Source organism: Nerophis lumbriciformis, linkage group LG27 (assembly GCF_033978685.3).
Source record: "Nerophis lumbriciformis linkage group LG27, RoL_Nlum_v2.1, whole genome shotgun sequence".
Taxonomy (NCBI): domain Eukaryota; kingdom Metazoa; phylum Chordata; class Actinopteri; order Syngnathiformes; family Syngnathidae; genus Nerophis; species Nerophis lumbriciformis.
This window is the reverse complement of record NC_084574.2, coordinates 28,711,737-28,783,825: the sequence shown is the minus strand read 5'-3', so window position 1 is coordinate 28,783,825 and position 72,089 is coordinate 28,711,737. Positions and strand designations below refer to the sequence as shown.

Here is a 72,089-nt window from a genome sequence, read left to right as displayed (position 1 = left end):
GTACTCATGTCATATTACCGTACAGTCACTTTCCCCAGGTTTATTGCCAACGATGCCGGACTATAAGCCGCTACTTTTTTCCTAAGCTTCGAAGCCTGCGGCTTATAAAACGGTGCGGCTGATTTACGGACTTTTCTTCGCCAACGGCCATAATGTTTTGAATTCTATAAATTATTTTCAACAGACACTGAAAAGGTGTGGTATAGTGTTTGCAATGGTGCCATATTTTGGGCACATTCGCTCACTGCAGGCGCTGCAGATTGAACTTCTACAGTATTTCCTTCTGTTTAGTGCTTTAAACCGGAGGTAAAAGTGCCGTTCCGTCTTCTAGTCATCCGTAGCGTTACTACTCGTATGGATTCTTCATTCATCCCTCCAAGCAAGGTTTGTAAGTTTTACAATATAGTAAAATAATTTTTACTTACTAAATTGTCCAATGTGTGATGTCTGTCCGAATGTTTTCATGCAAGGTCGTTAGCATTATCTGATATGCTAACACGTTTACAAGTGTCTGTGTCAGTATTATTTACGTATTGTTTCAGTTTCGCAAATTCACCAAAACGTCACGTGGAGTTATTGAGTCTGTTTAGCTGATTGGAGAGCTAGCGTCCGCAGCTAGTGGGTTAATGACAATGACTTCTGTTTTGTTTGATCAGCCATTTTACTGCTGTGTTATAGGCACCATTTGCAATCAAGGTATGTAAATAAATATTTGCAAAATATTTCTGTGTAAATGACTCATTTCACAACATATATATCTGCGGTTTAAAGCTCAGTGCAGCAAATATATGAGAAAGTATTTGTTCTTCTAAAAATTAGTGGATGCGGCTTATAAACTAGTATATACGGTACTTAAAAGAACATTTCCACTCTGCTTTGCACTTCCATATTGGAATTGCCTACCAATACCTGTACATTTATGGCACTTTAAAGAAAATAAAAAACAAGGACAACTTTATGCAACTAAAAGAGTCTAGTCCAGGGGTGTAAAACTCATTTTAGATGGGGGGCCACATGGAGAAAAAGCTACTCCCAAATGGGCCGGACAGGTGAAATCACAGCACGATAACTTAAAAATAAAGACAACTTCAGATTGTTTTCTTTGTTTAAAAATAGAACAAGCACATTCTGAAATTGTCGTTGGGGTTTTTTTAACACTTACATGTTGCAGTTAATAGTATTCTATCTTTATTTGTCGTTTTCTGAATGAATTATATGATAATGTTCTTCAGTCAACTCATTGGTGTTAATTTTCAAGATAAAAAAATGATGTCAAAATCAAATTACAGGATGTTATTTATGTAGTTTGATCATTTTCCTCGACTGATGCACTAACATTGTGTGGTTTATTTTGTACATATGTAGCATCATCTACAAAGATACAAAGAATTGCTACTGTGACATCCAGTGGACACATTTATAACAGCTGTTTCTTTCATTCAAAAATTTCAGGTGAATTTTTATACTTAGCAAACTTATCCCGCGGGCCGGATAAAACCTGATCCGTACGTTTGACACCCCTGGTCTAGTCCCTTTATTTGATTAAATACTGTCTGGTGTTATGTGGTGAGCGCAGTTTTTCTTAATTTTTTTCAAAGAGATCCTCTTCTTAGGGTGTGAGTGTAGATTAAAAAAATGTGGAGAAACCCACACAACTCAGGTTATAACTCAAACCTGCTGTAAGTCAGATTTAATTTTCTTTAATTTTTTTTTTCTTCAAAGTCGTTTTTGTATTGTTGCTACTTGACTTTGGTTCAACTATGGCTGACTGAGTCGTGCATGTCATTGTGTCAATTTTTTAAATGTGTTGTTAAATGTTGAAACGTGGGTAATTTTTCTTAATTGTAAGAATGATGTCTGTTTAATGCTGTGTCGGTTATTGTTCATTTTCTAAATGTTTTTATTTTTTATAAATGGCTGTAATGATAATGTCAATGAGGGATTTCTAATCACTGCTATGTTGGAATTCGTATTAATATTGATACTGTTGTTGATAATATCCATTTTTTTTGACTGTTTTTGGATTGTTTTGTGTCATGTTTGTGTGTCCTCTCAATTGCTTTGTTTATTGCTATTCTGAATGTTGCTGGGTCGGGTTTTGGTTTTGGAATTTGAATTGCATTATTATGGTATTTTTGTGTATTGTTTTGTTGGATTGATTTAAAAAAATTAATTTAAAAAAAATCATTTTTGTATTGTTGCTAATTGACTTTGGTTCAACTATGGCTGACTGAGTCATTCATGTCATTTTGTCAATTTTTTTACATTTTTTGTTAAATGTTGAAAAGTGGGTATTATTTCTTAATTGTAAGAATTGTGTGTTGTCTGTTTAATGCTGTGTCAGTTATTGTTCATTTTTTAATTTTTTTTAATACATTTCTGTAATGATAATGTCAATGAGGGATTTCTAATCACTGCTATGTTGGGCTTGTTATTAATATTGATACTGTTGTTGATAATATCCATTTTTGTTTGACTGTTTTTGGATTGTTTTGTGTCATGTTTGTGTCTCCTCTCAATTGCTTTGTTTATTGCTATTCTGAATGTTGCTGGGTCGGGTTTTGGTTTTGGAATTTGAATTGCATTATAATGGTATTGTTGTGTATTGTTTTGTTGGATTGATTTAAAAAAAAAAAAAAAAAAAAAAAAAAAAACATTTTTGTATTGTTGCTACTTGACTTTGGTTCAACTATGGCTGACAGTCATTCATGTCATTTTGTCAATTTTTTAAAATTTTTTGTTAAATGTTGAAACGTGGGTATTATTTCTTAATTGTAAGAATTGTGTGTTGTCTGTTTAATGCTGTGTCAGTTATTGTTCATTTTTTTTAATTTGTTTATAAATTTCTGTAATGATAATGTCAATGAAGGATTTTTAATCACTGCTATGTTGGACTTGTTATTAATATTGATACTGTTGTTGATAATATCCATTTTTGTTTGACTGTTTTTGGATTGTTTTGTGTCATGTTTGTGTGTCCTCTCAATTGCTCTGTTTATTGCTATTCTGAATGTTGCTGGGTCGGGTGTTTTGGTTTTGGAATTTGAATTGCATTATTATGGTATTTTTGTGTATTGTTGTGTTGGATTGATAAAAAAAAAAAAGAATAATAAATAAATAAATAAAATAAAATAAAATAAAATAAAATAAAATAAAAATAAAAAGTCATTTTTTATTGTTGCTACTTGACTTTGGTTCAACTATGGCTGACTGAGTCATTCATGTCATTTTGTAAAAAAATTAAATTTGTTGTTAAATGTTGAAACGTGGGTATTATTTCTTAATTGTTAGAATGATGTGTTGTCTGTTTAATGCTGTGTCGGTTAAACAACAAATTACCAATCGTGGTAGCTCTCAAAAATATTTGGCATCGAATACATGGGAATCAGCTAGAAAATGACTCAATAGTCAAAACAAAAGTCTTTCACACTGCCTCCTACATCCATATGACCTCATTGCCTCGCTCTACATTGCGTCAGTTAGCACCATTATGATATGTTTATGGCAAGTAGAAAAATGGGAAATCGGAACGAAAATGCTTTGACTGACAAGAGTGGACCATGTGCATTGTTGGGACAAATAGAGCTTTTCTAGTTAATTATTTTCTATTATTTTCCCTTAGTGATGAATCAATGGATTCTCTATATGCATTTCTTCAAAATATGCAGAAGAGTTGATTTTTTGGGGGGGTTTCCAGTTTTCAAATCCATCCAATCCTCACCCTAGTTGCACTATGTTCCTCATCTTTGTCTTTATCTGTTGGCAGTGCACATTAGTCTGTTCCACTGCTCCAGCCCCGTCTGTGTGGGTTTTTCTATGCAGTATGAATCCATTTGTCTCCACTGACGGAAAATAATTGCAAAGCAAACAAATCATCTCTGCCACATTGAGCAGGCCTCTACTCCTGGGGCATAACAGCTAGATAGCTGCAGGAATGAAAGACCGAGAGAGCAGGGAGAGGAAAAGAGAGCGATGGACGGAGTTCAGAGCAAAGTGGTTTGGCATTTGCATTATATATGCTGAGTGTTAAAAAGTGTTAAGTTACAGAAAGTGATGCAGTCAGATTGAAAGTGACTACATGGTGCATTGGGGAGGCCAGAGAAAGAGAGCGAAAAACGTCGGTAGGAGTCTGCCAGATGGAAACTCACTCCGGGAGCATAAGGAGGAGACATCTGGGAACACACTGCCTAGGAAAGAAGATAATTATAGCGTGATCCAAAAGTGGTCATTTTAAAAAGAAATCACACCAATGCAGCATCAATTTGTGTTGTCGTTCTAATATTAGAGGCGGTCGGGAAGAACAGATGACTTTCTTCGGGAGAAAACATGGACAAGATTTATTCATGTGTGACCTGTCATTGAGGTCAGCCGCACACACACGAAGAGCTGGATATTACAAGTCAGTAAATCTACAGTCCATCTTCGTGAGCACTGTGAGATCTACAAGTGCTATTCTCACCCATTGTGAAAACACCGGTTTGGAGCAATGTTCACATAATTGCACGACATAAATGGTCAGCGGTCTGTATTCTTACACTTTTCCAAAACCAACCAGAAAAGTACTAAGTGTTGGACTAGCACAGAGGTCGGCAACCCAAAATGTTGAAAGAGCCATATTGGACCAAAAATACAAAAACAAATCTTTCTGGAGTCGCAAAAAATGTAAAACCATATTACATACAGATAGTGTGTCATGAGATATAAATTGAATTAAGAGGACTTAAAGGAAACTAAATGAGCTCAAATATAGCTACAAACGAGGCATAATGATGCAATATGTACATATAGCTAGCCTAAATAGCATGTTAGCATCGATTAGCTTGCAGTCATGCAGTGACCAAATATGTCTGATTAGCACTCCAACAAGTCAATAACATCAACAAAACTCACCTTTCATGCACAACCTTAAAAGTTTGGTAAACAAAATGAGACAGAAAAAGAAGTGGCATAAAACATGTCCTAGAAAGTCGGAGAGAGTTGTTATTGTAAACAAAATACGGTGAGTTCAAGGACCGCCAAAATTAGTAGGACAAAACGACGCTCGCCAAATACTCGAATCAGTGAAGCATGTGTAATATAAACAGTGTGCTTTGTAACAATTAGGGAGGTTTGTGTCATGTTTGTCCTCCTACAGAAACCAAATTAAAACAAAAAATAGATTTTTTTCCCCACATCTTTTTCCATTTTTCATACATTTTTGAAAAAGCTCCAGAGAGCCACGAGGGCAGCGCTAAAGAGCCGCATGCGGCTCTAGAGCCGCGGGTTGCCGACCACTGGACTAGCATATAATTTTTTTTTATTTTTTTTTTTATTCGCACAATATAAACTGTACAAAAGATAACATTGTTAAAAACACAGATACAAGAAATGAGTAATGAGAAATAAGTAATAAGAAATAATACCTACTCAGTGGCCTAGTGGTTAGAGTGTCCGCCCTGAGATCGGTAGGTTGTGAGTTCAAACCCCGGCCGAGTCATACCAAAGACTATAAAAATGGGACCCATTACCTCCCTGCTTGGCACTCAGCATCAAGGGTTGGAATTGGGGGTTAAATCACCAAAATGATTCCCGGGCGCGGCCACCGCTGCTGCCCACTGCTCCCCTCACCTCCCAGGGGGTGATCAAGGGTGATGGGTCAAATGCAGAGAATAATCTCGCCACACCTAGTGTGTGTGTGACAATCATTGGTACTTTAACTTTTAACTTTAAGAGTTATTAGCATCTTTCCCATTTTCATTTCATGGGGACGGCGTGGGAGAGTGGCCGTGCCAGCAACCTGAGGGTTCCTTGTTCAATCTCCACCTTCTACCAACCTCGTTACATCCGTTGTGTCCTTGAGCAAGACACTTCACCCTTGCTCCTGATGGGTCGTGGTTAGGGCCTTGCATGGCAGCTCCCGCCATCAGTGTGTGAATGTGTGTGTGAATGGGTAAATGTGGAAGTAGTGTCAAAGCGCTTTGAGTACCTTGAAGGTAGAAAAGCGCTATACAAGTATAACCCATTTACCATTATTATTTTTGGACATTTATTTTTGCTACTTTTAAAAACACTTTGCCTGCCCTTTCTTATAAATGGACAAAAAAAATAATGGTTATTTTTATTTTCTGGCAGCCTAAATGAGCATCACAGTTACAGTATGAATACATACTTCCGGATCAGAAAGAGAATCAGATTTATTGGCCAGGTATGTTTAACACACGAGGAATTTGACTTGGTTGACCGGGCTCTCTTTTCTTAACGCAAACAATAATGATAATAATAATGGATTAGATTTATATAGCGCTTTTCTAGACACTCATAGTGCTGCACAGAGAACTGAGAACCCATCATTCATTCACATTCACACTCGGTGGTGGTAAGCTACATTTGTAGCCACAGCTGCCCTGGGGTGGACCAGTGTTTTTCAACCACTGTGCCGCAGCAGACTAGTGTGCCGTGAGATACAGTCTGGTGTGCCGTGGGAGATTATCTAATTTCACCTATTTGGGTTAAAAACATTTTTGCAAACTAGTATTTATTGTCTGCAAATTATGTGTTGTTGTTGAGTGTCTGTGCTGTCTAGAGCTCGGCAGAGTAACCGTGTAATACTCTTCCATATCAGTAGGTGGCAGCCGGTAGCTAATTGCTTTATGGATGTCGGGAACAGCGGGAGGCAGTGTGCATGTAAAAAGGTGTCTAATGCTTAAACCAAAAATAAACAAAAGGTGAGTGCCCCTAAGAAAAGACATTGAAGCTTAGGGAAGGCTATGCAGAACAAAACTAAAACTAAACTGGCTACAAAGTAAACAAAAACAGAATGCTGGTCGACAGCAAAGACTTACTGTGGAGCAAAGTCGGCGTCGACAATGTAAATCCGGACATGACTTGACAATCAACAATGTCCTCACAAAGAAGGATAAAAACAACGGAAATGTTCTTGACTGCTAAAACAAAGTATATGCGGGAAATATCGCTCAAACGAAGACATGAAACTGCTACAGGAAAATACCAAAAAAAGAGAAGAAGCCACCAAAATAGGAGCGCAAGACAAGAACTACAACACTACACACAGGAAAACAGCAAAAAACTCCAAATAAGTCACGGCGTGATGTGACAGGTGGTGACAGTACACCTACTTTGAGACAAGAGCTATATTGATGCATGGTTGGTTATGGTTTAAAGTCATATCCAACAATTGCCACAACGACTTTTTACTGTCAAATAAGTTTCGTTTTTTTAATGATTTCTGCTGGTGGTGTGATTCCGGATTTTTTCAACACAAAAAATGTGCCTTGGCTCAAAAAAGGGTTGAAAAACACTGGAGTAGACTGACGGAAGCGTGGCTGCCAGTTTGCGCCCCCTCCGACCACCACCAAACATTAATTTACCAGTGTGAACAATAAATATTAACAATTAACTACAAATATGGACAAGAGCCTAAATAACTAATGTGTGCAGAGCTGATAAGATAATAGTGCAATGGAGAATAAAGGAAAAGATGATGAAGTTAACATTAGATAGTACATTCACAGTGACATTAATTCTAGGGCTATTTCAGAGCAACAGGTCTGAAAAAAGGGATATATTCCATTGCATAGTTAGATTTTTTTGCTCGTATCTGCTTTTAGTGATCTTTTAATTCAATATAGCAATGCTGCTTGAGGCTGTGCCAATCAGTGGCACAGCACAGCACAGCACACTCTGATTGGTTTGATCCCTTTTAGTGGCCAATACCACTTTAGTATTGATATTTTTAGGTCATTAAAAAAAAGGAGAAAAAAAAAAACTCCTTTCGATTCAGGAGGAACAGTGTTACTTTCGTCCTGGTCGTGGAACTGTGGACCAGCTCTATACTCTCGGCAGGGTCCTTGAGGGTGCATGGGAGTTTGCCCAACCAGTCTACATGTGTTTTGTGGACTTGGAGAAGTCCCTCGGGAAGTCCTGTGGGGAGTGCTCAGAGAGTATGGGGTATCGGACTGTCTGATTGTGGCAGTCCGCTCCCTGTATGATCAGTGCCAGAGCTTGGGCCGCATTGCCGGCAGTAAGTCGGACACGTTTCCAGTGAGGGTTGGACTCCGCCAAGGCTGCCCTTTGTCACCGATTCTGTTCATAACTTTTATGGACACAATTTCTAGGCGCAGTCAAGGCGTTGAGGGGACCTGGTTTGGTGGCTGCAGGATTAGGTCTCTGCTTTTTGCAGATGATGTGGTCCTGATGGCTTCATCTGGCCAGGATCTTCAGCTCTCACTGGATCGGTTCGCAGCTGAGTGTGAAGCGACTGGGATGAGAATCAGCACCTCCAAGTCCGAGTCCATGGTTCTCGCCCGAAAAAGGGTGGAGTGCCATCTCCGGGTTGGGGAGGAGATCTTGCCCCAAGTGGAGGAGTTCAAGTACCTCGGAGTCTTGTTCACGAGTGAGGGAAGAGTGGATCGTGAGATCGACAGGCGGATCGGTACGGCGTCTTCAGTAATGCGGACGCTGTATCGATCCGTTGTGGTGAAGAAGGAGCTGAGCCGGAAGGCAAAGCTCTCAATTTACCGGTCGATCTACATTCCCATCCTCACCTATGGTCATGAGCTTTGGGTTATGACCGAAAGGACAAGATCACGGGTACAAGCGGCCGAAATGAGTTTCCTCCACCGGGTGGCGGGGCTCTCCCTTAGTGATAGGGTAAAAAGCTCTGCCATCCGGGAGGAGCTCAAAGTAAAGCCGCTGCTCCTCCACATCGAGAGGAGCCAGATGAGGTGGTTCGGGCATCTGGTCAGGATGCCACCCGAACGCCTCCCTAGGGAGGTGTTTAGGGCACGTCCGACCGGTAGGAGGCCGCGGGGAAGACCCAGGACACGTTGGGAAGACTATGTCTCCCGGCTGGCCTGGGAACGCCTCGGGATCCCACAGGAAGAGCTGGACGAAATGGCTGGGGAGAGGGAAGTCTGGGCTTCCTTGCTTAGGCTGCTGCTCCCGCGACCCGACCTCGGATAAGCGGAAGAAGATGGATGGATGGATGGATCTTTTTACCAATCTGTTTTCAATATTGGTTAGTACACATTTTCTATGTGCTTTATACAAAATAAAATATTGTACTGTACCACTTAATTAAATTTCAATGAGTTTAACTGTTGGAATGGGTTTGCGGGTTCCTTGTTTACATTTTCAGTAAAAAAAAATAACATTTCCTATGACTTTCCTGAAACTCCATGCAAAAATGTTTTAGTTATTTTGCTAACTAAGTAACTAACTGACAGACAGACCGACAAACCAACGGCTATGATTACAAAACCTTCCCGTGGAGGTAAAAAACACACATAAAAAAATAAGCAATGGCTTGCTTATGTGTTTTTTGCTCACCTTTTTGCCTCCCACAGTGTCCATAAACTCACATGAACAATTGTAAAAATTAGACGATGTCATGAATTCATCCCACCTGCCGCAACCCACCACTACAATTAGAATGCAATCATGTAAGAAACACTGTAGATACTTAAATGGCAGAATTAGAACATAACAAGCAATAATTAAGTAATAATTCCCTTGACAAAACTGACTAAACTGTGAAATGTTGAGCTGTATATTAAAATATCTGTTTCTCAGCTGTTGTCCGTATGGGCCGCAGCGGTACTCAGTTGTAATACACTTTTCCACCACTTGCAGCAATAATGACAATCTCAAACAAACAGAAGTCATACAGACATTTCTTAAGCGCAAAAATTATGACTTAAGTGATGAAACTGTATTTTCATTTGCACTTTAATTTTATTGACAGTGTAGTTAAGAAACATATTTATTATTCATTTGTATTTATTTATTTTAGCGCAACTTAAATGTATGGAAATGTATTTTTCTTCAGTTATTTATGACTGCCGTCTTCTGCAGTATATTTGGTTAATATGTGTTTTTCTAATTCGCCTGACCTAAGCTTAAGGTTTATGCGTTAAATAAATGATAATATTTGTGATTAACAAATAGATTAATATCATTTGAAAAGGTTGTAAATAGGGTATACCGGTATTAGTATAGTACCGCGATACTACTGAATCATATTCGGTACTATACCGCCTCTAAAAAGTACCGCCCCGGCATCACAAAGTAAGCAAACGCCAATTGGTGGCTCTACACCTAACATCCACTGTAATGATACCAAGTACAGGAGCATACTACTATGATTACATCGATATTTTTTAGCATCACAAAAATCTTTTTTTTTTTTTTTTTTAATGTATATTATGTTTATAAACTCAGGAAATATGTCCCTGGACACATGAGGACTTTGAATATGACCATTGTATGATCCTGTAACTACTTGGTATCAGATCGATACCCAAATTTGTGGTATCATCCAAAACTAATGTAAAGCATCCGAACAACAGAAGAATAAGTAATTATTACATTTTAACAGAAGTGTGGATAGAACATGTTAAAAGAGAAAGTAAGCAGATATTAACAGTAAATGTTGTAGATTAATAATTAATTTTCTACTGCTTGTCCTTGATAATTTTGCCAAACTAATAGAATGATAAATGACACAATATGTTACTGCATATGTCAGCAGACTAAATTAGGAGCCTTTTTTTGTTTACTTACTACTAAAAGACAAGTTGTCTTGTATGTTCACTATTTGATTTAAGGATAAACTTGCAATAAAAAAAAATGTGTTTAATGTACCGCGAGATTTTTTGTTAAAATAAAGCCAATAATGCAATTTTTTGTGGTCCCCTTTATTTAGAAAAGTATTGAAAAGTATCGAAATACATTTTGGTGCGGGTACCGGTATCGGGACAACACTAGTTGTAAACTTTAAGTAGTTTATATAGAATTACTGAATACAATTAAAATCAATAGTAAGATTATTAAATCAGTGTTAATATTTAAATTGGCCCCAGGCCCCTCTGTGGTGGAAAAGTTGGACCCTGAGGTCAAAAGAGTTAAGAACTCCTGGTATAATATATATATATTAGGGCTGTGAATCTTTGGGTGTCCCACGATTCGATTCAATATCGATTCTTGGGGTCACGATTTGATTCAAAATCGATTTTTTTTTTTTCAATTCAACACGATTCTCGATTCAAAAACGATTTTTTTCCCGATTCAAAAGGATTCTCTATTCATTCAATACATAGGATTTCAGCAGGATCTACCCCAGTCTGCTGACATGCAAGCAGAGTAGTAGATTTTTCTAAAAACCTTTTATAATTGTAAAGGACAATGTTTTATCAGCTGATTGCAATAATGTAAATTTGTTTTAACTATTAAATGAACCAAAAATATGACTTATTTTATCTTTGTGAAAATATTGGACACAGTGTGTTGTCAAGCTTATGAGATGTGATGCAAGTGTAAGTCACTGTGACACTATTGTTCTTTTTTTTTTTTTTTTTTATAAATGTCTAATGATAATGTCAATGAGGGATTTTTAATCACTGCTATGTTGAAATTGTAATTAATATTGATACTGTTGTTGATAATATTCATTTTTGTTTCACTACTTTTGGTTTGTTCTGTGTCGTGTTTGTGTCTCCTCTCAATTGCTCTGTTTATTGCAGTTCTGAGTGTTGCTGGGTCGGGTTTGGTTTTGGAATTGGATTGCATTGTTATGGTATTGCTGTGTATTGTTTTGTTGGATTGATTAATAAAAAAATAAATACAAAAAATTAATAAAATAAATAAATAAAAAATAAATAAATATATAAATAAAAAATAAATAAAAAATAAATAAATACAAAATCGATTTTTTTTTAAATGAGAATTGATTCTGAATCGCACAACGTGAGAATCGCCATTCGAATTTGAATCGATTTTTTCCCACACCCCTAATATATATGTTCATTTGTCTGTCTGTATGTTACTTGATAAGCTACTTTCAGTACGAGGGAAAATTAGGTAAAGTGTTAGGATTAAACATATGCGACTCCACCATTTGCAGTGAAAACGGCTTTATGTAATTCTGCTGACTCGCTAACAAAAAAACTAACAAATAGGGTTTAAAATGTCAGCCCCTCCCACGCTTTTATGTTGCAGTTCCATGGAAATAGCACAGACAAGGAATGTAGGGAGGAAGTCAAGCGGGCAAATGTTGTATCGTAAACGTAACAGAGGCAGGGACGTTGCATGTGTGTAATGGTACCTCGCCATACCAGGACCACGGTGTGAGGTTTAACGCGCGAGACACACTTCTCCCACTGTGTTGTATTGAAAGCAGCTGTCAAATTGGTACAGTGCATATATCACACCACACCATGGGTGTCCTAACTTTTTTAACCATGAGCCGCATAACAAAAAGTTCAGGTGGGCCACTTTGTAAAAAAAAATGTCGAAAACTGACATATTATGTATAGACAGATTACCGTATTTTCCGGACCATAGGGTGCACCGGATTATAAGGCGCACTGCCGATGAATGGTCTATTTTTGATCTTTTTTCATATATTAAGCGCACCTGATTATAGGGCGCATTAAAGGAGTCATTTGTTTTTGTTTTTTTCTAAATATAAAACACTTCCTTGTGGTCTACATAACATGTAATGGTGGTTCTTTGGTCAAAATGTTGCATAGATGATGTTTTACAGATCATCTTCAAGCCGCTTTCTGACAGTCGCTTCAGGATGCGCCGTTTTGTGGGCGGTGTCATTTACATGCCTCCACTTCGACAGCGTCTTCTCCCCGTCATCTTTGTTGTAGCGGTGTAGCGTGCAAGGACGGGAGTGGAAGAAGTGTCAAAAGATGGAGCTAACTGGTTTAATGACATTCACACTTTACTTATATCAATAACGGAGCAGCATCTCCTCATCCGGAAACAACAAAACAGGAAATGTGTCCCGTGAAAAACCGTCCGACCAGAACTCTCTAATAACTAAAGTTCCTTGGGTGAATAATGTAAACTCACTGCACCGGTATGTTTTAGCGCTTTCATGGCGAGTTTACTGGCAGATATAATTAAGAACTTTACACTACTTTATATTACAAATGGCAACAGTGGAGGATGAAAGTCCCATAACAAGAAGATAGAGAAAAAGAAGAAGCTTATCGACTACGGTGTCGGCACGGACTACAAAGGCGGACGCACACAATTTTTCAGGATTTATACAGATCCCACATACAGATCAGCAAGTACCAGAAGTTAAAAAACGTTGCTGTTGCATAATATTGCAAAACAAAACGCCAGATTAAATGGCTTACCTTATACGCACACAATAATAATACTTGTATGTTTAATGCGCCGACAATCCTTCAAGGCTTCACAGCTTACCAAAGTCGTACTAAAATATTTTGATAGATTTTTGATAGCCGTGTGTAATGTTCTATATTTTCAATGGAACATTTAAAATGTTGGTGTTGTTTACTTGTTTATTGCCATCATAGTGCAGCCTACACTTATTTCTTATGTTTGACTGCCATCTACTGGTCACACTTATCACTACACCATGTACCAAATAAAATAGCTTCGAGGTGGGTAAGCTCAACCAAACGTATTCCTTACATTAGGCGCACCGGGTTATAAGGCGCACTGTCGAGTTTTGAGGGGGGGGGGGGGGGGAAGGATTTTAAGTGCGCCTTATAGTCCGGAAAATACGGAACATATTTTTATAGCCAAAACTTGTGTCAGCTTTGTGTTATAGGTGACAAAGTGTAATATTATTGGTTATTACACAGGTCTCCAAAGTGCAGCCAGGGGACCATTTGCGTACCAAAGCTCGAGTTTTGTTGGCTCGCCGCATATTGTCGGGAAAAACCTGTCATGTCTGTGTAATCATGTTTTGTTTTAGTCATGTTTTTAGTTATTGGACTCTTTAGTTTCTGGCTTTTCACTCCCTTGTCTTGTTTCCATGATTACCCATTAGTTTCACCTGTTCCACATTTGGACTCATTGTGCACTCTTGTTTGTCACCATAGCAACCCATTAGTTTTCACCTGTCACGTCACGCACCTGTTTCACGTTTTGAGTCATGCACCTGTTTTCGTTAATCATGTCTGTAGTATTTAAGTTCATTGTTTTTCAGTTTGTCTTTCTGGTGACATCTCCACATTTATGCTTCTGCACATTTCTGACTCTTTTTTCATGTCCATCGTTCACGCTGCTCCTTTTTGTCCATGCCAAGTAAGTTTTGTTTATTATTGCCACAGTTAGTGTTTTTTGTTGTTCATAGTTTTTGCCTTTGTGCAAGTGTTTGGTTTCATAGTGTGTTCTCCGCCATTGTGCGCGCCTTTTGTTTACTTCCTTGTTTTGTGTTTATAGTGTTTAAATAAAAATGTACCTGCATTCCCGTCTCGCCCGAGCCAACTTTCCGTTGCCTTCGAGAAAAACTAAACCCCAGGACCAAGTCATGACAAAACCAACAGTAAAAATTAAAAACAAGAGCAATAGGCATAATGTAATTAGAAAAAAACACAACTCAAAGCTAAAACTAAGTTTTGATATATAATATCTCTTTGTAGCTTTTTTTTTTTTACAAAATAAAAATATTAAGAAATAATAATAATCACATTGTCAGATTTTTTTCTCATTTAATTACATCTTTTTGCTCTTTTTTCTTACATATCTACTGTTGTCTTTTTTTTTCCAACAAAAATGGAGTTGTATGCTGCAAATGTCCTCCTCGCATTTTGGATACCCATGCACAAGGCCAGGGGTGTCAAACTCATTTAAGCTCAGGGGCCGCATGGAGGAAAATCTGTGCAAACGCGGGCCGGACTATTAAAATCATGCCATTAGAACAAAAACAAAAATAAAGACAACTTAAGATTGTTTTCTTTGTCTTACTTTGGCCAAAAATAGAACAATAAAATATACAAAAAAAATGCCCAGAGCGGTAAAGTTTAGATCAATGAAGGAAAGAAAAAAGTGAATGAATGTTTATAACTGAATACATTGACATATGCATAAACATGTGTTTTCTTTTGTATACAGGTAAAAGCCAGTAAATTAGAATATTTTGAAAAACTTGATTTATTTCAGTAATTGCATTCAAAAGCTGTAACTTGTACATTATATTTATTCATTGCACACAGACTGATGCATTCAAATGTTTATTTCATTTAATTTTGATGATTTGAAGTGGCAACAAATGAAAATCCAAAATTCCGTGTGTCACAAAATTAGAATATTACTTAAGGCTAATACAAAAAAGGGATTTTTAGAAATGTTGGCCAACTGAAAAGTATGAAAATGAAAAATATGAGCATGTACAATACTCAATACTTGGTTGGAGCTCCTTTTGCCTCAATTACTGCGTTAATGCGGCGTGGCATGGAGTCGATGAGTTTCTGGCACTGCTCAGGTGTTATGAGAGCCCAGGTTGCTCTGATAGTGGCCTTCAACTCTTCTGCGTTTTTGGGTCTGGCATTCTGCATCTTCCTTTTCACAATACCCCACAGATTTTCTATGGGGCTAAGGTCAGGGGAGTTGGCGGGCCAATTTAGAACAGAAATACCATGGTCCGTAAACCAGGCACGGGTAGATTTTGCGCTGTGTGCAGGCGCCAAGTCCTGTTGGAACTTGAAATCTCCATCTCCATAGAGCAGGTCAGCAGCAGGAAGCATGAAGTGCTCTAAAACTTGCTGGTAGACGGCTGCGTTGACCCTGGATCTCAGGAAACAGAGTGGACCGACACCAGCAGATGACATGGCACCCCAAACCATCACTGATGGTGGAAACTTTACACTAGACTTCAGGCAACGTGGATCCTGTGCCTCTCCTGTCTTCCTCCAGACTCTGGGACCTCGATTTCCAAAGGAAATGCAAAATTTGCATGGTTGGGTGATGGTTTGGGGTGCCATGTCATCTGCTGGTGTCGGTCCACTCTGTTTCCTGAGATCCAGGGTCAATGCAGCCGTCTACCAGCAAGTTTTAGAGCACTTCATGCTTCCTGCTGCTGACCTGCTCTATGGAGATGGAGATTTCAAGTTCCAACAGGACTTGGCGCCTGCACACAGCGCAAAATCTACCCGTGCCTGGTTTACGGACCATGGTATTTCTGTTCTAAATTGGCCCGCCAACTCCCCTGACCTTAGCCCCATAGAAAATCTGTGGGGTATTGTGAAAAGGAAGATGCAGAATGCCAGACCCAAAAACGCAGAAGAGTTGAAGGCCACTATCAGAGCAACCTGGGCTCTCATAACACCTGAGCAGTGCCAGAAACTCATCGACTCCATGCCACGCCGCATTAACGCAGTAATTGAGGCAAAAGGAGCTCCAACCAAGTATTGAGTATTGTACATGCTCATATTTTTCATTTTCATACTTTTCAGTTGGCCAACATTTCTAAAAATCCCTTTTTTGTATTAGCCTTAAGTAATATTCTAATTTTGTGACACACGGAATTTTGGATTTTCATTTGTTGCCACTTCAAATCATCAAAATTAAATGAAATAAACATTTGAATGCATCAGTCTGTGTGCAATGAATAAATATAATGTACAAGTTACACCTTTTGAATGCAATTACTGAAATAAATCAAGTTTTTCAAAATATTCTAATTTACTGGCTTTTACCTGTATATTTTTTTAATGAATTAAGTAACGTTTATGAAAACCTTTTTCTAAAACACAATATAGAATGTGAGATATAACAGGATAATGCATACATTCATCATTTGTTTTCAAAACGGTTAAAAAAAAAAGTGGGACCCCAAAAATTGACTGTGGGACCCCATTTTTATGACTTGACCCCATTTTGAAAATTCCTAGCGCCAACACTGATGGAGTATTGGTGCGTATAAAACAGCAGCAGGCGGCTGTGGCCTGCGGGCCGGTTCTAATACTAATCAAATATCATCCCGGGGGCCATAGATAATTCATTCGCGGGCCAAATCTGGCCCCCGGGCCTTGATTTTGACAACCCTGCACTTGACACTGATTAATCATCTGGTTGCTGTGGCTGGAAGTGAAAGCATACAGTTACTGCTTCACTGGTTTTAAAGGGCACAAGCAACAACCTCTCACATATTTGACATTGGGTGGGAAAAAACAGATTATAGCTACAGTCATATAATAATTCATCATATAATTAATTTTGGTTGTATAATAGAGTGATCTGATTAATGCAAATTCTAGTGTGACAGCTCCAGTTGGCACTGAAGTTAAGTGTCAGCACTAAATATGTATTGTGTGCTTGCGTTACCTTTTTGTTTAATCCTCAAGTCCATCCATGATTGCATGTTTTGCAGAAGGACTTCCACACCCCTGACACCAGATTAAACGATTTGAGACTTGGCAAGAAAAGCCGAGTGTTTCTACTTTTTGTTCAGGGCGACACAGAAAAACACAAAGGCTTTTGGACGTTTTGAACACATTCAGATTGACTTTTCAAAGCCTTGCAGTTGGCAAAGATTTGTTCCACAGCCTACCTTTCATTGTAGTGTGTTAATGCAGGGACATTCTCAAGGCTAGTGTCAAGCATGGAACGATGCCAGCTGCAGTTTTGTGGACTCCGATAAAACTGTTGAGTTTTTTGGGGGGCTTTTTTTGTCTTTGCTACAACAAAACGCATTGAGTTCATAATGGTGGAAACACCCACCAGCATACGTATAATCATTTCTGCTTTAAACAATTCTCTTAAAGGGGAGCTATGATGAATTTCATCTTTTATGACTTATAAATGTGTTTACAATATTTGTGTTAAACAATGGCAAAGTGTCAAATCATACGGTTCATGCATTTTGGCATGAGCTTGCATTTTTGCAGTTGTAATGTCACAACAAGGTGGACATACTTATTTGGACATTAATTAAAGCTATCAGCTGGAGGAGTAAGATAAAGTATTATTTTCATATACCACATTTTCCGGACCATAGGGCGCACCGGATTATAAGGTGCACTGCTGATGAATGGTCTATTTTTGATCTTTTTTCATATATAAGGTGCACCTTATGTATGAATTTGTCATGTCTGTGTGATCATGTTTTGTTTAAGTTATGTTCTGCTTGGTTTTCGACTTTTTAGTTCCTGCTTTTCACTCCCTTGTCTTGTTTCCATGGTTACCCATTAGTTTCACCTGTTCCACGTTTGGACTCATTGTGCACTCTTGTTTTGTCACCATAGCAACCATTAGTTTTCACCTGTCACGTCACGCACCTGTTTCACATTTTGAGTCACGCACCTGTTATCGCTAATCAGGTATGTAGTATTTAAGTTCATTGTTTTCGGTTTGTCTTTCTGGAGACATCTGTCATGACTTGGACTGTGGCGTGGTTTGTTCTCCCGAGGTGCAAAAGATTTGGACCAGATATGACTTGCAGGTGAATACATATTTAATTTTACTATAACAAAAGGAACAACTAAAGGCGCGCGCGCACAAGGCGGAAGTACAAACTTGACAAATGAAACAAATACTTGCACGTGGGCAAAAAACTAAGGACATGAACAAAAGTCGCTAACTGTGAACAGGTGCGTGACTCAAAATGTGAAACAGGTGCGTGACGTGACAGGTGAAAACTAATGGTTGCTATGGTGACAAAACAAGAGTGCACAATGAGTCCAAACGTGGAATAGGTGAAACTAATGGGTAACCATGGAAACAAGACAAGGGAGTGAAAAGCCGGAACTAAAAATAGTCCAAAACCAAGCAGAACATAACTTAAACAAAACATGATCACACAGACATGACAGAATTAAAGGAGTCATATCGTTATATTTTTTTTCTAAATGTAAAACACTTCCTTGTGGTCTACATAACATGTAATGGTGGTTCTTTGGTCAAAATGTTGCATGGATTATGTTTTACAGATCATCTTCAAGCCGCTTTCTGACAGTCGCTTCCGGACTTTTTATTTACGTGGTTCACCTTCGGCAGCGTCTTCTCCCCGTCATCTTTGTTGTAGCGGTGTAGCGTGCAAGGACGGGGGTGGAAGAAAAGATGGAGGTAACTGTTTTAATGACATTCAGACTTTACTTCAATCAATAACGGAGCAGCATCTCCTCATCCGGAAAACAACAACATCGGAAATGTGTCCCGCGAAAAACCGTCCGACCGGAACTTTCTAATAACTAAAGTTCCTTGGGTGAATAATGTAAACTCACTACACCGGTATGTTTTAGCGCTTTCATGGCGAGGTTACTGACGGATATAAGTAAGAACTTAACCCTTCTTTATATTAGAAATGGCAACAGCAGAGGATGAATGTCCCATAACAAGAAGATAGAGAAAAAGAAGAAGCCTATCGACTACGGCATCGCCACGGCCTACAAAGGCGGAAGCCCGGAATTTTTCAGGATTTATGCGGATCCCAAATACAGATCAGCAGGTACCAGAAGGTAAGAAAAGTTGCTTTTGTATAATATTGCGAAACAAAACGGCAGATAATATGTCTTACCTTATACACACACCAAAATAATACTCCTATGTTGAAGCACATCAAACGGTGTGGCTTCATAGCTTACCAAAGTCGTACTAAAAAATGTTGATAGATTTTTGAGCGCTGTGAGTAATGTTCTATATTTTCAATGGAACATATAAAATGTTGGTGTTGTTTACTTGAGTCACATTGCCATCATAGTGCAGTCTACATGTATCTCTTATGTTTGACTGCCATCTACTGGTCACACTTATCATTACACCATGTACCAAATAAAATAGCTTCGAGGTGAGTAAGCTCAACCAAACGTATTTCTTACATTAGGTGCACCGGGTTATAAGGCGCACTGTCGAGTTTTGAGGGAAAAAAAGAATTTTAAGTGCGCCTTACAGTCCGGAAAATACGGTAATGTTAATCAAGTTTTTTTTCCCACCGAGTCTGTAAAAAAATAGCACTGACAACGTCCAGATATATATTTAAACAGCAGTAGAGTGCCGCAAGGGCCAGAAGGCCTTTTCTGCTTGCCTAACATGAATCATGATCATAAATTAACAAATGTTAATTTCATTTTTAATTTACTTTCCATAAATATATAAAAAGTATTCACCATATTCTCTTCATGTCATATTAGACTCCAGTGTTGCTTGTTTTTACGTTTGAGCTTTTATTCATTCAGCTTGTTGCCAACGCCGTGTGAATTCTGTGTGAGTCCTTCTAAATCAACATTAGCGGTGGCTGTGCAATGTAAAAAAACGGAGGACATTTAGTTGATAGACAATTGCCACAGCAAATCAGATCACGAGGTGATGACAGTAGCCCATCTTGGTAGCCTTACGTTAAATCTGACTGTGATTGGACACTCACTTGTCACTCCCAAGTGAGTATCCAATCACAAGTTGTGATTTACGACAGCAGGAAGTGTTGCACCGGAGCCATAGCAGAGAAATCACCAGTACTTACTTTTTTTTACCCACAAAGAAGGAGAGCAAAACGCTGATTTCAAGGTCATTTTCAAGAAGGATTTTTTAAGAGAAACTAGATTTTGTGAGATGAGTTCGGCCTACCCCGGAAGCTAGCTAAGCTGTCCCGGCGTTGAAATGGTTTGCCCGCCACGAGCACTCGAATCAACCGACTACGAGCGGTACCACTGGCTTACACGGCGTCGGATGGGTCCTACAAATTGTGAGTTGAAATGTTTTATTTCTTAATTTTTTCACGTTTGTTATGTTTTTTTACAATTATTTTAATTTCGACAGTACGACGTAAGATATGTTTTAATTGCTGATGTGGGTTTATTGATTTTTAAATGCGTTGAAAAATAGACCGTTTTGTACTCTGTTGATGTTCTTCAGTAGTGCTCAAGTATGTTTCTGTATAATATTTCTCCAACCGTGGTCATGTGGTGACATCAATTATGGTATTTTGAGAGGTATTTATTGAAGTCGGACTAAGTAGGACATCACTGGAGGCCTTGATGGGAAATGTGCGGCCTGCCACTGTCAAACGGTGTACATTTTCAAAAGATAAACGATGATACATTGTTCAAAGGTTGGGCGTGGCTTCATTCGCAATCTGCGAACGCCTCCAGAAACAAACATCTTGCAGACGGACAAAAAAAACGGGTTATAAATGTGACTGTGGACCAAAGTTTATGTAAGATTTACATCAAAGATATCAAATAGATATTATTTAGACCAATCTTAACCCTTTCCACGACAGAGGGGCCTGGGGCCCACTCAAATATTAACAATGAATTAGTAATTTTACTGTTGATTTTATTCATATTGTATAATTATATCTAACCTACTTACAGTTTACTACTTTGATACAAAGAGTACTTTTTATTTAACACATAAACCTTAGTCTTAGGTCAGGCTGATTAGAAAAATAAGTACTAACCGAAAAGACTGTATGAGAAGGGACTTATGGATAATATATTACAAATGAATGAACATACAATTTTGTAGAGTTAAAATAGTATATATGTGTCTTAACTAAACTGTCAATAAAATGTGAGTGCAAATGAAAATACAGCTTCACCAATTTAGTCGTAATTTTTGCGCTTAAAAAAACGTGTCTGTGTCTTTATTTCCAGACTTCTTCTGTTTAATACTGTCATTACTGCCACAAGGAGGGGGAAATTGAATTACGACCGAGAACTGCAGAGGCCCATATGGACCACAGCTGGGAAACAGATATGTTTAAGCGGCCCTCTATAACTGTGGTTCTCAACCTTTTTTCAGTGATGTACCCCCTGTGAATTTTTTTTTAATTCAAGTACCCCCTAATCAGAGCAAAGAATTTTTGGTTGAAAAAAAGAGATAAAGAAATAAAATACAGCACTATGTCATCAGTTTCTGATTTATTAAATTGTATAACAGTGCAAAATATTGCTCATTTGTAGTGGTCTTTCTTGAACTATTTGGAAAAAAAGCTAGGTTTTTATTTATATTTATAAAGGATTTTTGAATTGTTGCTATTTTTAGAATATTTAAAAAAAATCTCACGTACCCTTTGGCATACCTTCAAGTACCCCCAGGGGTACGCGTACCCCCATTTGAGAACCACATACAGTTCAACATTGCGCAGTTTACTCAGTTTTGTCAAAGGAATTATTATTTAACTATTGTTTCTGGTGGCAAACTAGGGGGCGCTCGCGGCCCAACAATCAAGACCACAAGAAAGTGTTTAGATGTAGATTAAAATCATCATCGGTCCCATCCATCCATCCATCCATCTTCTTCCGCTTATCAGAGGTCAGGTCGCGGGGGCAGCAGCTTAAGCAGGGAAGCCCAGACTTCCCTCTCCCCAGCCACTTTGTCCAGCTTTTCCTGTGGGATCCCGAGGCGTTCCCAGGCCAGCCGGGAGACATAGTCTTCCCAACGTGTCCTGGGTCTTCCCCGCGGCCTCCTACCGGTGGGACGTGCCCTAAACACCTCCCTAGGGAGGCGTTCGGGTGGCATCCTGACCAGATGCCCGAACCACCTCATCTGGCTCCTCTCGATGTGGAGGAGCAGCGGCTTTACTTTGAGCTCCTCCCGGATGGCAGAGCTTCTCACCTTATCTCTAAGGGAGAGCCCCGCCACCCGGCGGAGGAAACTCATTTCGGCCGCTTGTACCCGTGATCTTGTCCTTTCGGTCATAACCCAAAGCTCATGACCATAGGTGAGGATGGGAACGTAGATCGACCGGTAAATTGAGAGCTTTGCCTTCCGGCTCAACTTCTTCTTCACCACAACGGATCGATACAGCGTCCACATTACTGAAGATGCCGCACCGATCCGCCTGTCGATCTCACGATCCACTCTTCCCCCACTCGTGAACAAGACTCCGAGGTACTTGAACTCCTCCACTTGGGGCAAGATCTCCTCCCCAACCCGGAGATGGCACTCCACCCTTTTCCGGGCGAGAACCATGGACTCGGACTTGGAGGTGCCGATTCTCATCCCAGTCGCTTCACACTCAGCTGCGAACCGATCCAGTGAGAGCTGAAGATCCTGGCCAGATGAAGCCATCAGGACCACATCATCTGCAAAAAGCAGAGACCTAATCCTGCAGCCACCAAACCGGATCCCCTCAACGCCTTGACTGCGCCTACAAATTCTGTCCATAAAAGTTATGAACAGAATCGGTGACAAAGGGCAGCCTTGGCGGAGTCCAACCCTCACTGGAAACGTGTCCGACTTACTACCGGCAATGCGGACCAAGCTCTGGCACTGATCATACAGGGAGCGGACTGCCACAATCAGACAGTCCGATACCCCATACTCTCTGAGCACTCCCCACAGGACTTCCCGAGGGACATGGTCGAATGCCTTCTCCAAGTCCACAAAACACATGTAGACTGGTTGGGCAAACTCCCATGCACCCTCAAGGACCCTGCCGAGAGTATAGAGCTGGTCTACAGTTCCACGACCAGGACGAAAACCACACTGTTCCTCCTGAATCCGAGGTTCGACTATCCGGCGTAGCCTCCTCTCCAGTACACCTGAATAGACCTTACCGGGAAGGCTGAGGAGTGTGATCCCACGATAGTTAGAACACACCCTCCGGTTCCCCTTCTTAAAGAGAGGAACCACCACCCCGGTCTGCCAATCCAGAGGTACCGCCCCCGATGTCCACGCAATGCTGCAGAGTCTTGTCAACCAAGACAGCCCCACAGCATCCAGAGCCTTAAGGAACTCCGGGCGGATCTCATCTACCCCCGGGGCCTTGCCACCGAGGAGCTTTTTAACTACCTCAGCAACCTCAGCCCCAGAAATAGGAGAGCCCACCACAGACTCCCCAGGCACTGCTTCCTCATAGGAAGACGTGTTGGTGGGATTGAGGAGGTCTTCGAAGTATTCCCTCCACCGATCCACAACATCCGCAGTCGAGGTCAGCAGAACACCATCCTCACCATACACGGTGTTGATAGTGCACTGCTTCCCCTTCCTGAGGCGGCGGATGGTGGACCAGAATTGCTTCGAAGCCGTCCGGAAGTCGTTTTCCATGGCCTCACCGAACTCCTCCCATGTCCGAGTTTTTGCCTCTGCGACCGCTGAAGCCGCACACCGCTTGGCCTGTCGGTACTTGTCCGCTGCCTCAGGAGTCCTATGAGCCAAAAGAACCCGATAGGACTCCTTCTTCAGCTTGACGGCATCCCTCACCGCCGGTGTCCACCAACGGGTTCTAGGATTACCGCCACGACAAGCACCAACTACCTTGCGGCCACAGCTCCAATCAGCCGCCTCGACAATAGAGGCGCGGAACATGGTCCATTCGGACTCAATGTCCAGCACCTCCCTCGTGACATGTTCAAAGTTCTTCCGGAGGTGGGAATTGAAACTCTCTCTGACAGGAGACTCTGCCAGACGTTCCCAGCAAACCCTCACAATGCGTTTGGGCCTGCCAGGTCTGTCCGGCATCCTCCCCCACCATCGCAGCCAACTCACCACCAGGTGGTGATCGGTAGAAAGCTCCGCCCCTCTCTTCACCCGAGTGTCCAAAACATGAGGCCGCAAATCCGATGACACAACTACATCGGTCCCATTTCACAATAAAACACAACCTGCTTTGTTTAAACACAACAAAACAATGTGTAACAACAAGCTAGAATAGAATGGTTGCAGAGTCTCAGAACCAAAGATAGTTATAGCTTTAGAGGATATTTACGTCCTACAAAGGACAAATGTAAAAAAAAAACTAAAAAAATAGATCACACTTAATTCCGTATTTTTAAAATGTAATCAGTATTATTGCGGTTATTATTGTTATAGATACTGTTGTTGCTATAATATTTTTTTCTTTTTCTTATAATTCATTATAGTATTGTATTTGTATGTCTTCTGAAAAGTATTGCAAAGCTGGGATTGGGTTGGAGTTATTCTATATTATTTTGTTAGATTGAGGAAAAAAAAGCTGTGATTTTTGTGAATAGAATAAATCACGGTTGTCTAACGTATGGCCCGCGTGCCTTATTAGGCCCGTGAACAGGTTTTATCCGTCCCGCGGCATGAGTTTGCTAAGTATAAACATTTTTGAATGAAAGAAACTGCTGTTCTAAATGTTACTGCACCAGTCGAAGAAAATAAGCAACCTACATAAATAACCTACTGTAATTTAATTTTGATATAATTTTTTTTATCTTGATAGATTGAAAATTAACACCAATGAGTTGACTGATGAACATAATCACATAATTTATTCAGAAATGATAAATAACGACAAATAAAGATAGAATACTATTCACCGCAACATGTAAGTGTAAAAAAAAAAAAAAAACAACATTATGATTTGTACATTTTCAGAATGTGCTTGCTCCATTTTTAAACAAAGAAAACAATCTGAAGTAGTCTTTATTTTTAAAGTTAGCGTGACGTGATTTTACCAGTCCGGCCCACTTGGGAGTAGATTTTTCTCCATGTGGCCCCCGATCTAAAATGAGTTTGACACCCCTGGAATAAATGGTTAACTAAAAAACGCTTAAAAAAATAATACAATGAAAAATAATACACAAAAAAAATAACACATGCCAGATATTTACTTTTTATTTTTCATATAAAACAATGCAAACATATCTGTTCTTAATAAGTGGCCATACTAATCTAAAGTTTCAGAGTTGTGCTCAATATAAAATGGCTGTTACATTTCCAATAAATAGTTTTGGGGCCTATTAGGGTAGTGTTTTTCAACCACTGTGCCGTGGCACACTTGTGTGCCGTGAGATACAGTCTGGTGTGCCGTGGGAGATTCTCTCATTTCACCTATTTGGGTTAAAAATATTTTTTTGCAAACCAGTAATTATAGTCTGCAAATGATGTGTTGTTGTTGAGTGTCTGTGCTGTCTGGAGATCGGCAGACTTACCACGTTATACTCTTCCATATCAGTAGGTGGCAGCAGGTAACTAATTGATTTGTAGATGTCGGAAACAGCGGGAGGCAGTATGCAGGTAAAAAGGTATTTAATGCTTAAACCAAAAGTAAACAAAAGGTGAGTGCCCCTAAGAAAAGGCATTGAAGCTTAGGGAAAGATATGCAGAACAAAACTAAAACTGAACTGGCTACAAAGTAAAAACAAAACAAAATGCTGGACGACAGCAAAGACTTACTGTGGAGCAAAGACGGCGTCCACAAAGTACATCCGAACATGACATGACAATCAACAATGTCCCCACAAAGAAGGATAAAAACCACTGAAATATTCTTGATTGCTAAAACAAAGTAGATGTGGGAAATATCGCTCAAAGGAAGACATGAAACTGCTACAGGAAAATACCAAAAAAAGAGAAAAAGCCACCAAAATATGAGCGCAAGACAAGAACTAAAACACTACACACAGGAAAACAGCAAAAAAGTCCAAATAAGTCAGGGCGTGATGTGACAGGTGGTGACAGTACACCTACTTTGAGACAAGAGCTATAGTGATGCATGCTTGGTTATGGTTTATATTCATATCCAACAATTGCCACAACGACTTTTTACTGTCAATATCGGCTGCTGAGTTTCATTTTTTCATGATTTCTGCTGGTGGTGTGCCTCAGCATTTTTTCAATGGAAAAAATGTGCCTTGGCTCAAAAAAGGTTGAAAAACACTGCATTAGGGAACTAGACTGTAAGTAATAACAATTTATGTGCAATTTTTCTTTGCAGCTGCCACGACTCTCTCTGTTATTGCGATATTGTTTGGAGACAATTTCCTTCAAATAAAAACAACACATTTGCATGTTGAAATATCTGGCGGAAGAAAGCCTTTATATGTTTTGTTGGATATATCTGGAACTGCTACACAAACGCTGTGTGACATATAGTGAGTTTAGACATTTCGCAACAGCCAGTTTGGAGGTGCGATGCCAGACTGGGAGAAGTAGCTCCACCACCAGGGTTTTTCCTGCCGCTCGATGCCCCCCTCAGCCACATCCGGCTCGCCGTCGCGCCCAAACTGGTTGTAAGGGTCAAATCGATCCCACGTGTCCGTGATGGGGAAGAGGTGATCATCAATATCCGGCTCCAGTGGAACCTTCATACAGGATGGAAGAGGAGAGTGATAATGGACGGGAGAGTTTGAGAGTTTGAAACAGTTGGCTGAAGACCTGACGCACCTTCTTCAAGGCAAAGTCCACACGTCCAGCCTTGTTCATGTTGTTGGGTAAATGAACCCGCTTGCTGACCCGGGAGTAACCTTTAGCTGTGGCGGTCAGAATGTGCGTACCAGGGCTCAGCAGCCGCCAGTAGTCTCCACTTTCAGCTGAGAGGGCGAGGTGCACACGCAAGACGGAAACATTAAAACAGAAACAAGTTAACGAAAGCAACATTCCGGCCGTGTTTACCTGTGGTGACATCTTTTCGAATCCCTCTGACAGAAATGGTGGCACCTTTGATCCCATTACCATCGACGTCCTTCACTACTCCTTTAATCCCCCGATGGACCTGCCCAAGAAGAACAAACCTCAACTCTCAACACATTCCATTCCAGCTGATTTTAGGGTGAAAGGTCAATAAATCGCAATGTAAACAAGACTCGTGGAAACTGAGCTCACGCCTGCTAAACTAAACTGTCAATTAATTCTGTATTGTCTACCACAGTGGTTCTCCGGCTTTTTTCACCTCAGAAAACACTTGGTTCTTCAAGTACCACCATAATGACCAATATTAAAATACAGTGGCTCCCTGGACCTCTTTCAGGGACCAAATATATGTGTAAATATATTTTCTGTACATGAGACAAACCTTCTTAATTGTTAGAAATCCCACTGTTTAAAGGCCTACTGAAATGCGATTTTCTTATTTAAACGGGGATAGTGTCATGTTTGTGTAATCATGTTTTGTTTAAGTCATGTTTTGTTTAGTTTCTGGCTTTTCACTCCCTTGTCTTGTCACCATAGCAACCATTAGTTTTCACCTGTCACGTCACGCACCTGTTTCACGTCTTGAGTCACGCACCTGTTTTCGTTAATCATGTCTGTAGTATTTAAGTTCAGTGTTTTTCAGTTTGTTTTTCTGACGACTTCGCACCCCATACCGCACCATATTTATGCTCTGTTCATGCCTCTAACTCTTTTTTCATGCCGGTTCCATGCCAAGTAAGTTTTTGTTTGTCAAGCCACAGTTAATGTTTTTTTTGTTTAATTGTTCATAGTTTATTCTCCGCCACTGTGCGCGCTTTTTGTTTGATCCTTTTTTTTTGTATTTATAGTTAATAAATAAATCATGTACCTCCATTCCCGTCTCGCCCGTGCCAACTTTCCGCTGCATCCTGGAAAAGCAAACTCTCAAGATCAAGTCCTGACAGATAGCAGGTCCATTCTATGTGTCATACTTGATCATTTCGCGATATTGCCATATTTTTGCTGAAAGGATTTAGTCGAGAACATCAACGATAAAGTTCGCAACTTTCGGTCGCTGTTAAAAAAGCCTTGCCTCTACCGGAAGTAGCAGATGAGTAGCATGACGTCACAGGTTGTGGAGCTCCTCACATCCGCACATTGTTTACAATCATGGCCACCTGCAGCGAGAGCGATTCGGACCGAGAAAGCGACGATTTCCCCATTAATTCGAGCGAAGATGAAAGATTTGTGGATGAGGAAAGTGAGAGTGAAGGACGAGAGGGCAGTGGGAGCGATTCAGATAGGAAAGATGCTGTGAGAGGCGGGTGGGACCTGATATTCAGCTGGGAATGACTAAAACAGTAAATAAACACAAGACATATATATACTCCATTAGCCACAACACAACCAGGCTTATATTTAATATGCCACAAATTAATCCCGCATAACAAACACCTCCCCCCTCCCGTCCATATAACCCGCCAATACAACTCAAACACCTGCACAACACACTCAATCCCACAGCCCAAAGTACCGTTCACCTCCCCAAAGTTCATACAGCACATATATTTCCCCAAAGTCCCCAAAGTTACGTACGTGACATGCACATAGCGGCACGCACGTACGGGCAAGCGATCAAATGTTTGGAAGCCACAGCTGCATGCGTACTCACGGTACCGCGTCTGCGCATCCAACTCAAAGTCCTCCTGGTAAGAGTCTCTGTTGTCCCAGTTCTCCACAGGCCAATGGTAAAGCTTGACCGTCATCTTCCGGGAATGTAAACAATGAAACACCGGCTGTGTTATCCGGCACAACAGTCAGGGGGTGCATTCTACGGCGGGGGCGCGTTATCCGGCACAATACCTGCCGCAATACACCGCTTCCCACCTACAGCTTTCTTCTTTGCTGTCTCCATTGTTCATTGAACAAATTGCAAAAGATTCACCAACACAGATGTCCAGAATACTGTGGAATTTTGCGATGAAAACAGACAACTTAATAGCTGGCCACCAAGCTGTCCCAAAATGTCCTCTACAATCCGTGACGTCACGCGCAGGCGTCATCATACTGAGACGTTTTCAGCAGGATATTTTGCGCAAAATTTAAAATTGCACTTTAGTAAGCTAACCCGGCCGTATTGGCATGCGTTGCAATGTTAAGATTTCATCATTGATATATAAACTATCAGACTGCGTGGTCGGTAGTAGTGGGTTTCAGTAGGCCTTTAAATTAAACATGCTTCACTGATGAGAGTATTTGGCGAGCACCGTTTTGTCCTGCTAATTTCGGCAGTCCTTGAACTCACCGTAGTTTGTTTCCATGTAAAAATGTCTCCAACACTACCACAGAAAGACTTGTTTTGAACCGCTCCTTCTTTGTCTCATTTTGTCCACCAAACGTTTTATGCTGTGCGTGAATGCACAAAGGTGAGCTTTGTTGATGTTATTGACTTGTGTGGAGTGCTAATCAGGCATATTTGGCCAGTGCATGACTGCAAGCTAATCGATGCTAACATGCTATTTAGGCTAGCTGTATGTACATATTGCATCATTATGCCTCGTTTGTAGGTATATTTGACCTCATTTAATTTCCTTTACTTATGTCCTCTCTGTATTTAATTTATATTTGCATGTCTCATGACACATTATCTGTATGTAATACTGGCTGCATTTCTGATAGTTGTTTGTGTGCCATGTTGTTCCAGACCACAGCAAACGTTACCCAGCTAACAAAGAATGTAATAAATCCATTAGAAGAAGACAGCCTGCCGTTTCCTTTAACTTGGACACACACACTTTTCGCCGTTCATCAGTTCATGCTCATAGACTTGGATTGGTCAGATCAAGTCTAGCAGCTGGTGCCAAAACCCCAAATATTTATACTCCAAAACCAGGAGGGTGTGCCTGGGCAAGGATGGTTTCGCCCTATCGTAGTGAGAAAAAGAACTGTTTTGATGCAAACAAGCAATCCTAACTGTCAAAGCCAACGACAGTCAAAGTGTAATTTCCCCTCGTTAGCATTGAGGACTCCAGTCGGGATGAAACCCATTGAGTTGGTCAAAAGTTTCCAGCTGGTCTATTTTTCAAGGAGTAAGCAACCCTGTTAACAAGACACATAAACACAAACAAACATTCACACCTCAAAGTAGCCAAGCATGCATGGTTTTAGGTCCGTAGAATAAATCTTCAAGCGTACAGAATGTCAGTATTTTCCAACCTTCATTGAGCCAACTATATTTTACATCAGAAACCTCTCATGCCACACTACAAAGCATGTCATGACTCGTTATTTTCTATGAACAGGCAACAGGTGGATACTCGGGTTAATTATGTAGCTTCTGCCGTCTAGTTGAATAGATTTTAAAGGTTCTGCCTGTCACTACAGTCCCTTGCTGGCATAGATAGATGAACAAATTTTCTGGAGTAAACACAGGCTGTCAAAGTTGTAATCGTTGACGCAACCTATTAATCGCAAAAATCACATTAATCATGCATATACGCAGAATAATCATGCTGTTTATAGTGACTGTACATGCTCCTTTACTTTAACCCTCACTAAATAAGACATGTGTTCAAGCAAAACACTGAAAAAAGTTTTGTTTATGACATTCTGACAATAAAATTGCATTTGTGTCAAAATATATAATATATATAAAGTATATATAATAATATTCTGTAATATGTGTTACCTGACCAGGGCTCAGAAAATCTGCAAAGACTCCTCCCATCCCCACCAAGGACTGTTTTCACTACTGGACTCTAGAAAGAGGTTCCGCAGCCTCCGAAGCAGAACCTCCAGGTTCTGTAACAGCTTCTTCCCTCAAGCCGTAAGACTCTTGAACGCATCATAATTAAATTATCCCCTCAAGACAATATAACATACATCCATAAACGTGGACGCATGTGAAAAAGTGCAATATATTTATCTGTACAGTAATCTATTTATTTATTTATATATATTTATTTATTTTATATATATATATTTATATATTATTTGTATATATTTATTTTTTTATATATGCACCTTATTGCTTTTTTATCCTGCACTACCATGAGCTTATGTAACGAAATTTAATTCGTATCAGTGCTGTAAAGTTCAAATTTGAATGACAATAAAAAGGAAGTCTAAGTCTAAGTCTATTGTACAATATATTGCAATATTGTACAATATACTGTTTGTACATAGTAATTGGGATTTGTTATATATTGTATATAAAATATAATAATATAATATAATATAATAATATCATATATCAGTATATAATATATACTGTATATATAATATTTAAATATTACATACAGTCGTGGTCACACTTGTAAAGAACATAATGTCATGGCTGTCTTGAGTTTCCAATCATTTCTACAACTCTTATTTTTTTGTGATAGAGTGATTGGAGCACATACTTGTTGGTCACAAAAAACATTCATGAAGTTTGGTTCTTTTATGAATTTATTATGGGTCTACTGAAAATGTGACCAAATCTGCTTGGTCAAAAGTATACATACACCAATGTTGATATTTGGCTAGAATTAAGGTTTTATAATGGCCTTCCCAAAGTTCTGGTTTAAACGTGTGGACAATGCTGAAGAAACAAGTCCATGTCAAAAAACCAACAAATTTAGCTGAACTGCACCAATTTTGTCAAGAGGAGTGGTCAAAAATTCAACCGGAAGCTTGCCAGAAGCTTGTGGATGGCTACCAAAAGCGCCTTATTGCAGTGAAACTTGCCAAGGGACATGTAAGCAAATATTAACATTGCTGTATGTATACTTTTGACCCAGCAGATTTGGTCACATTTTCAGTAGACCCATAATAAATTCATAAAAGAACCAAACTTCATGAATGTTTTTTGGGATCAACAAGAATGTGCTCCAATCACTCTATCACAAAAAAATAAGAGTTGTAGAAATGATTGGAAACTCAAGACAGCCATGACATTATGTTCTTTACAAGTGTATGTAAACTTTTGACCACGACTGTATATGTTATATTTTATATTGCTACTATGGTACATTTTTAGTCTACTTTATACCTTTTGTTTTCGCCCTCTTTTTGTGCCCTCGTGTGCACGATCCTTTCCATCCTTACCCTTTCCATCCTTTGTAACTGAGCTACTGTGTGGAACAATTTCCCATGTGGATCATTAAAGTTTGTCTAAGTCTAAATGTTTAGGGCTTTTCTTAAAGTTGGTAGAATTTTTTATATACTATGATTAATCATGATTAATCAGAAGTGTGATCAATCAGATTTAAAAATGAACCGTTTGACAGCAGTAGTAAATACTGTATATGATCATTATTTGACCAATTAAGTCAGATGTGATGATATCTAATGTCACATTAGTGTGTGTTGGGAATAACTGCAGTTGCATGTTGCATTTTTTTCCTGTTAGTACATCTGTGATGTGCACAAATTAATTCTGAGTTTGTCTAGCGGATAAAAATTGTAGGGATGACTTTCTTACCGACTCAAGAAAACTGAGCAAGGCTTCCTTGTTCCTCTTCCATTCTGGGTAAAGCTCGGCTTCTGAAGGGAATTTGTCACAGCCGAGCTCCACCGTGATCTCCAGGCAATTTGTGTGCAGGTAGTTAAAGTCTGACATGCCTGCAATAGGACAAAAAAAAGACACACAGTAAATACATAATTACTACATAATTAACCTGAGCATCCACCTGTTGCCTGTTCATAGACACAGTGAAAAAGTTATGAGTTTAGTTGTTTCAGCAATGACTATAGCCTCTTTATTACAACATACCTAGAAGAGGCTTTATTTGCAGAAATGTTGCATGTAAATTACATTTTTAAAAGTTACAAGAAGCTTGTCTCTCAAAAACCTAAATGGAATGGAAAAATAATGTTATCGCTGACGTCTGTATCCAAAAAATATTTGATTTATTTTTTTCTTTGATTTGAAGATCAAATTGCCCTATAAAATGCACTTTGAGTACAGGTCACCAAGAAGATCATGGTTGTGTGAGCTGCTAGAGCAGGGGTACCATTTGTGGCCCACAGCTAATACAATTAATTACATGCAGGGTGTGGGATATTTTTATTTTAATGTATAGTACAGACGTCCCTCGCCACATTGCGCTTCAAATATTGCAGCTTCACAGATATTGTGTATATTTAAAAACAAAACTTTTTCAACTTTGCGTTATAGGTGACAGAGCATATTAGGATACAAATGTCAGCTTTTTGTCATTTAATTACTGTACATCACATGTGTCAGACAGATCTGGCCTGCCGCATTCATTTTACACGGTCTGCGAAAGCCTGGAAATAATGTGTCAGTAAAGTATTTAATTTTTTCTTGGTAGGTGTATTAGTTTTTCCATTGTGATAAGAAAAATAAATGTACTGCATGCAGTTGTATACCTTTTAAACTTTAATACTGTGTCTAGCAATGCAAAAATTACTATATTAACACACATGCCAAGTTAGAGTGTCCGCCCTGAGATCGGTAGGTTGTGAGTAGAGATGATAAATGCGTTAAAATGTAATATCGGAAATTATCGGTATCAGTTTTTTATTATCGGTATCATTTTTTTTTGTTATTTTTTGTTTGTTTGTTTGTTTTTTTTATTAAATCAACATAAAAAACACAAGATACACTTACAATTAGTGCACCAACCCAAAAAACCTCCCTCCCCCATTTACACTCATTCACACAAAAGGGTTGTTTCTTTCTGTTATTAATATTCTGGTTCCTACATTATACATCAATATATCTCAATACAGTCTTCAAGGGATACAGTCCGTAAGCACACATGATTGTGCGTGCTGCTGGTCCACTAATAGTACTAACCTTTAACAGTTTATTTTACTAATTTTCATTCATTACTAGTTTATATGTATCTGTTTTATATTGTTTTACTTTCTTTTTTATTCAAGAAAATGTTTTTAATTTATTTATATTATTTTATTTTATTTTATTTTTTTTAAAGTACCTTATCTTCACCATACCTGGTTGTCCAAATTAGGCATAATAATGTGTTAACTCCACGACTGTACATATCGGTTGATATCGGTATCGGTAATTAAAGAGTTGGACAATATCGGAATATCGGATATCGGCAAAAAGCCATTATCGGACATCCCTAGTTGTGAGTTCAAACCCCGGCCGAGTCATACCAAAGACTATAAAAATGGGACCCGTTACCTCCCTGCTTGGCACTCAGCATCAAGGGTAGGAATTGGGGGTTAAATCACTAAAAAGTATTCCCGGGCACGGCCGCCGCTGCTGCTCACTGCTCCCCTCACCTCCCAGGGGGTGATCAAGGGTGATGGGTAGAATGCAGAGAATCATTTCGCCACACCTAGTGTGTGTGTGACAATCATTGGTACTTTAACTTTAACTTTAACATGTTTTTGTTAAATTATAAATGAATGCTTAAATGTCCATTAACAGTAAATAGACAATAGATTTTACGGTAAAATAATGACAGCTCAGTTGTCAGAATTTTACTGTAAAAAAAATAAATCTGGTACTGTTTTTTCCTATTTGCAGTAATACACTGGAGCAACAGTGACCATGGATTTTACAGTAAAAATGGCAGAATTTGCTGTGAAAAAGCATTTTTCCATATATAGTACTATGCTATAAAAAAAAAAATTGAACTGTAAAATTCTGGCAACCAAGCTGCCATATTTTGACCGCAAAAGTCACTGTGTATGTAAAAAAATATATAATAATCAAATTGTGTAATAATATCATGAAGCAAACCCTCATACATGTGTATTCATGTATTATTTACTGCTACAAGCAGCCCTCTGAGTGCTGTCATAACTGCCATGTGGCCCTCAATGGAAACAAGTTTGACACGCCTGCTATACGTCTTTGTGCTCGTTTTTCTTACATTTTACTGTTGTATTTTTGTTTTGTTTTACTTTGACCATATGCGGCGGGCCAAAAAAACCTCAAACTGCGGGCAACACAACTGTTCCACATCCTTTTGGACTAGATAAAGTGTTAAAGAACAATTTCCCTTGTGGATCAATAAAGTTTGTCTAAGTCTAAGTCTAAAATAAATCTTATTTATGTGTTATACTGTATGTATAGTTTGTATAGTGCAATATTTGTCTTATTATCTATTATGTTGTGGTGATCGATAAAGATAGTCACCCAGCGGTACTACCATTTCCCGGATTATAAGGGAGAACAATGCTAACAACTTGGCGGCTAATGTCGGCGCTATAATCATCAAGACAATAAAGTTGACCAACTTTTGTATGACCAACTTGTTGATGCATTTCCTTTTCAACCGCTGCTTCAACAATAACACGTCTCCACTTTGGTGAGCTTTGAACACGAGCAATGTCAAAAGACAATAGAGGAACGTAGCACTATTGGCGCGCCACTTAATGCTAGCAAGACTGCTATCAGCAGTACTAAGTGGAAATCAACTCTGTTGATTTAATATACACTTTATCTTCGCCAATAACACGGCTTTGGCGTGAGCGATGTATGTTGAATGCCAACGCAGGAAACGCAATGCTAACACGAAATGCTAACAACACAACTAATGATCGTATAGCTGCGAATTAAAATTGAAATTATACCAACTTTTGACAGAACAACTTACGGCTGTGGGTTTAGCAGTTCTAACTTAGAGGAATTACCCAGGATGTAACAAAATATTTCCACGAAGTGGCCATGTTTTATTGGCCATGGCAATGACGCTTGGAGGATCCTCCGGGCAAGTACTGTAATCTACAGTAGAACACACTCAAGTTTAATATAATGGGTGAAACTAGTGTAAAGGTGGCTATATTGGTGCTATTTCATATTTAGTTAGTTTGTTTAAAAACTAACTAACTATGAAAATATTCGAAATTAATTTACCACGGTCAAGCCTGGAACTAATTGGTCGTGATAAACGAGGGACAATGGTAGATAATTTTTTTTAGCATATTGGATTGCAATCTGAGGGCATTTAATCGATCGCAACTGGACTGTTTGGTTTGTCTTAGAAGACGTTTCGCCTCTCATCCGAGTAGGCTTCATCAGTTTGTCCTAATACACTTAAATTGGTCAGATCTAGTCTTAGACTTGGATTGGTCAGATCTAGTCAAGCGGCTGGTGCCAATACCTCAGTAGGCTTCATCAGTTCATGCTCATAGACTTAGATTGGTCAGATCTAGTCTTAGACTTGGATAGGTCAGCTCTAGTCTTGGCTGGTGCCAAAACCCAGGGCCGGCCCGTGGCATAGGCCGTATAGGCAAATGCTAAGGGCGCCGTCCATCAGGGGGCGCCACGCCAGTGCCACAAATGTTGGAGAAAAAAAAAAAAAGTTGGTACTATTATTTCTAAATACAAAAAATAATCCCACGTTAATTAAAATGCAAAGTAAAGCCTATATAATATAAATATTATTTGTTACAACATTACGCCGCCCCCCCCGCACGGTGCCCCCTCCCTTCCCGTATCATGACTCTTTTTGGACGTCACCACATCAAAAAATCAACACAAGATGTCAAAACGGCCAAAACTGTCAGGTGCCCAGGGAAGAAAAAAGAGAAAAGAAGAGGAGGAGAAACGAGAAAAAGACAGAGGTAGCAGGTAGGTAACGTTAGCCTACATTAAATTATTTGTCTGTTACAGAATATGATAGTAACCTGACTTTTTAGCATTAAGCTAATGTTACATGATTCGGCAATTGCTAATCAATAAATAGCTAGTTCTGTTTTAACGTCGGGTTAATATTGTGGAGGGGGCTAAATTGTTATGGAAAATAATAATGTAACGTTAGGTAATTACAGTACTCCCACCTTACATTCCTCAGGGACATTTGTATTAGATCTTTTAAGCAGGTGTTTTTTGTTTACATTGTTATTGCCTTCTGGTTAGCTAATGTTTGCCCTGCAGGTAATAGTCACTTTTCCACCCCTTTATATATTAGGTATAGTTGTAAGCCTAGTTGTTAAAGTGCACATCAGTAATGTTAATTAAGCAATATCTATGTAAAAAATATTGTATTTCATATATTCATTTTTTATTTTTTGCATTCATTTATTTATTCATATTTTTTTTAATCTTGTTAACTATTCTGATTGTTAATTTGCTTTCTTTAAGTAAAAAAAAAGGTCAAAGACAAAGCTATTCGGTTTCTTGTGAGTATATACACTTCACTGCCGATGTGGGGGGGCGCCACCTAAAATCTTGCCTAGGGCGCCAGATTGGTTCCGGGTCTGCCAAAACCCCAAATATTTATACTCCAAAAACCACGAGGTGTGCCTGGGCAAGGATCGTAGTAAGAAACAAAATATGATTTTGATGCAAACGAGCAATCCTAACTGTCAAAGCCAACGAGAGTCATTGAAGTGTAATTTCCCCTTGTTAGCATTGAGGACATACAGTTGATTATCTATCAACTGTATGTCCCTGTTCACTTACAGTGCACGGACGCCAGCATTGTTGATTCTGAAGGCGTCTGGCAGATTTGGTATAGCATGGCAACATAAGCTAGCTGAACTCTGGTTGGATACAAACTAAAACTAAAAATGAACAGCACTGGAACATGCATAATATGACACGTAGAGAATATGAATCATTTTAGATATTTAGGGAAAGTAAATAAAAAACAATTTTATCTTTAATTATGATCATGATTTCTGGTTATGTTAGGCCAGCATAGAAGGCCTTGCTGGCTCTGACGGCACACTGCAGGTTTAGTTATTGTGGACTTTTGTAAGCGGTAGGGTTGTACGGTATACCGGTATTAGTATCGTACCGCAATAGTTAGTTAGTTCCTCCCATTCCTGTTGGAACATTGGGCGACGAGTCCCCTCCATTTGTTCCGGTCACTGGCGACCCTTCTTGCTCCATGCCAGCTGACTCCCATCTCTCTCAGGTCTTCCTTGGCTGTTTGTCTCCACATCTTCTTTGGCCGTCCTCTCTTCCTCTTTCCCCCTCCTGGCATCCAGTCCATTGCCACACTTGCCGGTCTCTCTCTTGGCAGTCGGAGTACGTGTCCAGCCTTTCTCCTTCTCATGTCAGAGACTATGTCAGACAATGGTGCTACCCCTGCCCTTCTCATCACCTCTTCATTGGTGATGTGGTCTCTCCATGAGATCCTCAAGATGTATCTGAGGCACCGTCGGTGGAAGACATCCAGCTTATTAGTAATGCTTGATGTCTTCAACCACGTCTCACAGGCATAGGTCACTGTCGGGATGACCACTGACATATAGAGGCGCAGCTTTCTGGACGTACTGATAGATTTTGATGACCAGATGTTCGGGAGGCGTTGGAAGACTCCTGCAGCTTTTCCGATTCTGGTCTGTCCATCCTTTTCTGCGTCTCCAGTGTTTAAGATGTTGCTTCCAAGATATGTGAAGTTCTCAACGTACTCTATGCCTTATTCGGCTACGGTGAGCAGTGGAACGCTTTGGTCTTGTGCGACGGTCATGGCCTTGGTCTTCTCTTGGCTTATACGTAGGCCGACTTTTTCCCTTTGCTCATGCAGATTGTTGGTCAATTTTTGGAGCGCAGCGTAGGAATGGCTAAGCAGAGCCAAGTCGTCCGCAAAGTCCAGATCTGCCAGTCTGCCCCCTCCCCTCTTAATACCGAGTACCGCAATACTAATTAATAATTTTCTGTACTATACCGCCTCTGAAACGTACCGGTCATGCACCCCCGCGCGCCTGCGCCAAAGTCACATTGTGTCATTGCTGGTTTTACGAGCAGACGAGCATGTTCGGCAGCGCACAATCACGAAGTACTTACAGTGAAATAAGTGAAGTGAATTATATTTATATAGCGCTTTGTGTCTAGTGACTCAAAGCGCTTTTACATAGTGAAACCCAATATCTAAGTCACATTTAAACCAGTGTGGGTGAAACTGGGAGCAGGTGGGTAAAGTGTCTTGCCCAAGGACACAACGGCAGTGACTAGGATAGCAGAAGCGGGGATCGAACCTGGAACCCTCAAGTTGCTGGCACGGCCACTCTACCAACCGAGCTATACCGCCCACAAGCAGACACAGTGTGTAGACAGAGAAGGGAGAACGGACGCATTTTGGCTTAAAAACTAATGATAAAGGTGAAGTTATAACACTGAAACGCCCTCAGGAAGAGGTGCTTTAAGACATGGCTAGCTAGCTAGCGGCTAACGTCCATCGTCGGTAGTGTTGTAGCTACTTCTAAATCACTAATCCTCGCCTCCATAGCGACAAATAAAGTAAGTTTCTTACAAGTATCATCCCTGCAGGACGAGGAATAGCTAAACATGCTTCACTACACACCATAGCTCACCGCCGTCAAAATGTAAACAAACGCCATTGGTGGATCTACACCTGACATCCACTGTAATGATATCAAGTACAGGCACGTATCTAGTCGATACTACTATAATTACGTCGATATTTTTTTGGCATCACAACATCTTCTTTCATTTTTTTTAAATGTATATTATGTTTATAAACTCAGGAAATATGTCCCTGGACACATGAGGACTTTGAATTTGACCAATGTATGATCCTGTAACTACTTGGTATCAGATTGATACGTGGCGTATCTTAATGAAATTAAACAATGGATGTCCGCTAACTTCTTGCAACTCAACGCCAAGAAAACGGAAATGCTGATTATCGGTCCTGCTAAACACCGACATTTATTTAATAATACCACCTTAACATTTGACAACCAAACAATTACACAAGGCGAATCAGTAAAGAATCTGGGTATTATCTTCGACCCAACTCTCTCGTTTGAATCACACATTAAGAGTGTTACTAAAACGGCCTTCTTTCATCTCCGTAATATCGCTAAAATTCGTTCTATTTTATCCACTAGCGACGCTGAGATCATTATTCATGCGTTCGTTACGTCTCGTCTCGACTACTGTAACGTATTATTTTCGGGTCTCCCTATGTCTAGCATTAAAAAATTACAGTTGGTACAAAATGCGGCTGCTAGACTTTTGACAAGAACAAGAAAGTTTGATCATATTACGCCTATACTGGCTCACCTGCACTGGCTTCCTGTGCACTTAAGAAGTGACTTTAAGGTTTTACTACTTACGTATAAAATACTACACGGTCTAGCTCCGTCCTATCTTGTCGATTGTATTGTACCATATGTCCCGGCAAGAAATCTGCGTTCAAAGAACTCCGGCTTATTAGTGATTCCCAGAGCCCAAAAAAAGTCTGCGGGCTATAGAGCGTTTTCTATTCGGGCTCCAGTACTATGGAATGCCCTCCCGGTAACAATTAGAGATGTTACCTCAGTAGAAGCATTTAAGTCCCATCTTAAAACTCATTTGTATACTCTAGCCTTTAAATAGCCCCCCTGTTAGACCAGTTGATCTGCCGTTTCTTTTCTTTTCTCCTCTGCTCCCCTTTTCCTTGAGGGGGGGGGGGCACAGGTCCGGTGGCCATGGATGAAGTGCTGGCTGTCCAGAGTCGGGACCCGGGGTGGACCGCTCGCCTGTGCATCGGCTGGGAACATCTCTACGCTGCTGACCCGTCTCCGCTCGGGATGGTGTCCTGCTGGCCCCACTATGGACTGGACTCTTACTATTATGTTGGATCCACTATGGACTGGACTCTCACAATATTATGTCAGACCCACTCGACATCCATTGCTTTCGGTCTCCCCTAGAGGGGGGGGGTTACCCACATATGCGGTCCTCTCCAAGGTTTCTCATAGTCATTCACATCGACGTCCCACTGGGGTGAGTTTTTCCTTGCCCGTATGTGGGCTTTGTACCGAGGATGTCGTTGTGGCTTGTGCAGCCCTTTGAGACACTTGTGATTTAGGGCTATATAAATAAAGATTGATTGATTGATTGATCACCCAAAACTAATGTAAAGCATCAAACAACAGAAGAATAAGTGATTATTACATTTTAACAGAAGTGTAGATAGAACATGTTAAAAGAGAAAGTACGCAGATATTAACAGTAAATGAACAAGTAGATTAATAATTCATTTTCTACCACTTGTCCTTAATATTGTTGACAAAATAATAGAATGATAAATGACACAATATGTTACTCATACGTCAGCAGACTAATTAGGAGCCTTTGTTTGCTTACTTACTACTAAAAGACAAGTTGTCTTGTATGTTCACTATTTTATTTAAGGACTTAACTGCAATACGAAACATACGTTTAATGCACCCTTAGATTTTTTTGTTAAAATAATGCAATTTTTTTGTGGTCCCCTTGATTTAGAAAAGTACCGAAAAGTACCGAAAAGTATAGAAATAATTTTAGTACCGGTACCAAAACCAATTTACTTGTATTGTTACAACACCAGTTGATATCGTCAAAATGTCAATAGCACTAACCATAAATAAATGGAAAATTTTACAGTTGATACGTACATGTGATCGATATTGGTATCGGCCGATCTCACCCATGGATAAACGGTATCAAAATGAGCGGCCTTAAATCCTGACCGGATCAAAATAGCTGCTCATGACCTTTGACTTCAGAACATGTCCCTCAGTAGAAAAAGTTTATTTTCCTCACCTCCTGCAAAACTGTACCACAGCGCCCCGTTGATGATACCCCTGGTCCGGTAAAAGTTGGCTCCGCACCTGTCGGTGTCATTGTTGGACATGGTGGCGTGGGCATCGGCGTAGGTCCGAGCTAACTGCTTGAACACCTAAAGACGGCGGGGTTATTGGGAGAGGTGAATTGTGAGACATCAGCATGTTCCACTTGACTCGACTCATACCCGTTCATCTTGAGTGGGGGAGAACATCTTCTCCTCGTGTGGGTGCCTGGAGAAGTCGAAGGGGTAGGAGACCACCAGTTCTCCACCATGGAGACTAGCGGACTGGACGAAGGGGAGAGACCTGGTCCACTTCATCACTGCAAAGGTCTCTGGCGCTACCTACAGTACAAAACAAGTACTGATGGATTTTACAGTGTCCACACTGATTTCATGGGTGCTTGTTAATGACCTTCTAGATTGTTTATTCCCTGCTATGAAGCTTTATTTTGAAGGCTTCTGTTGTAAAAGAGGAAGTTGGTGAGCTTTCGTATACTAGCAGTTTTACAAGGAAGTTTGTGAAAATGTGTCTTTTGTTAGAACTTCAGTTCCTGTTTGAAAGGGTACAACGGTTTATAGTTTGAGCTTTAAAGGTAATAAATTAGTTGCTGTATGTTCTACTGCAGCCGGGTACCATTTTTTTAATGGCCTGCGGTATATTTTCAAAATACTACGAAAATAAATGAAAAAAAGGGCAAACAGGTAAAATGTAACGAGAAAAAGTTTAAATGTTGACTCCAATAACACAAAGCTGCCATGCAGGCTGTTTTTCTTTCTTTCCTTAACTGACGCTAATTTAAAATGGTGGTTAATTAATGTCATAACGTCACAATCCACATGTTTTAAGCATTTATAGTGTTTGTATTTGTGAGAAATGTAAATCCCACTTTTTTTCTTTTTTCTTTTTTTTTCTTTTTTGGGGGGGGGGGCATCAAAATTTATATATATATATATATATATATATATATATATATATATATATATATATATATATATATATATATATATATATATATATATATATATATATATATATGATGAGGTGGCGACTTGTCCAGGGTGTACCCCGCCTTCCGCCCGATTGTAGCTGAGATAGGCTCCAGCGCCCCCCGCGACCCCAAAGGGAATAAGCGGTAGAAAATGGATGGATGGATATATATATATATATATATATATATATATATATATATATATATATATATATATATATATATATATATTTATATATATATAAATATACGTATGTGGAATGAAAGGGGGTAGGATTAAATAAAATCTACTTTTTATTACTCCTTTTTGGACATACTGTAATGAGAAATTAAATATAATAAAATCATATTGTAATTGTACGGGTGTTCGGAAAAAAAACAACACCATAACCATAAAAGTAGACAAAAAAATTATATTTGTACAGTGCCTTGTGAGATAGAATGAGAGCGAAAGCTTGGTTGAGTTTAATGAGTTCTCAAATATTATATATATATATATATATATATATATATATATATATATATATATATATATATATATTATTTTTTTTTATATATATATATATATATATATATATATATATATATATATATATATATATATATATATGTCCATCCATCCATCCATTTTCTACCGCTTATTCCCTTTGGGGTCGCGGGGGGCGCTGGAGCCTATCTATATATATATATTTATATATATATATATATATATATATATATATATATATATATATGCCATGTTGCATAGAATTGCCCAAGATCATATAATTCCATTTAAGATGGTTAATGGCAGTTTAACTAATTGACACTCATCAAAGCTCTGGGAATTATGCTCATGGTTGTCTGGCATCATCTGGTGGTTGAGAGGTGCAAATACACCAAAACCATATTTTCTTGTTTTTCAATCGGCAAAAATGAGATTCATTCGGTTTTCATGCAAAAGGCATATAATATGTTTTTTTCGAATGCATACTAGGATTACAGCCTGTTAAAAATAGCAGTTATAATGGGAGTCAATAGGGCCAAAAGAGTTCTTAAGAGATACAGTGTATATGTTAGGTTTATATGCCATTCTCACAATGTTGCAATCAAAAACAAAGTCATCAGTTCACACGGTTAGAATAATCACCTAAATTGTTTTTATTTGCCTAAACCATCTCCTCATGACGTCGGCCACCTATGGTAAAATCGCCAACATCATCAGTTAATCAGATCATGTGATTTTACCCCATTAAGATTAACGGCCTACGAGAAATAAATGACTTGGGTAATTTTTTGAACATGCCTTAGTGACTTATTTTGAACTTTATTGTGATGGTGACTACATAAGCGTGACATGACATGTGTCGTCAACATTATGACACTTTGAACATTCATGCTCACGATCATGTGTGACTCTTATGTAGACGCCTTCAAAATAAAGTGTTAAAGTATGTTGCTTAAGTCACAAAGGCATGTTCATAAAATTGCATAAGTCATTTATTTCTCTTAAGTTACAGAATTTACACGCAGTGATATTACTAAATACTAAATAAATAAAATAGATAATAAAAATGGGACCCATTACCTCCCTGCTTTGCACTCAGCATCAAAAGTTGGAATTGGGGGTTAAATCACCAAATGATTCTTGAGCGCAGCCACCGCTGCTGCTCACTGCTCCCCTCGAACTCCCAGTGGGTGGAACAAGGGGATGGGTCAAACGCAGGGGGTAATTTCACCACACCTAGTGTGTGTGTGACTATCAGTGGTACTTTAACTTTTTCATTTTAACTTTACTATGCCAATACATCCTTATTTTGAGTGAAATTATCACTAAATGTCATATGTTACACTTTTGGTAAAATGTTGTGTGTTTCCTGTAAAACTTGAAAAAAATAGTAAGGTGATTATTTTAACAGGGTGACGAAATATAATTTTATTAAAATAAAAAATAAAATAAAAAATAAAAAAATCTGTAAAACTCCCAGGCAAAATTTCAGGCCGCTAACTTTCAAACTGTACATGAAGAACACACATGAAAACCTAGGGGTATCAATCAAAGAATGGATCATCAGTGCAAAAGAGTCGGACCGTAATTCAGCAGAGTATATGGTACAGGGTCTCATACTGAAAACTCAAAGGCTTTGGGGGCCATTTTGATACTTTTAATTGTGCAAACAGGCTGAAACCAATCCCTCTCAGACTCATATCCTGACTCATCTTATAAACACTTAGCACAAATAAATATAAAATAAATATTCCCACCTAATCAACTCAACTCTTTTGTAAATGCAAACACTCTGCACCTTAATGCTCTTTTATCCTGCACTCCACCGAGCTAAAGCAACTTTTCGTTATTATCTGTACTGTAAAGTTCACATTTGAATGACAATAAAAGGACGTCTAAGAGTAAGTGTAATCCTTGAGGGGCCGCCTAGAGCAGTGTTTTTCAACCACTATTGTCTGGTGTGCCGTGGGAAATTATGCAACTTCACCTAATTGGTCCAAAAAATGTTTTTTTTGCAAATCAATAATTATAATCTGCAAATAATGTGCCGTTCCTTAGTGTCTGTGCTGTGTAGAGCTCGACAGGGTAACCATGTAATACTCTTCAATATCAGTCGGTGGCAGCAGGTAGCTAATTGCTTTGTAAAAGTCGGAATGTGTCGGGTGAGACGAGGATGGTTTGTTGTGATCCCAACATGCAGACCACAGCGGGAGACAGTGTGCAGGTAAAGAGGTATGTGACGCCTAAACCAAAAATGAACAAAAGGGAAAGGAAAAGGCAATAAAGCATAGGGATGGTTATGCAAAACTACAGTAAAACTGAGCTGTCTACAGAGTAAACAGAAACAGAATGCTGGACGACAGCAAAAACTTGCAGCGTGTGGAGCAGAGACAGCATCCACTAAGTACATCCGTACATGACATGGCAAGCAACAATTTTCCACACAAAGAAGGATAGCCCATACTTGCCAACCTTGAGACCTCCAATTTCGGGAGGGGGCGGGGGCGGGGGCGGGGCGTGGTTGGGGGCGTGGTTAAGAGGGGAGGAGTATATTTACAGCTACAATTCACCAAGTCAAGTATTTCATATATATATATATATATATATATATATATATATATATATATATATATATATATATATATATATATATATATATATATAAGAAATACTAAGTCAAGTATTTCATATATATATATATATATATATATATATATACAAGAAATACTTGACTTTCAGTGAATTCTAGCTATATATATATATTTATTTTATTATATATATATATATATATATATATATATATATATATATATATATATATATATATATATATATATATATATATATATATATATATAAAATAAATACTTGAATTTCAGTGTTCATTTATTTACACATATACACACACATAGCACTCATCTACTCATTGTTGAGTTAAGGGTTGAATTGTCCATCCTTGTTCTATTCTCTGTCACTATTTTTCTAACCATGCTGAACACCCTCTCTGATGATGCATTGCTGTGTGGCACGCACAAAAGTGCTTTCATCAAATACACTAGATGGCAGTATTGTCCTGTTTAAGAGTGTCACAACATTGCTGTTTACGGCAGACGAACTGCTTTACGGTAGACGAAAACGTGACTGCTGTTGTTGTGTGTTGTTGCCGCGCTGGGAGGACGTTAATGAAACTGCCTAACAATAAACCCACATAAGAAACCAAGAACTCGCCCTCCATCATTCTACAGTTATAACGTGATTGGGCAGGTACGCTGTTTATATTGTGGGAAATGCCTGAATTTCGGGAGATTTTCAGGAGAAAATGTGTCCCGGGAGGTTTTCGGGAGAGGCGCTGAATTTCGGGAGTCTCCCGGAAAATCCAGGAGGGTTGGCAAGTATGGGATAGCCACAACTCAAATAGCCTTGCTTGCTAACACAAAGCAGGTGCGGGGAATAGCGCTCAAAAGAAGACATGAAACTGCTACAGGAAAACGCCAAAAATCACAGCACAAGACAACAACTAAAGCACTACACACAGGGAAACACCAACAAACTCAAAATAAGGCACGGAAACCTGGTGGAGTTTCAATGTTTTACGTTTTCTGCTGGTGGTGTCCCTCTGTATTTTTAAATTAAAAAAATGTGCCTTGCTTTAAAAAAGGTTGAAAAACACTGGCCTAGAGAATGCCGTCCTGCAGCAAGTGCCCGTGTGGCCTCAAGATACAGGCGCCACAGACCGGTATTGATTGTAATTATCAATATCATGATGAAATTTCATCTCACCTTCCCAAACCAGTAGGCGTCAGGAATTGGGATGTGGTCAGTGCGGTAGTGCCTGCTCCGACGGTTCCGGTAGAAGACCGATGTGAGGTCGGGAAAGTTGCGGTTCAGGTCGATGTTCTGGGCGTTGGTGCGACCATTTGTCCAACCGTTCATTAAGTGACCCTGAAACAGTTAGGTTTGAAACAACTGGGAGAGTGAGAAAGTGTCAGTCTGTGTTGATGTTGGATGACGATGATGTGTTAGAGGAGCAGGCATCATGGGAAGCATACGTTGAATATTAGTCAAGAAAATGTTAGACTACGTCTGTTGGAACTATTGTTAACATGTAGACAAGACCATGTATCCGGCAAGAGAAATCCCATGTCAAATGTTACATTTGAGCATACATGTGATTAGTCCATTTGAAAACATGCAAAGCAGATCTACAGTAGCCCATATCCAATATTTATTTCTTATGAGACATGAATGACCTTTTAAGGATGTAGTAGACAGTGTTATGGAGTGTCACCCCCTTGGAACCTTCTGACAGAGTGCACAATACGATACAAAGTGATGACTTAACAAATGAGGTGTTTAGAATATTCTGGTTAATAAGAAATGGAGTGGAAAGAGTTCTCCCATTGCCAGTTATAGTGGGATTTTAATTCAATGTAATGATTCTGTTTGTGTACAAGCTCTTACATCAAATATCAGAGTTCTGTACTGTCAAGAACGTCTGGTTTTACTCATGTTAGTGCTGATGGTGATTGATCTGGTTGTGGGAGGACATGACTATTTAGACAGAAAAGCAGGTAGGAGGTAGAAGGCATGAGCTCCGTCTTGAGTCACTAACTTCTACTTATGTGGCAATAAATCCTACGATAATAAACTGACTGTACTGACTGCATAGCATATCTTACTGAGAACCAGCGCCCTCGTCGTCCTCCTCTCATGCAAGACAAATAGCAATATGGCCAAAAGTCTATATATATATATGTATATATATATATATGTATATATATATTTATATCGGAGAAGTGGCTTTGCACCATGTATAGACAGACGTTAGTTTCTAGTTTGCTATCGACAATGCTACATTGTGTTTTCAATCAATCAATTCCTTTATTGTCATTGTCATAATAACACTTAAGTCATACATGAACAACAAGATTTTGTTTGAGCTTTGTCCAGCGGTATAGAAACTGCATTGATGTGCAGGTTGACAATAGTTTACATTTGAGCATTTTAGCATTGTCAGGAAGATCACGATAAGAGGGACGTGGGGGTGGGAACAGTCAGATGTCTGATGGGTGTTACGTTGATGTTGCAGCAATGCAATGTCCAGAGCACAATTATTGAGGTGGTGAAGAGTGAGGTAATAAGATGGTCCGGGCCAGCAAAGGGGCAGGCTGTTCATTTAGCAGTCTCACAGCCTGGGGATACAGACTGTGAGACATTCTGGTGGTCCTGGCGCGAATCGATCTATACCTCCTTCCAGAGGGTAGCAGGTTGAAGAGGCCATGTGCTGGGTGGTATCTGTCCTTCAGGATGTTGTGTACTCGCTTTAGGCAGCGAGTTGTGTACATGGCACTCATCTCTGGGAGTATCGTCCTTGTAATTTTCGCCGCCGCTTTAACCACTCGCTGGAGGGCCTGTTGGTTCGCTGTTTGTTCGTTCGTCGCTGTCAAATTTGCGGGACACAGCTAGAATGTGTCATCAGCCTTTTCACGAGCTCTACCGATGATATCGTATATCATGCAACCCTAATTTCAACCTTATCTGGTTAGTGTTTACCACACAGGTGTGAGGAGTTGTAGTGTTTTTGCACATAACCTGAAAACAAGTCTTTAAACAGTGCTTTAGTTTTCCCTTCAATTGGTAGTATCACCTCATTGCACACATAACTGACTAACCAAAACACCTGTGCATGATCTTACAACAGGTGCAAACAAGATTACTTGGATCTTGTTTTTGCTTCAGACAGCTGCGTCACAATGTGTGACCCAAAACTTCCATCCATCTATTTTATACACAGATCAGAACTTCATGCCTTCACTTCCCCACCAGAGAGTAAGAGCAGACTAGACTGACAACGGATAATGGCGGTTTGTCTTTTGTGTACTGTTAACAATATTTACTTCCTGGTTGATGAGCTCCGGGTCATTGTTATCCTCTACCTCTGCGGCGGCCAGCTCATAGCCATCTGGGTTCATGGAGGCCAGGATGTGGATGCGGGTGTTGTTGATGAGTGCTTGAACTCGCTGGTTCCCCAAGGTGTATTCTGAACACAGGTACTGGACCAGGTAGATGAGCAACTGGCGGCCCAGTACTTCATTGCCGTGCATGTTGCCTATGAGCTTGACCTCTGGCTCCACTACAAAGTTAAAAGTTTTACAGACAAGAAGCAAATACAATTATATTAGTTTTACAAGCGGTAAACACCACCATTGCTTTGCTTTCTAGAACATAGAAGGACATTTTCTAAACTGTTCCAACAGAGTTCGAAGCAACTAATTGCCCAAAACATCTCAGACCTGGGCAAATTCTGGCTTAACGTGCGGCCCGTTAAGCTTTTCAATCTGACCCGCCGGACATTCCCCCCAATTTTTTTTAGATCTTTAAAATCAAAAATGTAGCTGCCATTATGATGTGCAGTGATGTTTTCAAATTACCGTAAGTCTTGAACTATACAAAGTATTTCAATGGTTGGAATCTGCACTTTTGCATGATATACTAGTTACTATGGTAATCTAATTAGTTACTATGGTAATCTAATTAGTTACTAAGGTAATCTAAGTCACAGTAGCTCAGACGAGACACCAAGAAGTGTGGGTGGGGAGCCTGAATTGCGGGTGTCAGGGACAGACACGGAAGGAGATTTTTGCAACAAAGTTCTAAAGCTTAGTGATGAATCCGATGTATCAGATTGTAGGTGTGGTTTTTTTACCCTTCACGTTCTAATTTCGCTGTGTTTGTTGCATTTTTGTTGCGTTCCGCTTGATTGTAAATTGTGACGTTCATATGTTGTCAATATTCAGTGTTTTATCGTTCATAGATAATATTGTAAATCCCACATTCTTAATTTTCATGTACATTTTGGGAGTCTCATTCAGTAAAAAAAAATGTAAATTCCATTCCGTTTTTTAAGGCCGTCTGTCATAACGTTTTTAGCATTCAATCAGACATTATTGTGAGGTTTTGTATTAGTGTTCCTAAAAATCAGATATACCGGCCCCGAGACACATTTTTTTTCTCTAAATGTGGCCCCCCCGAGTCAAAATAATTGCCCAGGCCTGCAGTAAGATGAGGGTGATTAGCATTTAAGGGGCACTACAGGAGGGAAGGAATTCCTATGGTTACATTCCTCGGTGGATCTTGCATCTCATTTTGCAATGCAGACTGCTGAAAATGATGGAAAGCGGCACTCTACATAGTACCTGGCGCTGTGGTCAAAGTTGTAATTGCCACAAAACACATTTTAAGATATTCAACACTCTACTGCCGTCTGGCGGCTAAAGTGGATATATGAGTTGTATTTTCATCCTGTAGATAGAATACTGCATGGGAACCAATTAGAGGTTAAATATGAGGCACCAATAAAAAAAGGTGTTCCCCAGTGATCAAGAAATGTACCGTATTTTTCAGACTATAAAGCGCACTTAAAATCATTTCATTTTCTCAAAAATCGACAGTGCGCCTTATTAACCGGTGCGCCTAATGTACGGCATCATTCTGGTTGTGCTTACTGATTTCAAAGCAATTTTATTTGGTACATGGTGTAATGATGACCAGTAGACGGCAGTCGTACATAAGAGATATGTGTAAACTGTTGATGACGCCAGTAAACAACACCAAAACTTTAAATGTTCCATTGAGAATATAGAACACGGTTCACTCAAAAATCTGTCAAAATGTTTTTACTACGACTTTGGTAAGCTATGAAGCCACACCGCTTGATGGATTGTCTGCGCATTAAACATACGAGTATTATTATGGTGTGTGTATAAGGACCGCAAAATGGCACCTATTAGCAGACATACTATCTGGCGTTTAGTTTCGCAATATTATGCAAAACCAACTTTTCTTACCTTCTGATAACTGCTGATCTGTATTTGGGATCTGCATAAGCCCTGAAAATGTGCACCGTAGTCATAAGCTTCTTCTTTTTCTCTACCTTCTTATAAAGTTAAAGTTAAAGTACCAATGATTGTCACACACACACTAGGTGTGGCGAAATTATTCTCTGCATTTGACCCATCACCCTTGATCACCCCCTGGGAGGTGAGGGGAGCAGTGGGCAGCAGCGGTGGCTGCGCCCGGGAATCATTTTGGTGATTTAACCCCCAATTCCAACCCTTGATGCTGAGTGCCAAGCAGGGAGGTAATGGGTCCCATTTTTATAGTCTTTGGTATGACTCGGCCGGGATTTGAACTCCCAACCTACCGATCTCAGGACGGACACTCTAACCACTAGGCCATTTATGTGGCATTCATCTTCCGCTGTTCCCATTTCTAATATAAAGTAGTGTAAAGTTATTTCTTATATCTGTCAGTAGACTAGCTATCAAAGGGCTAAAAACTGCAGTGGGTTTACATAATTCACCCACGGAACTTTAGTTATTAGAGGGTTCCGGTCGGACGTTTTTTCACGGGACACATTTCCGGCGTTGATGTTGCACTAGTGAGCCACGGATGACAAGATGCTGCTCCGTTATTGATTGAAGTAAAGTCTGAATGTCATTAAAACAGTTAGCGCCATCTTTTGAAACTTCTTCCACTCCCGTCCTTGCACGCTACACCGCTACAACAAAGATGACGGGCAGAAGATGCTGTCAAAGGTGAGTCACCTAAATAAAACCGCCCACAAAACGGCGCATCCTGAAGAGACACTCAGAAAGCTACTTGAAGATGAACTGTAAAACATAATTTATGCAACATTTTCACCAAAGAACCACCATTACATGTTATGTAGACCACAAGGAAGTCTTTTACATTTAGAAATAAATCATAATATGACCCCTTTAATGCGCCTTATAATCCGGTGCGCCTTATGTATGAAAATAGACCTGGATAGACCCGCTCATCGGCAGTGCGCCTTATAATCCGTTGCGCCCTATGGTCCGAAAAATACGGTAGCTTCTAATTTGTGATGAATTTGGTCTTTTCTGAAATACTATATACAACCAGAGGTGGGTAGAGTAGCCAGAAATTGTACTCAAGTAAGAGTACTGTTACTTTAGAGATTTATTACTCAAGTAAAAGTAAGGAGTAGTCACCCAAATATTTACTTGAGTAAAAGTAAAAAGTATGTTGTGAAAAAACTACTCAAGTACTGAGTAACTGATGAGTAACATACACACACATATCATATATATATATATATATATATATTTATATATATATATATATATATATATACACACACACACATATAGATAGATAGATATATATATATATATATATATATATATATATATATATATATATATATATATATATATATATATACATACATTGATATATACAGTATATAATTTATATTTATTTATTTTGCCGCTTTTGTTTACATGTTAAAGGTGTTTTAATGAATATACATGCATGTTTAACACATATAGATTCCTTTCTTTCATGAAGACAAGAATATAAGTTGGTGTATTACCTGATTCTGATGACTTGCATTGATTGTAATCAGACAGTAGTGCTGATAACATCCACATTTTCAAATGGAGGAGAAAAAAAGTTACTCCTTTCTGTCTAATACCACATGAAAGTGGTTGGTTTTTGGCATCTTATTTATTCAGCTTCCATATTCGTTTTTATACACTTTACAAAAAATACATTGGCGGCAAACTCCGTAGCTTGCTAGCTTGTTTGCGCTGGCTTTCGGAGACTCTTATTTTGAAAGCGCAGGCGCGATGGAGCGGCACTTTTATTGTGAAGACAGGAACTGTGCAGTCAGTCTTTAGGCTTTTGACGGGGTGTACGGTTGAAATAAAAAATGGTCTTTTTTCCTTCACACTTTTGATTGATTGATTGGAACTTGTATTAGTAGATTGCACAGTACAGTACATATTCCATACAATTGACCACTAAATGGTAACACACCAATACGTTTTTCAACTTGTTTAAGTCAGATCATGTGACCCCTGGCTCTGTTTGATTGGTCCAACGTCACCAGTGACTGCATCTGATTGGTGGAACGGAGTGAACGTCACCAGTGACTGTATTTGTTGAAACGCAGGCACTATGAAGGTCTGTCTGACAGACCAAAACAAACAAAGCGTGCATTAACAGATCGATAAAAATTAGTAGCGAGTAGCGAGCTGAATGTAGATAAAAGTAGCGGAGTAAAAGTAGCGTTTCTTCTCTATAAATATACTCAAGTAAAAGTAAAAGTATGTTGCATTAAAACTACTCTTAGAAGTACAATTTATCCCAAAAGTTACTCAAGTAGATGTAACGGAGTAAATGTAGCGCGTTACTACCCACCTCTGTATACAACCAATAGCAAACGTGATGGAATCACCAGACTTGGAGGATGATCATTCAGTTGTTTAAATGTGTGGCAAAAAAAAAAGCAGGTAACATACATGACACAAATCTATAGTCTTGGCGTTAAGAAATACTGAAATAAATCAGGGATATAAATTGTGGTAGTCAGTAACAGTTTCATTTTTAGATGCAGCAGAGTAAAAAATGTCACGTGGAATTACCCATTTGTATGGAAAGAAATATGGTTTCATGACAAACAAAAACTTTTAAAGCGCCTTATAATCTGGTGCGCCTTTTGCATGAAAATAGACCTGAATAGTAGAGATGTCCGATAATATCTGACTGCCGATATTATCGGTCGATAAATGCTTTAAAATGTAATATCGGAAATTATTGGTATCGGTTTCAAAATGATCGGTATCGGTTTCAAAAAGTAAAATGTATGACTTTTTAAAACGCAGCTGTGTACACGGACGTAGGGAGACGTCGGCCCAGTCACATAATATCTACAACTTTTCACACAAACAAGTGAATGCAACGCATACTTTATCACAGCCATACAGGTCACACTGAGGGTGGCCGTATAAACAACTTTAACACTGTTACAAATATGCGCCACACTGTGAACCCACACCAAACAAGAATGACAAACACATTACGGGAGAACATCCGCACCGTAACACAACAGAACAAATACCCAGAACCCCTTGCAGCACTAACTCTTCCAGAACGCTACAATATACACCCCCCCGCTACCCCCTACCCCATAACCCCGTCCCCCAACCCCGCCCACCTCAACCTCCTCATGCTCTCTCAGGGAGAGCATGTCCCAAATTCCAAGCTGCTGTTTTGAGGCATGTTAAAAAAAAAAAAATGCACTTTGTGACTTCAATAATAAATATGGCATTGCCATGTTGGCATTTTTTTCCATAACTTGAGTTGATTTATTTTGGAAAACCTTTTTACATTGTTTAATGCATCCAGCGAGGCATCACAACAAAATTAGGTATAATAATGTGTTAATTCCACGACTGTATATATCGGTACCGGTTGATATCGGAATCGGTAATTAAGAGTTGGACAATATTGGAATATCGGATATCGGCAAAAAAAGCCATTATCGGACATCTCTACTGATTAGATCCGCCCATCGGCAGTGTGCCCGATGGCAGTGTTTTTCAACCTTTTTTGAGCCAAGGCACATTTTTTGCGTTGAAAAAATCCGGAGGCAAACCCCCAGCAAAAATGATTAAAAAAGTCAGTTGACAGTAAAAAGTCGTCGTCGCAATTGTTGGATATGACTTTATACCATAACCAAGCATGTATCAATATAGCTCTTGTCTCAAAGTAGGTGTACTGTCACCACCTGTCACATCACCCTGTGACTTAATTGGAGTTGTTTTGCCGTTTTCCTGTGTGTAGTGTTTTAGTTCTTGTCTTGCGCTCCTATTTTGGTGGCTTTTTCTCTTTTTTTGGTATTTTCCTGTAGCAGTTTCATGTCTTCCTTTGAGCGATATTTCCCACATCTACTTTGTTTTAGCAATCAAGAATATTTCAGTTATTTTTATCCTTCTTTGTGGGGACATTGTTGATTGTCATGTCATGTTCGGATGTACGTTGTCTTTGCTCCACAGTAAGTCTTTGCTGTCGTCCAGCATTCTGTTTTTACTTTGCAGCCAATTCAGTTTTAGTTTAGTTCTGCATAGCCTTCCCTAAGCTTTAATGCCATAGGGGCACTCACCTTTTGTTTATTTTTGGTTTAAGCATAAGACACCTTTTTTACCTGCACACTGCCTCCCACTGTTTCCGACATCTACAAAGCAATTAGCTACCTGCTGCCACCTACTGATGAGGAAGAGTATTACACGGTTACTCTGCCGAGCTCTAGACAGCACCGACACTCAACAACACATCATTTTCAGACCATAATTACTGGTTTGCAAAAAATATTTTTAACCCAAACAGGTGAAATTAGATCATCTCCCACGGCACACCAGACTGTATCCCACGGCCGCGGCACAGTGGTTGAAAAACACTGCTCTATGGTCCGAAAAATACGGTAGTAAAATTATTGTGAAGTGAAGTGATTTATATGTATATAGCGCATTTCTCCAGTAACTCAAAGCGCTTTACATAGGTACATACATTGTCCCTGATTTTTTTTTTTTTTTAAACCCTCAAATAAGCTGTTTTACTTACCCATTTCGTGCTGTCCTGGATTGTTGGAAAACTCGATGACCAGTAAATCTCGGCCCTCGGTGCTGCGCCCTATGCTGTAAACTTGAGAGATGTGCGAGCACTTGGCTGCCGTTCTCTTCAGCAGGCCGTACATCTGAGTGTTAGACGAATACGTGAACTGGATGATGGTGCTCGGCTCTTCGGCTGAAAGGCTGGGCCTCGAAAGCTCCTGCTTGGCTGAAAGGCACGGGCAGGGGATGCGACGGTTCGATTTTATATTTTAAGAACAGAGCCAAGAAGTCGAAGGAGTTTGACCTTTACCTTTCAGCGCCGCCAGCGGGTCAAAGCAGCCTTCTTGGTCGCTGGCAAAGAAGCGGTCACAGTCCAAGAAGTAAGGCCAGGCCATGTCGACGGCCTCCAGGGTATGTGAACAGTCCCTCCTCAGGGCCTCGCACGTGCTGCGGCAGGGCTTGATCATCTTGTCGTCCTGACAGGGCGATGCGAGCACCGAGCAGCCCACCAGACGCATGTCAGGGGAGCACTCGCCTTTGAGGAGTCCATGGATGACACTCAGGAGAAGGTACTCGGCCCCTGACTCTGCTTCAATACGAGTCCGGTGGCCGAGGATGTTGGGAAATATCGTTCTGGAGCACCAAGAAAGGATTAGGATAAGGATAAGTAGTTCTATTCATGCAAACTTTTTTGTTTGTTAATTAACGAGATTGCACCAAAACAACACGACGGTCTTCCGTAAAGTTTCTGAAGGCTTCGGACAAAATCATTTATTTTCTATTTACTTTTAATGTCTCACATTATTCTAACACAGTGTTTTTCAACCACTAGTGTGCTGTGGGAGATTATCTACTTTCACCTATTTAGGTTGAAAATATTTTTTGCAAACCAGTAATTATAGTCTGCAAATTAAGTGTTGTTGTTGAGTGTCGGTGCTGTCTAGAGCTCGGCAGAGTAATCGTGTAATACTCTTCCATATCAGTAGGTGGCAGCCGGTAGCTAATTGCTTTGTAGATGTCGGAAACAGCAGGAGGCAGTGTGCAGGTATAAAGGTGCCTAATGCTTAAACCAAAAATAAACAAAAGGTGAGTGCCCCTAAGAAAAGGCATTAGGGCAGTGTTTTTCAACGTTTTTTGAGCCAAGGCACATTTTTTGCGTTGAAAAAATCCAGAGGCACACCACCAGCAAAAACAGTTGACAGTAAAAAGTTTAAAGTCAATTGTTGGATATGACTTTAAAGCATAACCAAGCGTGCATCAATGTTGCTCTGGTCTCAAAGTAGGTGTACTGTCACCACCTGTCACATCACACCCTGAATTATTTGGACTTTTTTGCTGTTTTCCTGTGTGTAGTGTTTTAGTTCTTGTCTTGCGCTCCTAATTTGGTGGCTTTTTCTCTTTTTTTTTTGGTATTTTCCTGTAGCAGTTTCATGTCTTCCTTGACCGCTATTCCCCACACCTGCTTTGTTTTAGCAATCGAGAATATTTCAGTTGTTTTTATCCTTCTTTGTGGGGACATTGTTGATTGTCATGTCATTTTCGGATGTACTTTGTGGACGCCGTCTTTGCTCCACAGTAAGTCTTTGCTGTCGTCCAGCATTCTGTTTTTGTTAACTTTGTAGCCAGTTCAGTTTTAGTTTTGTTCTGCATAGCCTTCCCTAAGCTTCAATGCCTTTTCTTATGGGCACTCACCTTTTGTTTATTTTTGGTTTAAGCATTAGACACCATTTTACTTGCACGCTGTCTCCCGCTGTTCCCGACATCTACAAAGCAATTAGCTACCGGCTGCCACCTACTGATATGGAAGAGTATTACACGATTACTCTGCCAAGCTCTAGACAGCACCGACACTCAACAACAACACTTAATTTGCAGACTATAATTACTGGTTTGCAAAAAATATTTTTAACCCAAATAAGTGAAACTAGATGATCTCCCACGGCACACCAGACTGTATCTCACGGCACACTAGTGTGCCGCGGCACAGGGATTGAAAAACACTGGCTTAGGGAAGGCTATACAGAACAAAACTAAAACTGAACTGGCTACTAAGTAAAACAAAAACAGAATGCTGGACGACAGCAAAGACTTACTGTGGAGCAAAGACGGCGTCCACAAAGTACATCCGAACATGACATGACAATCAACAATGTCCCCACAAAGAAGGATAAAAACAACTGAAATATTCTTGATTGCTAAAACAAAGTAGATCTGGGAAATATCGCTCAAAGTAAGACATTAAACTGCTACAGGAAAATACCAAAACAAAGATAAAAAGCCACCAAAACAAGAACTAAAACACTACACACAGGAAAACAGCAAAAAACTCCGAACAAGTCAGGGGGTGATGTGACAGGTCGTGACAGTACACCTACTTTGAGACAAGAGCTATAGTGATAGGTTATGGTTTGAAGTCATAATCAACAATTGCGACACTGACTTTTTACTATCAACTGAGTTTCGTTTTTTAATGATTTCTGCTGGGGGTGTGCCTCCGGATTTTTTCAACGCAAAAAATGTGCCTCGGCTCAAAAAAGGTTGAAAAACACTGCTCTAACAAAACAAATACAATCAAAGGTTTAGTCTTTGCAGGTCATTAAATGTTTTATTACACGTCTCGCTATCCAAGTGCAATGCAAATGATTATTGTCATGTGTCACATGCTGGGTGTTGGCGTGATCCCCGGACGCAGAGACGGCAGGCGAAGTGCAAGTCAAAGGTCCTTTTAATTAGTTAGTTGTTTTTTTTAGTTTAGTATATTATGTTTTTGGTCAGTAGTCAACAAAATAAACAAACAGTTTTGCATTGATAAATTGACAATTTTACAGACCGAAAGCGGTTAGGCGGAAGTTGAGCACTTATTTTGTCCAACTCTATAAACACTCTCAAATACACGATGCAGTAAAACCAGGAGACATCGGGCTCTGATCTTGAGTTTCATAGAAATATGACATTTCCTTTACACAACATATTATAAATACACCTTGTACACAACATGAACACTGTTCATATATATACACGGTAAAGACATAGACAAACAGTTGGGAAATATCCCTGTACACATGTTGGTTAAACATTTGTACCAATAATATATACTATATACAAACACTTATACTTCCATTATTATTTATATACCACATTTACTTTTGTAACAAACATTGATCATAGTATTAACTACTGGTTTTCATTCAAGAGCGATATAAATGTGTAAATGGAACTAGAACATTTTAATGCAGGGGTCCCCAAACTTTTTGACTCGGGGGCCGCATTGGGTTAAAACAATTTGGCCGGGGGCCAGGCTGTATATATATATATATATATATATATATATATATATATATATATATATATATATATATATATATATATATATATATATATATATATATATATTAGGGCTGTGAATCTTTGGGTGTCCCACGATTCGATTCAATATCAATTCTTGGGGTCACGATTCGATTCAAAATCGATTTTTTTTTTTTCAATTCAACACGATTCTCGATTCAAAAACGATTCTTTTCCCGATTCAAAAGGATTCTCTATTCATTCAATACATAGGATTTCAGCAGGATCTACCCCAGTCTGCTGACATGCAAGCAGAGTAGTAGATTTTTGTAAAAAGCTTTTATAATTGTAAAGGACAATGTTTTATCAACTGATTGCAATAATGTAAATTTGTTTTAACTATTAAATGAACCAAAAATATGACTTATTTTATCTTTGTGAAAATATTGGACACAGTGTGTTTTCAAGCTTATGAGATGCGATGCAAGTGTAAGCCACTGTGACACTATTGTTTTTTTTATTTTTTTTATAAATGTCTAATGATAATGTCAATGAGGGATTTTTAATCACTGCTATGTTGAAATTGTAACTAATATTGATACTGTTGTTGATAATATTCATTTTTGTTTCACTACTTTTGGTTTGTTCTGTGTCGTGTTTGTGTCTCCTCTCAATTGCTCTGTTTATTGCAGTTCTGAGTGTTGCTGGGTTGGGTTTGGTTTTGGAATTGGATTGCATTGTTATGGTATTGCTGTGTATTGTTTTGTTGCATTGATTTTTTTTTTTTTTTAATTATAAAAAAAAAAATTAAAAAAAAAATTAATTAAAAAAAAAAATCGCTTTTTTTAAAAATGAGAATCGATTCTGAATCGCACAACGTGAGAATCGCGATTCGAATTCGAATCGATTTTTTCCCACACCCCTAATATATATATATATATATATATATATATATATATATATATATATATATATACTGTATATATATTAGATATATATAGTGCACTTTCCGTGTGCGTGATGATGTCACGTTATCGATGAGAAAATGCATTTTTAGACAATATTATTTGCCTGAGCAGCTCGGAGACACTGTGAGTAGCAAGCGGTACAAAGTGGATAAGAAAAGACAGGGAGAAAAAAAAAAATATATATATATATATATATATATATTTTTGTAAAAAAAAAAATTTTTTTGATACTTGGGACTTCACGCGGGCCTGATTTTGGACGCTGGCGGGCCGGATCCGGCCCGTGGGCCGTAGTTTGGGGACCCCTGTTTTAAGGCATCATCCAAGCTGTTCCACAGATGAACCCCCCTGACAGAAACACATCTACTTATTAAGCTAGTTCTTATGTTTGCTTTCTGAAACCAGGGGCACAAATAAGGGAGCACCAGCATGGCGACGACAGTGGATCACCAGTGAGCAAAAACATGACAAAACACAAAAAGGCCACCATGAACATACAATAAGGAATTAGCGACGCTGGTAGATACACCCTCCTGATGAGTGATAAGGGACAGGTGAGCCAAATAATCGCTAATCAAGAGCAGGTGGGGAAATTGAAAGGAAAAACAAAAACACAGGAATATTAAACATGAATCCAACCAATGCATGATAAAAAAAAAAAACTAACTTTTTTAAGCTGGTGTTTACCACGTGTTCGACTCTATTTATTGTGTTACGTTTGTATTTATGCTTGTTATTATTTTCATGGATATTATTTATTTTATTTGTACAGCTTATTTATTTATTTATTTGTTTACCATGTTATTGTTTGGTTCGTTTAACTGTGTATTTATAGCATTGTCTGTACTTAGTGTGAATTTTGTTCTATTTTGTCTTTCTGACTTTCTGTTTTGTACAGCACTTTGGTTTTAGAATTGTACTATATAATAATAAAAAAAACATTTTAATAAATACAGTTTAAAAGGTTAAATTGCCACTGCTACCTTGTAAACTGGAATAAATAGCATATGTTGACTGCCCCTGCTTCCTAAAATTTAACTTTACCATGAAATATAGTCATGTAAATTCCTTTAGAATTTTTTACTTGTTTTTTACATAATTGCTCCTTATCACAACTATATTTTAAATAAATTTTCTTTTAAAAAGATAGAAATAAGAATATTACAAACTACAAATTCGACAAGTCACATGGTCCAAAGGGAGTTGCATCACTCGGATTGTCTGCAAGCCGTATAAAGGCAAAAAATAAGTTGCACGTTTATTTTTTGACAGGACTTTAGATTCAACTTTTACCAAGTTTTGAGAAAATTAACTTACTGCATTCAAGTAAAACATTTACAAAAGTTCCTGTGTAACATTTGCTGTGTTCAAAATAAGAAATACATATTAAATACAAAAATGCATATTCAATGGATGGCACTGTGTGAGTCTACCAACCTCCAGGACCCACCTGGAGTATCCTACATCATGACAGTAGCTCAGGTGCAGCTCCGTGCAAGTAGCTGTGAGGCGATAAAAAAGTACATCATTAAGCAAAGGTTATTTATGTTAAGTTATTGTGACAGTATTAAATACCTAAATAGACAATAGACAAAAAAGACAATATAACATACATCCATAAACGTGAAAAAGTGCAATATATTTATCTGTACAGTAATCTATTTATTTATTTATATATATTTATATATATTTATTTATTTTATATGTATATTATATATATTATGTATATATATATTTATTTATTTATATATGCACCTTATTGCTTTTTTATCCTGCACTACCATGAGCTTATGTAACAACATTTCGTTCTTATCTGTGCTGTAAAGTTCAAATTTGAATGACAATAAAAGGGAAGTCTAAGTCTAAGTCTAAGTTCCAGGATGCATGCGAAATTTCAACCTATTTTTGTTGTATATTACGCATTGTTGCATGGCATTTTATAATGAATATGTTTAATTAATACTTGGCTGACTGTCTGAAATACTTTTTTGCTCACCCACCCACACACACACTAGTTTTTGTCCCGATACCAATATTGTTTACCAAGATGTATTTTGGTACTTTTCTAAATTGATTGATTGATATATTTTTATTTCAAATATGCATAAAAACAAGAGCAAGCCTGATCCAATACAGTGCTATAGCCTTAACAGCCATTATAACAAAATGAAAACAATGGAGAATAAAAAACGTTTTTTTTTTTTTTTTTACATATTTGAAAAGGAGTGAGAAGATGTTTAAACATATTTATTTACACCCCCCTTTCTTTAAATTATAAATTACTCTGAGCTATAACTAACCTGTTCACTCTATGTACAAACTTAATGAACTTGTATATACATATATTATAGATATATACATAAATAAATAAAGGGGACCACAAAAAATTGCATTATTGGCTTTATTTTAACAAAAAATCTTAGGGTACATTAAACATATGTTTCTTATTGCAAGTTTCTCCTTAAATAAAATAGTGAACGTACAAGATAACGTGTCTTTTAGTAGTAAGTAAACAAACAAAGGCTCCTAACTTAGTCTGCTGACATATGCAGTAACGTATTGTGTCATTTTCCCTTCATTTATTTTGTCAAAATTATTAAGGACAAGTGGTAGATGATTAATTATTAATCTACTTGTTCATTTATTGTTAATATCTGCTTACTTTCTCGTTTAACATGTTCTATCTACACTTCTGTTCAAATGTAATAATCATTTATTATTCTGTTGTTTGGATACTTTACATTAGTTTTGGATGATACCACAAATGTGGGTATCAATCTGATACCAAGTAGTTACAGGATCATACATTGGTCATATTCAAAGTCCTCATGTGTCCAGGGACATATTTCCTGAGTTTATAAACATAGTATACATTTAGAAAAAAACCAAAGAAGATGTTGTGATGCCAAAATATATCGATGTAATCATAGTAGTATCGACTAGTTACGCTCGATACGAGGATAAGTGATTTAGAAGCTGGATGGACTTTAGCTGCTAGATGGCTAGCCATGTCTTATCCCGGTACCGGTCCGTGGATCGTACAAGAAATAAAAATTTAAAAAAAATTTTTTTTAAATATATATATATATATTTTTTTTTTTTTTTTTTTTTTTTTTTTTTTTTATTAAATCAACATAAAAACACAAGATACACTTACAATTAGTGCACCAACCCAAAAAAACTCCATCCCCCCCCCCCCCTACCCTCTGGTCCGCGGTTCCAAAAAGGTTGGGGACCATTGTCTTAAAGCACCTCTTCCTGAGGGCGTTTCAGTGTTATAACTTCACCTTTATCTTTAGTTTTTAAGCCAAAATGCGTCCGTTCTCCCTTCTCTGTCTACACACATTGTAAGTACTCCATGATTGTGTGCTGCCGAATATGCTCGTCTGCTTGTAAACCAGCAATGACACAACGTGACTATGATGGGGGAGCGGCGGGATCGGGGACTGGTACTTTTTAGAGGCGGTATAGTGCCGAATATGATTCATTAGTATCGCGATACTATACTACTACCGGTATACCATACAACCCTAACACACACGTTACTGAATATGGTGTTCTGTATGATATGTGTAGCCACAAATTTGAGTGGTGTGCAGAATGTGACACATGTGGCCTAATAAAGCTAGTTGCATCTTGCCGCAGAGCAACAGTTGGTCATTTAACAGGTCCAGCCCTGCAGGGCAGTTCTTGGCCTATAATGTGAGGGAAGGTCTCCTCACCCTTTGAACCCGAAAGGCCATCTGCACTATTGTGTTGACTCTCCACTGAGAAATGGTTAATAACACAAACACTGCATTTTGTTGACTCATTTCTGTTATTATTATTAATTGCATGTACAGGTGAGTCTCGATAAATTAGAGGTTGGTGAAAAAGTCATTTAATTTCAGGAGTTCAATTAAAGCAGGGGTTGTTATGATCTGGTGTTGGATCATAGTTTATTTTGGGTTTTGAGTCACTTGTGATATAAGTTATGTTTCAGCACTCCTGTTTTGTGTTGTCTTGGTTGTCATGGTTATTGATTGTTTTCGCCTGCGTCTGATTAGTGTTCGGGACTCACACCTGTTCCCGGGCACTAATCAGAGAGCTATTTAGTCCTGCTTTTTCCCGTCACTCAGCCTGGTGCTTTTCTGTTACGGTGCTGGCGAGGAGGCATGATTATGCCGATTGTTTTTCCGGTGAGGACAGCAGGAACTCCAGAGACAGCATGCAGGTAGGACAAATGATTTATTTGTATAAATCATACACGAAAATAGAAACGAACAAAACAAGCGAACACAAGGAGAGCGTGCCTAGCACAAGGAAAGCTAACGGAATAGCACACACAGGGAAGGCATAAGGCAACGCTTAGCTTACGGACACAAGGAATAAACATGACAGTTGCGTAAAGCAAACAAAAGCACCAGGCTGAGTGACGGGAAAAAGCAGGACTAAATAGCTCTCTGATTAGTGCCCGGGAACAGGTGTGAGTCCCGAACACTAATCAGATGCAGGCGAAAACAATCAGTAACCATGACAACCAAGACAACACAAAACAGGAGTGCTGAAACATAACTTATATCACAAGTGACTCAAAACCCAAAATAAACTATGATCCAACACCAGATCATAACAGGGGTCTCCAACCAGTAGCTCACCGGCTAATTTTAAGAAGCTCAGTAAAGGGTAAAAAATATTGGTTAAACCTAGACTTAGACTTAGACTTAGACAAACTTTATTGATCCACAAGAGAAATTGTTCCACACAGTAGCTCAGTTACAAAGGATGGAAAGGATAATAAAGTAGACTAAAAAAGTACCATAGTAGCAATATAAAATATAACATATGTAATATTTACATATTATATACACAGTAGACTGATATATTATACTATTGTATTATATTATATTTTTTTCAGTATTTACATTACTATTCAATTTAGACAAGGTGTCTCTATGACAAATGACCACTAAAAAGCACAAGGTGCATGTTCCAGATAAACTCAAACCATAACCACAATTAAAGTACAATCAAACTCTCTGGGGACATTTGATTCGAATTATTTCCAAAGCCAAACAGGACATAAAAGTCTAAATGGATAAACTTCTGTCCTAATCAAAGATTATCTTTTAATCTTTTTGTCCTAGTTCAGGGGTCGGCAACCCGCGGCTCTAGAGCCGCATGCGGCTCTTTAGCGCCGCCCTAGTGGCTCTCTGGAGCTTTTTCAAAAATGTATGAAAAATGGAAAAAGATGAGGGGAAAAAAAATATATTTTTTGTTTTAATATGGTTTCTGTAGGAGGACAAACATGACACAAACCTCCCTAATTGTTATTAAGCACACTGTTTATATTAAACATGCTTCACTGACTCAAGTATTTGGCGAGCGCCGTTTTGTCCCACTAATTTTGGCGGTCCTTGAACTCACCGTAGTTTGTTTACATGTATAACTTTCTCCGACTTTCGAGGACGTGTTTTATGCCACTTCTTTTTCTGTCTCATTTTGTCCACCAAACTTGTAACGTTGTGCATGAATGCACAAAGGTGAATTTTGTTGATGTTATTGACTTGTGTGGAGTGCTATGCAAGCTAATCGATGCTAACATGCTATTTAGGCTAGCTATATATACATATTGCATCATTATGCCTAATTTGTAGCTATATTTGAGGTCATTTAGTTTCCTTTAAGTCATCTCAATTCAATGTATATCTCATGACACACTATCTGTATGTAATATGGCTTTTAATTTGTTGCGGCTCCAGACAGATTTGTTTTTGTATTTTTGGTCCAATATGGCTCTTTCAACATTTTGGGTTGCCGACCCCTGTCCTAGTTGAAGAATGCATGAGTTTGCAGTGATCACTTTGTAAAGGTTTGTTTGATATACTTTAAACGGTTATTATTTTCCATTTAGTTATTATCTTGATATTATTTGTAATTCGTAAAAACGTTTGCTAAGAGTGTTTCGAAAAGCACCAACTCGGCGAGTCTAAATAAAAGAAAGCAAATGTGAGCAAAACATAAAAGAGTTTTGGGGGAAATGTGTCTAACGTTTTATATACAGTACACGCTGCAAGTATATATACTGTATAAAACAGTAACAGACACATTCTTAATTATACATAATATGTTCAATATTTACCGCATTTTGATCATTTTAATCACTTTCGAGACGGATTTATTCCGCGCGCATTGATTTCTGTTTCCATAGCAGCGCACGTCTGACTTCTGGCAATTCCTACTTCCGGAATCAAACTTATGTTTTAATCATGGCAAACTTGGTAACAGACTACGAAGACAACTATTTTTGGACAATTTCAAATGAAAGTGATAACGCCATAAATGTGGAGCTTGGAGCCAAGCTTGTTCGACATAAATGGACTGGTTACCCAAATTCAACAGAAAACCTCACGGGGCAGCTGGACCAAACGAACAGCTGTCCATGGAGTGAGTCACTTTAAAATCGATCATGATGATGCACGCAGCACGCCATGCGTGTTATTACAACTACAGTACATACACTCTATGGCCAGCTCAGCTGTGTACAAACAAAACAGATATTGGCTAATACTCTACAGATTCTGTAATATGATTGTTCATGTTTTTCAGTCAATAAAAATTGGTCTCGTATCTCAATGTTGTGCATTGCATACCCAAAAGTGTTAGCTTTTACGGCTAATACCACAGCACGCCGATGTGTTATTCGATAGAAAATAGTTCCTTATTATTTGCTCTTATAATAACAATGTCGCTACAGCTTGGTTATTATACAGGTTACGGAACGTAAATGAAGTATTGTTGACGGTGTTTGAACAAAGTGATTTAGACGTAGATTTGATTGATCCCATTAGCAGCATTGCTAGCCACCTAGAACGAGCTGAGTTTTACATGTTAGAAAGCGAAAAAAATAAATGTTTTGTCTTCCTGTCTCTCATAATGATTGTGAATTGCAAATTTCCCCCCAAAAAAGTGCATTTCCCCTTTAAGCTTTTACCAATCATAAATGAAGCTTTCAGCACATACACAGTGTTGACATCTGTACTTATATTTTGATAAAGACGGGGAAAAACACGCTACTCGTAAACGGCGAGTGCAACAGCAACAAACATCAGTAGACGCGAAGTTAAATACCGATTTCGTTGACCGAGCCACACACAAAGAAGTTGTAGAACGCTATGTTTTTTTTAAGTTTCTAATTGTTATGTCTTGTAGAACAATGTCTGGAGCACAATAGTTCAATATGTCTGAGAACGAGACCTACGTATAATCCTTGATATCACTCGACAAATCTTTTTTGATAAAGCATCGGGATCTTTTCCATTGCATCGTCGGATTTTTGCCCGAATCTGCTTTTTTTCCGGGAAGATTTAAGTCTCTTTTGTACTCGGATAGTTAGCAGGCTGCTTGCTGTACAACAGCCAATCTTAGATTTGTTGACCACCACTTCCATCTCAGGTGTATTATAGACCTGTGACAGACATTGACGTTTTAGAAATGTTAAATTAAAAAACCCTATTAGGAAAACAATCCTGTGTACAGGTAATGGAGTACCACGACAATATTTATGGCCAAAATACAGCAAAAATTTGGGAAGGGACAAAGGAGTCAGCCTTTGTCCCCTGAGGATTAAAGGTTTCCACTCATAAATATAACACAAAATATTTATTTATGTATAAAGAAGTTCTAGAAGTGCAAACAAACTGAACTATAAAGAAATTTGAGTTGTGGATGCCATCATTTTAACATTCCTGGGTCATATAACTTGGTATGTGACACCTGTTAAGTTTTAACATGTAAACGATAGCATGCCAGCTAGCTAACTTAAGCATGCTAACTTTTCCATGTAATTTTACACTTGTTTGTCTATTTCCCCAACCATACACCTTTGAGTCATACAACGTGTCATATGAAACACGATAACTGTTATCATGCTAACGTTTGCACACATGCTAAATGTTAGTATTTTTATGTAAGCATGCTAACGTTTAAGGCTAGCTCTGTAGCTCATTATGTAGAGTTACGCCTAAAACTCACAGATTCAGACACTCCGCATCAGCTTCAAAGCACGGCGGCCCCCGGCCAGAGTTCCCGGGCCCAGATAGCAGGCCCATCAAAATTTCCGCGGGAATTTTCTAGTTCTCTTTATTAGTGTTGAAATAAGCAATGAAAATGAAGGCCACAAAAATGTTTCTTTTCTAAAATGGCTCTCAGAAGAAAACATGTCAGAGATACCTTAAATTAAGTCTTGGGAAGTTTAAAACGTTCAACTTTTTAACAATACTGGTTTACGGAATTAGTTTTTTATAAGTTCTAAGATGTATCAAACGTACGGCCCGCGGGCCGAATCAGGTCCGCGAACAGATTTTATCCGACCCGCGGGATGAGTTTGCCAAGTATAAAAATGAGCTGAAATTTTTTAATGAAAGAAACAGCTGTTCTAAATGTGTCCACTAGATGTCACAATAGCAATTATTTGTATCTTTGTAGATGATGCTACATATGTAAAAAAAAACAACAGAAAAAACCACATGATGTTAGTGCACCAGTCGATGAAAATGAGCAAACTACATAAATAACATCCTGTAATTTGATTTTGATATTATTTTTTTTATCTTGATAGATTGAAAATGAACACCAATGAGTATGACTGATGAACATTATCACATCATTTATTCAGAAAGTATAAATAACGACAAATAAAGATAGAATACTATTAACCACAACATGTACGTGTAAAAAAAAACAACATTATGATTTGTACATTTTCAGAATGTGCTTGTTCTATTTTTGAACAAAGAAAACAATCTGAAGTTGTCTTTATTTTTAAGTTGCCGTGATTTTACCAGTCCGGCCCACTTGAGAGTACATTTTTCTCCATGTGGCCCCCGATCTAAAATGAGTTTGACACCCCTGCCTTATATTAGGTCTTGGAAAGTTTAAAACGTTCAACTTTTTAACAATACAGGCTTACGGAATTATTTTTTTTTATTAGCTGTAGGCTGTGTAATCATCAACATGAATAATAAATAAACTGTACTTTTTGAATTGACTAAAATAAATGAATGAAAGATATTCAGACGCACTATAAATACGCACATAAATATGAAAATGAATAAATAACGTACGTTTTTCTTCAGTCAGAGTGTTGCTGCATCTTCCTGTGTGAAGAGAGAAAAACACATTGATGTGTAATTTCACATTTTAACGCCAGAGGGCGGCCTTGTCAACCAAAAACAAGGATATTGCTCAACTGTTTATTTTAAATAGAAATACTTCTTTAACACAATAAAAAGTTATGATAAACATACTTATACAGTAAAATATCGTTTTGACAGAGTAAAAACGGATGTGCTGAGTACAAATATGGTATACGATGAATTTAAGAGAGGCAATATGTTGCAGAGTAGGTTGATTAAAAAGTGACATTTAACAGCAACTCACCCAAAAACTGGTCTCCTGGATGGCAGGTTTGCTGTGGTGCACACCAACAACTTTTTGTCAAAGCCAGAAACAGACCCAAAAGTCCAAAAAGCATGTTTTTTTTTAAGGCTGCTCACTGCTTGACACTACTGTGTGATGTGGCAGATGTCTTAGAGGCTTCTAGAAAAAGAATGCTACTGTAATTACCACCCAGTGTATGGAAAACTCCTTCCTTTGTTGGTGCAGAGCATCCCTCAAACAAAAAGAGTTGTGCGCCTTTGGCTTCTTTACTGCTGAACTGATCAGATTTCACTGCACTGCTCCAGTGTGTGTGTGTGCGTGTGTGTGCGTGTGTGTGTGTGTGTGTGTGTGTGTGTGTGTACTTGTCCTCCTACCCTTCTTGAGACATCAACAAGGAAAAGTACCTTCCATATGAGGACCGGTGAACAAGTTAGGACATAAATCATGGTCCCAATACAGAAAAACCATTGCATCTAACAGAGAATGTCTCATTTGCACCCCTGGTGGTGAAATCTATCAAAATTAGCTCCCCCTCTGGTCAACATATGAAATACAAATGTGTGTGTAAGAAATTAAAGTGCTCCCCCTCTGGTCAACATATAAAATAACAAGTGTGTGTAACAAATTGAAACGCGCCCCCTTTGGCCAAAATTAATTACAAAAATAAAATAAATATGTATATAGAGACATACTGGAATAACTTGAAGTAAATAATGAAGATTAAAAACCAATTACAAACCAAAAAATTTAAAAAATAAATAAATTAACTGAAAGCCGTCTTTTTCTCACAATGTGTCGACTTTTTTCTCGTAAAATTGGGAAGAATTTCTCATATCTTTCTGTTTCTGTAATATTGCAATATTTTCTCGTAGAATTATTACTTTTTTATGTAAAATTATTACTTTTCAATGCAAATAGTGACATTTTTATATACAATTCTGACTTTTACCACAATATTGCCAATTTGTTTGTTGTTCTTGTAAAATAGTAAAAAAAAAAATTAGTAAAATTATGACTTTTGTCATAATTTTGCCAAGTAAAATGACGATTATTATTATAATATTGACAACATTTTAAAGTTTTCTTATAAAATTGTGACTTTTGTCGAGTAAAATTACGAATCTTTCAAATGTATTATTTTATTGTATTATAATACTGCCAAAATTCTAAGTTTTTCTTGTGAAATTGTGACCTTTTTCTTGTGAAATTCCTACAAATTTTTCACAAGAAGCTTTTTTATTTTTGCATAGTATGTATGTATTATTAATGTTGTAAATACAAATCTTTATATATCTAGAAAGGGTGGTCCTAAAGAGGTAGGCATTTTTCGGAGATCTCAAGAAGGTAACAAATACAAAAACGTGTGTGTGTGTGTGTGTGTGAGTGTGTGTGTGTGTGTGTGTGTGTGTGTGTGTGTGTGTGTGTGTGTGTGTGTGTGTGTGTGTGTGTGTGTGTGTGTGTGTGTGTGAGTGAGTGTGTGTGTACTTGTCTTTCTACCCTTCTTGAGACATCAACAAGGAAAAGTACCGTCCATATGAGGATCGGTGAACAAGTTAGGACATAAATCATGGTCCCAATACGGAAAACCATTGCATCTAGTAGAGAATGTCTCATTTGCACCCCTGGTGGTGAAATCTATCAAAATTAGGGTGGTCCCAAAAAGGTGGGGGTTTTCAAATTGACTGAGTTTCGCTTTTAAAAGTGCTCCCCCCAGGGGCATCACTAGCTTTTAAGGACAGGGGGGGGCTTAGTCCCCAGGAGATGCACAGGATGCGAGCAAACGTAGCGCACGAGCACAAAACTTCACAAACGGCTAACAAAGACTTAGAAAATATTCATTGTTATTATTATTATTTCAGTCGGTTTATTTTCAATCTGTGTTCAGTACAACAACACACATGGGTTTGCACAGTGACATTTTGTTTACAGCATCAACAAGAAACAATTACTTGCACGATCCTTCAAGATACACTGAAACACAATGAAAGTCATGGCATTAGCCTCTATGTTATTCATTCGCAACATAGAGGATAATGCCACGACTTTCGCTCACAATACAATAATTGTTTGTTCCCAAATATTTTGAAGTTGCACAGATTACATTTTGGGCACATATGTGACTAAACTGGTTGTAAATTCAAGCCCTGAAATATTACTTAATTACTTGAATTAAAGTAATATCTGGATCGGGATGATTTGGCTTATATATAATATATTATATATATATATATATATATATATATATATATATATATATATATATATATTTATTATGGTAAGCCGTTAAGGAAATTAAATATATATGGAAGTTTGAATAGAAATGAGAAACGTTTATATATACTGTAAATAAGAAAGACTTAGAGTCCATCCACTGATCTGAAAAAGAGCCAAAGCTGTCAAAGAGCTGAGGGACCATCTTCAAAGTGCAATGCTGAAACAAATAATGCAAACTATAAAATGTAACTTCCAGGGCTTGAGATTAATGTAGTCCCGTCGTACCGTCGTCGGTAAAAAAAAATGCACGGGACAAAATGAAATGCTCCCCGGGACGATGGCTTTTAACCATTTTTATTCTTTTTCTTTTTATGGATTTATTCATTTCACATTTTATATTAAATGTCTTGGTTTTTCCTCCCTCTGAAAATCCTATGAGATGTTTAACAAGCCATCCTATAATAATACAACAGCTATTAATGTAATAATACAATACAACAAATATATTTAATGATGCTTTTTCCATTATTTTAACAATAGGCTAATGTATATTACTTTATATAGATTCTACAAGAAACACAAAACTTAATAAAAAACTACATTATTTACAATTGCAGACACAAGGTTTCGTGCAGCTTCACTCATTGTAAAGGAAGACGGAAGTCCACGCAGGAGAAAAATGACTACAATGATGGTGTATTTAGAGCGAGAACATTTAT

The 72,089-nt window shown here is 38.6% G+C and overlaps 1 protein-coding gene across 2 annotated transcripts; it reads right to left on the bottom strand.

Moving 5' to 3' along the window:
- Positions 1–26,470: 26,470 nt before the first annotated feature.
- cpz (carboxypeptidase Z) lies at positions 26,471–69,442 on the bottom strand. Of its 2 annotated transcripts, none has more exons than XM_061988208.1 (13): positions 69,157–69,442; positions 68,841–68,873; positions 61,187–61,238; positions 55,794–56,116; positions 55,494–55,709; positions 48,941–49,176; positions 46,824–46,985; positions 41,751–41,909; positions 41,543–41,678; positions 32,534–32,673; positions 27,073–27,172; positions 26,845–26,990; positions 26,471–26,762 (listed from the first exon to the last, which is right to left on the bottom strand). In XM_061988208.1, exons 1-13 carry the CDS (start codon positions 69,248–69,250, stop codon positions 26,559–26,561), a joined length of 2,001 nt encoding a protein of 666 aa, XP_061844192.1. In that variant the 5' UTR covers positions 69,251–69,442; the 3' UTR covers positions 26,471–26,558. The 2 variants fall into 2 exon arrangements, with proteins under 2 accessions (XP_061844192.1, XP_061844194.1); XM_061988210.1 differs by having other exon boundaries at positions 48,980–49,176.
- Between the last annotated feature and the right edge of the window lie 2,647 nt (positions 69,443–72,089).

What these genes read in the sequence shown, in the direction of transcription:
- cpz (XM_061988208.1), bottom strand. Translation starts at nt 69,250, where the DNA reads ATGCTTTTTGGACTTTTGGGTCTGTTTCTGGCTTTGACAAAAAGTTGT. An exon ending in CCCGCTGGCGGCGCTGAAAG is followed by an intron (nt 55,710 to 55,793) that starts GTAAAGGTCAAA and finishes CGTGCCTTTCAG; the next exon opens with CCAAGCAGGAGCTTTCGAGG. An exon ending in TCCAGGACAGCACGAAATGG is followed by an intron (nt 49,177 to 55,493) that starts GTAAGTAAAACA and finishes TTAACTTTGTAG; the next exon opens with TGGAGCCAGAGGTCAAGCTC.